General features: G+C 43.7%; 1 long non-coding RNA gene across 1 annotated transcript; it reads left to right on the plus strand.

Annotated features, from left to right (window-relative positions):
- The first annotated feature begins 1,127 nt into the window (after window positions 1-1,127).
- On the plus strand, window positions 1,128-46,480 carry LOC120993181. The gene is made up of 3 exons (XR_005777155.1): window positions 1,128-1,197; window positions 39,337-39,375; window positions 46,166-46,480. It is a non-coding gene; the product is annotated as an uncharacterized LOC120993181 (long non-coding RNA).
- Window positions 46,481-72,089: the final 25,609 nt, after the last annotated feature.

Below are 72,089 nucleotides of genomic sequence, written 5' to 3' on the forward strand. Positions count from 1 at the left end.
CACAATATATGTGATTGTAATGTTGTATATTATTGCTACATTGTTCTTATAAATTGTATTACTTGTATTTTATGGGGATTTAATAAATATTTTCTGCACATGTCAATTTGGTTGCCAGGTGTATGAGTGCTCGCTCATTTTACTATTACTACATTTGCCTTTAAGAGAGGGTGGGGTGATTCCCTCTATATGAGCTTGCAGCACCATACCTTTACTACTTGCTAGTGAGCCACCACAACCTACCACTATTGAGAATTGGCCTAAATTTACGGTATTTCCACACTTATCAAGTCCATTACTCTTTCACACAGGCGCCATGTATTTTGCTCTCTATTGACGGAATCTCATTCCTGATTTTTGATTGTGCATGCGTCATTCAGTTTTACTTTTTTTCTGACTCTTTTCTATTTTCAACTTTGGCCATGAAATATGTTACTCATATATATTTACCTACATTTAGAGATATTTTATTTCTTTGCTCCTGCGCACCAGCACTTGGTATCTGTTTACAGCACATGTGGTAACTTCAACATTAATATTGTTTCATTGAAATCCTCCTGCACTCCAGCGCATCATTTCTGACACGTTCGGAGGTTCCCTTGAATCAAATGCCACTTTTATTGTTTTTCCCTTAGGGCTTCGGCATTTGATATATGCTTAAAACTTGATCATCTATGGCACATGTCCATTCTTTTATCATTGGGATTTTCCCACGGTACCTCCTTTCTGCCTTTAGCGCATCATCCCGAACATGCATAGAGGTCTTTTCTACACGCCGAATACCGCCATTACAGACATGTGCAGTAAGTGATCTCTCTACCTGTTTGTTAATTAGCTCTTTATTTTTGGGTTACATAATGGATGCCATTTCATCTTCCTTCTTTACCCCTGAGGAAGCTGCATGTGAGGGCTGTGATATGTATTGGCTCTTTTCACACAGTGTTTCTAATCATCATATATTCTTGAAGGTTGCATGTATGCCTATTCATGTATCTATACTTTATATATGTACATTATGCACTTTACTTCATGTGATGTCACATTTATGAATTAGTGTTCATTTTTTTGGGATACAGAATGTTTTATGTGATTTTTCCTCATGTGTTGACTGCTTCATATTGCTTTTTACGTGCACAGTTTTGCAAATCTTGACATATTCATGAATTGTGATCTCCTAAGAATTTTTCAACCTTTAAGGTCAGTGCATGCCGTGGGTGGTTTCCTTGTTTTTTTTATTATGCTTAGGGACACTCCGGTATAAACTTATAAAACTTATACTGTTTTAATTGTTTTTAATTATGTTGGTCTAATACAACTTATACCAATTTAGAATTCTATCCATGGTGTGCAACTTACTTTGGTGCGAACTCTTTTTTAGTTTCATTACATTTGATTGTATTCATACCCTTGGCTGATATGTTTTTGTGGTGCCTGTTTTAGTAAAATTTAATCCAAAAATTGTGAATTGTCCATTTTTTTTCTCCATTACGCCGTTCACCATACAGGATAAATGCTTTTGCATTTTAATAATGCAGGCATTTTGGGACGTGGTGAAACAAATTATATTTATTTTTTATTGCTTATTTTTATTTGTAAAATGTGAAAATTGAGCTGGATTTACATTTTAACATGTTTTTTTATATAAAAAAAAATGATTCAAAGGGGTGAATCAAGCCAGCAAATGAAACAATATGGACAATTACAATACATGACTAAGTGACTTGTATTAAACTTGTCTACATAATAAATGCCATTTGCTGAAGTGAGACAACCCCTTTAAAACTTATTTTATACCACAAATCACCATGACATGCGAAGGGTTAAAAGTTCATGATCGATGTTATCACCATTCACACACTCTGCGACTGGGTGCCACTTGGTGGCTATAGTGCCCACTAAGTACCTCAGTGGATGTCAATTTTTTAAACCCAAACTTCGCCTTACATAGATGACGGATGTCGGGAAGTGATAAACACAACGAACATTGGGATTTTATTGTGGGTTTTAATTCCACTTTTGGAGCATTTTAGGTGCCCCCAAAAAATCAAGACTCAAATATGTATAACCAAAAAATATCAATAAAAATTATTAGAAACTAATTTCAGACCCCCCCAAAAAAATACAACCAAATGAATGTACAAAATGCAGTAGTGTATAGTCGGGTGAGATTACGTGCACGTTTAATTTTTGTATTTTACTCCTAATCCCTTGCGATTAGAGTTGAGCGAACACCTGGATGTTCGGGTTCGAGAAGTTCGGCCGAACTTCCCGGAAATGTTCGGGTTCGGGATCCGAACCCGATCCGAACTTCGTCCCGAACCCGAACCCCATTGAAGTCAATGGGGACCCGAACTTTTGGGAACTAAAAAGGCTGTAAAACAGCCCAGGAAAGAGCTAGAAGGCTGCAAAAGGCAGCAACATGTAGGTAAATCCCCTGCAAACAAATGTGGATAGGGAAATGAATTAAAATAAAAATAAAAAAAATAAAAATGAACCAATATCAATTGGACAGAGGTCCCATAGCAGAGAATCTGGCTTCACGTCAGCAGAGAATCAGTCTCTTCATGCCATAGCAAAGAATCTGGCATCATGTCAGCAGAGAATCAGTCTCTTCATGCCATAGCAAAGAATCTGGCTTCATGTCAGCGCAGAATCAGTCTTCGAGTCATAGCAGAGAATCAGGCTTCACGTCACCCACCACTGGAACAGGCCACTGTCACACATTTAGGCCCCGGCACCCAGGCAGAGGAGAGAGGTCCCGTAACAGAGAATCTGGCCTGATGTCAGCACAGAATCTGTCTTCATGTCATAGCAGAGAATCAGGCTTCACGTCACCCACCACTGGAACAGGCCACTGCCACACATTTAGGCCCCGGCAACCAGACAGAGGAGAGCGGTCCCGTAACAGAGAATCTGGCCTTATGTCAGCGCAGAATCTGTCTTAATCTCATAGCAGAGAATAAGGTTTCACGTCACCCACCACTGGAACAGGCCACTGTCACACATTTAGGCCCAGGCACTCAGGCAGAGGAGAGAGGTCCCGTAACAGAGAATCTGGCCTGATGTCAGCACAGAATCGGTCTTCATGTCATAGCAGAGAATCAGGCTTCACGTCACCCACCACTGAAACAGGCCACTGTCACACATTTAGGCCCCGGCACCCAGACGAAGGAGAGCGGTCCCGTAACAGAGAATCTGGCCTTATGTCAGTGCAGAATCTGTATTCATGTCATAGCAGAGAATCAGGCTTCACGTCACCCACCACTGGAACAGGCCACTGTCACACATTTAGGCCCAGGCACCCAGGCAGAGGAGAGAGGTCCCGTAACAGAGAATCTAGCCTGATGTCAGCACAGAATCTGTCTTCATGTCATAGCAGAGAATCAGGCTTCACGTCACCCACCACTGGAACAGGCCACTGTCACACATTTAGGCCCCGGCACCCAGACAGAGGAGAGCGGTCCCGTAACAGAGAATCTGGCCTTATGTCAGCGCAGAATCTGTATTCATGTCATAGCAGAGAATCAGGCTTCACGTCACCCACCACTGGAACAGGCCACTGTCACACATTTAGGCCCAGGCACCCAGGCAGAGGAGAGAGGTCCCGTAACAGAGAATCTGGCCTTATGTCAGCGCAGAATCTGTATTCATGTCATAGCAGAGAATCAGGCTTCACGCCACCCACCACTGGAACAGGCCACTGTCACACATTTAGGCCCAGGCACCAAAACAGAGGAGAGAGGTCCCGTAACAGAGAATCTGGCCTTATGTCAGCGCAGAATCTATATTCATGTCATAGCAGAGAATCAGGCTTCACGTCACCCACCACTGGAACAGGCCACTGTCACACATTTAGGCCCAGGCACCCAGGCAGAGGAGAGAGGTCCCGTAACAGAGAATCTGGCCTTATGTCAGCGCAGAATCTGTCTTCATGTCATAGCAGAGAATCAGGCTTCACGTCACCCACCACTGGAACAGGCCACTGTCAAACATTTAGGCCCAGGCACCCAGGCAGAGGAGAAAGGTCCCAAAACAGAGAATCTGGCCTGATGTCAGCACAGAATCTGTCTTCATGTCATAGCAGAGAATCAGGCTTCACGTCACCCACCACTGGAACAGGCCACTGTCACACATTTAGGCCCCGGCACCCAGACAGAGGAGAGCGGTCCCGTAACAGAGAATCTGGCCTGATGTCAGCACAGAATCTGTCTTCATGTCATAGCAGAGAATCAGGCTTCATGTCACCCACCACTGGAACAGGCCACTGGAACACATTTAGGCCCAGGCACCCAGGCAGAGGAGAGAGGTTCCGTAACAGAGAATCTGGCCTGATGTCAGCACAGAATCTGTCTTCATGTCATAGCAGAGAATCAGGCTTCACGTCACCCACCACTGGAACAGGCCACTGTCACACATTTAGGCCCCGGCACCCAGACAGAGGAGAGCGATCCCGTAACAGAGAATCTGGCCTTATGTCAGCACAGAATCTGTATTCATGTCATAGCAGAGAATAAGGCTTCACGTCACCCACCACTGGAACAGGCCACTGTCAAACATTTAGGCCCAGGCACCCAGGCAGAGGAGAGCGGTCCCGTAACAGAGAATCTGGCCTTATGTCAGCGCAGAATCTGTATTCATGTCATAGCAGAGAATCAGGCTTCACGTCACCCACCACTAGAACAGGCCACTGTCACACATTTAGGCCCAGGAACCCAGGCAGAGGAGAGAGGTCCCGTAACAGAGAATCTGGCCTTATGTCAGCGCAGAATCTGTATTCATGTCATAGCAGAGAATCAGGCTTCACGTCACCCACCACTGGAACAGGCCACTGTCACACATTTAGGCCCCGGCACCCAGACAGAGGAGAGCGATCCCGTAACAGAGAATCTGGGCTTATGTCAGCACAGAATCTGTATTCATGTCATAGAAGAGAATCAGGCTTCACGTCACCCACCACTGGAACAGTCCACTGTCAAACATTTAGGCCCAGGCACCCAGGCAGAGGAGAGAGGTCCCGTAACAGAGAATCTGGCCTTATGTCAGTGCAGAATCTGTATTCATGTCATAACAGAGAATCAGGCTTCACGTCACCCACCACTGGAACAGGCCACTGTCACACATTTAGGCCCATGCACCCAGGCAGAGGAGAGAGGTTCCGTAACAGAGAATCTGGCCTGATGTCAGCACAGAATCTGTCTTCATGTCATAGCAGAGAATCAGGCTTCACGTCATCCACCACTGGAACAGGCCACTGTCAAACATTTAGGCGCAGGCACCCAGGCAGAGGAGAGAGGTCCCGTAACAGAGAATCTGGCCTGATGTCAGCACAGAATCTGTCTTCATGTCATAGCAGAGAATCAGGCTTCACGTCACCCACCACTGGAACAGGCCATTGTCACACATTTAGGCCCCGGCACCCAGACAGAGGAGAGCGGTCCCGTAACAGAGAATCTGGCCTTATGTCAGCGCAGAATCTGTCTTCATGTCATAGCAGAGAATCAGGCTTCACGTCACCCACCACTGGAACAGGCCACTGTCAAACATTTAGGCCCAGGCACCCAGGCAGAGGAGAGAGGTCCCATAACAGAGAATCTGGCCTGATGTCAGCGCAGAATCTGTATTCATGTCATAGCAGAGAATCAGGCTTCACGTCACCCACCACTGGAACAGGCCACTGTCACACATTTAGGCCCAGGCACCCAGGCAGAGGAGAGAGGTCCCGTAACAGAGAATCTGGCCTTATGTCAGCGCAGAATCTGTATTCATGTCATAGCAGAGAATCAGGCTTTACGTCACCCACCACTGGAACAGGCCACTGTCAAACATTTAGGCCCAGGCACCCAGGCAGAGGAGAGAGGTCCCGTAACAGAGAATCTGGCCTTATGTCAGCGCAGAATCTGTATTCATGTCATAGCAGAGAATCAGGCTTCACGTCACCCACCACTGAAAAAGGCCACTGTCACACATTTAGGCACAGGCACCCAGGCAGAGGAGAGAGGTTCCGTAACAGAGAATCTGGCCTGATGTCAGCACAGAATCTGTCTTCATGTCATAGCAGAGAATCAGGCTTCACGTCACCCACCACTGGAACAGGCCACTGTCAAACATTTAGGCCCAGGCACCCAGGCAGAGAAGAGAGGTCCCGTAACAGAGAATCTGGCCTGATGTCAGCACAGAATCTGTCTTCATGTCATAGCAGAGAATCAGGCTTCACGTCACCCACCACTGGAACAGGCCACTGTCACACATTTAGGCCCCGGCACCCAGACAGAGGAGAGCGGTCCCGTAACAGAGAATCTGGCCTTATGTCAGCGCAGAATCTGTCTTCATGTCATAGCAGAGAATCAGGCTTCACGTCACCCACCACTGGAACAGGCCACTGTCAAACATTTAGGCCCAGACACCCAGGCAGAGGAGAGAGGTTCCGTAACAGAGAATCTTGCCTGATGTCAGCACAGAATCTGTATTCATGTCATAGCAGAGAATCAGGCTTCACGTCACCCACCACTTGAACAGGCCACTGTCAAACATTTAGGCCCAGGCACCCAGGCAGAGGAGAGCGGTCCCGTAACAGAGAATCTGGCCTTATGTCAGCGCAGAATCTGTCTTCTTGTCATAGCAGAGAATCAGGCTTCACGTCACCCACCACTGGAACAGGCCACTGTCACACATTTAGGCCCAGGCACCCAGGCAGAGGAGAGAGGTCCCATAACAGAGAATCTGGCCTGATGGCAGCACAGAATCTGTCTTCATGTCATAGCAGAGAAACAGGCTTCACGTCACCCACCACTGGAACAGGCCACTGTCACACATTTAGGCCCCGGCACCCAGACAGAGGAGAGCGGTCCCGTAACAGAGAATCTGGCATTATGTCAGCGCAGAATCTGTCTTCATGTCATAGCAGAGAATCAGGCTTCACGTCACCCACCACTGGAACAGGCCACTATCAAACATTAAGGCCCAGGCACCCAGGCAGAGGAGAGAGGTTCCGTAACAGAGAATCTGGCCTGATGTCAGCACAGAATCTGTCTTCATGTCATAGCAGAGAATCAGGCTTCACGTCACCCACCACTTGAACAGGCCACTGTCAAACATTTAGGCCCAGACACCCAGGCAGAGGAGAGAGGTCCCGTAACAGAGAATCTGGCCTTATGTCAGCGCAGAATCTGTATTCATGTCATAGCAGAGAATCAGGCTTCACGTCACCCACCACTGGAACAGGCCACTGTCACACATTTAGGCCCAGGCACCCAGGCAGAGGAGAGAGGTCCTGTAACAGAGAATCTGGCCTGATGTCAGCACAGAATCTGTCTTCATGTCATAGCAGAGAATCAGGCTTCACGTCACCCACCACTGGAACAGGCCACTGTCACACATTTAGGCCCCGGCACCCAGACAGAGGAGAGCGGTCCAGTAACAGAGAATCTGGCCTTATGTCAGCGCAGAATCTGTCTTCATGTCATAGCAGAGAATCAGGCTTCACGTCACCCACCACTGGAACAGGCCACTGTCTAACATTTATGCCCAGGCACCCAGGCAGAGGAGAGAGGTCCCGTAACAGAGAATCTGGCCTGATGTCAGCACAGAATCTGTATTCATGTCATAGCAGAGAATCAGGCTTCACGTCACCCACCACTGGAAAAGGCCACTGTCACACATTTAGGCCCAGGCACCCAGACAGAGGAGAGAGGTTCCGTAACAGAGAATCTGGCCTGATGTCAGCACAGAATCTGTCTTCATGTCATAGCAGAGAATCAGGCTTCACGTCACCCACCACTGGAACAGGCCACTGTCAAACATTTAGGCCCAGGCACCCAGGCAGAGGAGAGAGGTCCCGTAACAGAGAATCTGGCCTGATGTCAGCACAGAATCTGTCTTCATGTCATAGCAGAGAATCAGGCTTCACGTCACCCACCACTGGAACAGGCCACTGTCACACATTTAGGCCCCGGCACCGAGACAGAGGAGAGCGGTCCCGTAACAGAGAATCTGGCCTTATGTCAGCGCAGAATCTGTCTTCATGTCATAGCAGAGAATCAGGCTTCACGTCACCCACCACTGGAACAGGCCACTGTCAAACATTTAGGCCCAGACACCCAGACAGAGGAGAGCGATCCCGTAACAGAGAATCTGGCCTTATGTCAGCACAGAATCTGTATTCATGTCATAGCAGAGAATCAGGCTTCACGTCACCCACCACTGGAACAGGCCACTGTCAAACATTTAGGCCCAGGCACCCAGGCAGAGGAGAGAGGTCCCGTAACAGAGAATCTGGCCTTATGTCAGCGCAGAATCTGTATTCATGTCATAACAGAGAATCAGGCTTCACGTCACCCACCACTGGAACAGGCCACTGTCACACATTTAGGCCCAGGCACCCAGGCAGAGGAGAGAGGTTCCGTAACAGAGAATCTGGCCTTATGTCAGCACAGAATCTGTCTTCATGTCATAGCAGAGAATCAGGCTTCACGTCATCCACCACTGGAACAGGCCACTGTCACACATTTAGGCGCAGGCACCCAGGCAGAGGAGAGAGGTCCCGTAACAGAGAATCTGGCCTTATGTCAGCACAGAATCTGTCTTCATGTCATAGCAGAGAATCAGGCTTCACGTCACCCACCACTGGAACAGGCCATTGTCACACATTTAGGCCCCGGCACCCAGACAGAGGAGAGCGGTCCCGTAACAGAGAATCTGGCCTTATGTCAGCGCAGAATCTGTCTTCATGTCATAGCAGAGAATCAGGCTTCACGTCACCCACCACTGGAACAGGCCACTGTCAAACATTTAGGCCCAGGCACCCAGGCAGAGGAGAGAGGTCCCATAACAGAGAATCTGGCCTTATGTCAGCGCAGAATCTGTATTCATGTCATAGCAGAGAATCAGGCTTCACGTCACCCACCACTGGAACAGGCCACTGTCACACATTTAGGCCCAGGCACCCAGGCAGAGGAGAGAGGTCCCGTAACAGAGAATCTGGCCTTATGTCAGCGCAGAATCTGTATTCATGTCATAGCAGAGAATCAGGCTTTACGTCACCCACCACTGGAACAGGCCACTGTCAAACATTTAGGCCCAGGCACCCAGGCAGAGGAGAGAGGTCCCGTAACAGAGAATCTGGCCTTATGTCAGCGCAGAATCTGTATTCATGTCATAGCAGAGAATCAGGCTTCACGTCACCCACCACTGAAAAAGGCCACTGTCACACATTTAGGCCCAGGCACCCAGGCAGAGGAGAGAGGTTCCGTAACAGAGAATCTGGCCTTATGTCAGCACAGAATCTGTCTTCATGTCATAGCAGAGAATCAGGCTTCACGTCACCCACCACTGGAACAGGCCACTGTCAAACATTTAGGCCCAGGCACCCAGGCAGAGGAGAGAGGTCCCGTAACAGAGAATCTGGCCTTATGTCAGCACAGAATCTGTCTTCATGTCATAGCAGAGAATCAGGCTTCACGTCACCCACCACTGGAACAGGCCACTGTCACACATTTAGGCCCCGGCACCCAGACAGAGGAGAGCGGTCCCGTAACAGAGAATCTGGCCTTATGTCAGCGCAGAATCTGTCTTCATGTCATAGCAGAGAATCAGGCTTCACGTCACCCACCACTGGAACAGGCCACTGTCAAATATTTAGGCCCAGGCACCCAGGCAGAGGAGAGAGGTCCCGTAACAGAGAATCTGGCCTTATGTCAGCGCAGAATCTGTATTCATGTCATAGCAGAGAATCAGGCTTCACGTCACCCACCACTGGAACAGGCCACTGTCACACATTTAGGCCCAGGCACCCAGGCAGAGGAGAGAGGTCCCGTAACAGAGAATCTGGCCTTATGTCAGCGCAGAATCTGTATTCATGTCATAGCAGAGAATCAGGCTTTACGTCACCCACCACTGGAACAGGCCACTGTCAAACATTTAGGCCCAGGCACCCAGGCAGAGGAGAGAGGTCCCGTAACAGAGAATCTGGCCTTATGTCAGCGCAGAATCTGTCTTCATGTCATAGCAGAGAATCAGGCTTCACGTCACCCACCACTGAAAAGGCCACTGTCACACATTTAGGCCCAGGCACCCAGGCAGAGGAGAAAGGTCCGTAACAGAGAATCTGGCCTGATGTCAGCACAGAATCTGTCTTCATGTCATAGCAGAGAATCAGGCTTCACGTCACCCACCACTGGAACAGGCCACTGTCAAACATTTAGGCCCAGGCACCCAGGCAGAGGAGAGAGGTCCCGTAACAGAGAATCTGGCCTTATGTCAGCACAGAATCTGTCTTCATGTCATAGCAGAGAATCAGGCTTCACGTCACCCACCACTGGAACAGGCCACTGTCACACATTTAGGCCCCGGCACCCAGACAGAGGAGAGCGGTCCCGTAACAGAGAATCTGGCCTTATGTCAGCACAGAATCTGTCTTCATGTCATAGCAGAGAATCAGGCTTCACGTCACCCACCACTGGAACAGGCCACTGTCACACATTTAGGCCCAGGCACCCAGGCAGAGGAGAGAGGTTCCGTAACAGAGAATCTGGCCTTATGTCAGCACAGAATCTGTCTTCATGTCATAGCAGAGAATCAGGCTTCACGTCACCCACCACTGGAACAGGCCACTGTCACACATTTAGGCCCCGGCACCCAGACAGAGGAGAGCGATCCCGTAACAGAGAATCTGGCCTTATGTCAGCACAGAATCTGTATTCATGTCATAGCAGAGAATAAGGCTTCACGTCACCCACCACTGGAACAGGCCACTGTCAAACATTTAGGCCCAGGCACCCAGGCAGAGGAGAGCGGTCCCGTAACAGAGAATCTGGCCTTATGTCAGCGCAGAATCTGTATTCATGTCATAGCAGAGAATCAGGCTTCACGTCACCCACCACTAGAACAGGCCACTGTCACACATTTAGGCCCAGGAACCCAGGCAGAGGAGAGAGGTCCCGTAACAGAGAATCTGGCCTTATGTCAGCGCAGAATCTGTATTCATGTCATAGCAGAGAATCAGGCTTCACGTCACCCACCACTGGAACAGGCCACTGTCACACATTTAGGCCCCGGCACCCAGACAGAGGAGAGCGGTCCCGTAACAGAGAATCTGGCCTTATGTCAGCACAGAATCTGTATTCATGTCATAGCAGAGAATCAGGCTTCACGTCACCCACCACTGGAACAGGCCACTGTCACACATTTAGGCCCAGGCACCCAGGCAGAGGAGAGAGGTCCCGTAACAGAGAATCTGGCCTTATGTCAGCGCAGAATCTGTATTCATGTCATAGCAGAGAATCAGGCTTCACGTCACCCACCACTGGAACAGGCCACTGTCACACATTTAGGCCCAGGCACCCAGGCAGAGGAGAGAGGTCCGTAACAGAGAATCTGGCCTTATGTCAGCACAGAATCTGTCTTCATGTCATAGCAGAGAATCAGGCTTCACGTCATCCACCACTGGAACAGGCCACTGTCACACATTTAGGCCAGGCACCCAGGCAGAGGAGAGAGGTCCCGTAACAGAGAATCTGGCCTTATGTCAGCACAGAATCTGTCTTCATGTCATAGCAGAGAATCAGGCTTCACGTCACCCACCACTGGAACAGGCCACTGTCACACATTTAGGCCCCGGCACCCAGACAGAGGAGAGCGGTCCCGTAACAGAGAATCTGGCCTTATGTCAGCGCAGAATCTGTATTCATGTCATAGCAGAGAATCAGGCTTCACGTCACCCACCACTGGAACAGGCCACTGTCACACATTTAGGCCCAGGCACCCAGGCAGAGGAGAGAGGTCCCGTAACAGAGAATCTGGCCTTATGTCAGCGCAGAATCTGTCTTCATGTCATAGCAGAGAATCAGGCTTCACGTCACCCACCACTGGAACAGGCCACTGTCACACATTTAGGCCCAGGCACCCAGGCAGAGGAGAGAGGTCCCGTAACAGAGAATCTGGCCTTATGTCAGCGCAGAATCTGTATTCATGTCATAGCAGAGAATCAGGCTTCACGTCACCCACCACTGGAACAGGCCACTGTCAAACATTTAGGCCCAGGCACCCAGGCAGAGGAGAGAGGTCCCGTAACAGAGAATCTGGCCTTATGTCAGCGCAGAATCTGTATTCATGTCATAGCAGAGAATCAGGCTTCACGTCACCCACCACTGAAAAAGGCCACTGTCACACATTTAGGCACAGGCACCCAGGCAGAGGAGAGAGGTCCGTAACAGAGAATCTGGCCTTATGTCAGCACAGAATCTGTCTTCATGTCATAGCAGAGAATCAGGCTTCACGTCACCCACCACTGGAACAGGCCACTGTCACACATTTAGGCCCAGGCACCCAGGCAGAGAGAGAGGTCCCGTAACAGAGAATCTGGCCTTATGTCAGCACAGAATCTGTCTTCATGTCATAGCAGAGAATCAGGCTTCACGTCACCCACCACTGGAACAGGCCACTGTCACACATTTAGGCCCCGGCACCCAGACAGAGGAGAGCGGTCCCGTAACAGAGAATCTGGCCTTATGTCAGCGCAGAATCTGTCTTCATGTCATAGCAGAGAATCAGGCTTCACGTCACCCACCACTGGAACAGGCCACTGTCACACATTTAGGCCCAGGCACCCAGGCAGAGGAGAGAGGTCCGTAACAGAGAATCTGGCCTTATGTCAGCACAGAATCTGTATTCATGTCATAGCAGAGAATCAGGCTTCACGTCACCCACCACTGGAACAGGCCACTGTCACACATTTAGGCCCAGGCACCCAGGCAGAGGAGAGCGGTCCCGTAACAGAGAATCTGGCCTTATGTCAGCGCAGAATCTGTCTTCATGTCATAGCAGAGAATCAGGCTTCACGTCACCCACCACTGGAACAGGCCACTGTCACACATTTAGGCCCAGGCACCCAGGCAGAGGAGAGAGGTCCCGTAACAGAGAATCTGGCCTTATGTCAGCACAGAATCTGTCTTCATGTCATAGCAGAGAATCAGGCTTCACGTCACCCACCACTGGAACAGGCCACTGTCACACATTTAGGCCCCGGCACCCAGACAGAGGAGAGCGGTCCCGTAACAGAGAATCTGGCATTATGTCAGCGCAGAATCTGTCTTCATGTCATAGCAGAGAATCAGGCTTCACGTCACCCACCACTGGAACAGGCCACTGTCACACATTTAGGCCCAGGCACCCAGGCAGAGGAGAGAGGTCCGTAACAGAGAATCTGGCCTTATGTCAGCACAGAATCTGTCTTCATGTCATAGCAGAGAATCAGGCTTCACGTCACCCACCACTGGAACAGGCCACTGTCACACATTTAGGCCCAGGCACCCAGGCAGAGGAGAGAGGTCCCGTAACAGAGAATCTGGCCTTATGTCAGCGCAGAATCTGTATTCATGTCATAGCAGAGAATCAGGCTTCACGTCACCCACCACTGGAACAGGCCACTGTCACACATTTAGGCCCAGGCACCCAGGCAGAGGAGAGAGGTCCTGTAACAGAGAATCTGGCCTTATGTCAGCACAGAATCTGTCTTCATGTCATAGCAGAGAATCAGGCTTCACGTCACCCACCACTGGAACAGGCCACTGTCACACATTTAGGCCCCGGCACCCAGACAGAGGAGAGCGGTCCAGTAACAGAGAATCTGGCCTTATGTCAGCGCAGAATCTGTCTTCATGTCATAGCAGAGAATCAGGCTTCACGTCACCCACCACTGGAACAGGCCACTGTCACACATTTAGGCCCAGGCACCCAGGCAGAGGAGAGAGGTCCCGTAACAGAGAATCTGGCCTTATGTCAGCACAGAATCTGTATTCATGTCATAGCAGAGAATCAGGCTTCACGTCACCCACCACTGGAAAAGGCCACTGTCACACATTTAGGCCCAGGCACCCAGACAGAGGAGAGAGGTCCCGTAACAGAGAATCTGGCCTTATGTCAGCACAGAATCTGTCTTCATGTCATAGCAGAGAATCAGGCTTCACGTCACCCACCACTGGAACAGGCCACTGTCACACATTTAGGCCCAGGCACCCAGGCAGAGGAGAGAGGTCCCGTAACAGAGAATCTGGCCTTATGTCAGCACAGAATCTGTCTTCATGTCATAGCAGAGAATCAGGCTTCACGTCACCCACCACTGGAACAGGCCACTGTCACACATTTAGGCCCCGGCACCCAGACAGAGGAGAGCGGTCCCGTAACAGAGAATCTGGCCTTATGTCAGCGCAGAATCTGTCTTCATGTCATAGCAGAGAATCAGGCTTCACGTCACCCACCACTGGAACAGGCCACTGTCAAACATTTAGGCCCAGGCACCCAGACAGAGGAGAGCGGTCCCGTAACAGAGAATCTGGCCTTATGTCAGCACAGAATCTGTATTCATGTCATAGCAGAGAATCAGGCTTCACGTCACCCACCACTGGAACAGGCCACTGTCAAACATTTAGGCCCAGGCACCCAGGCAGAGGAGAGAGGTCCCGTAACAGAGAATCTGGCCTTATGTCAGCGCAGAATCTGTCTTCATGTCATAGCAGAGAATCAGGCTTCACGTCACCCACCACTGGAACAGGCCACTGTCACACATTTAGGCCCAGGCACCCAGGCAGAGGAGAGAGGTCCCGTAACAGAGAATCTGGCCTTATGTCAGCACAGAATCTGTCTTCATGTCATAGCAGAGAATCAGGCTTCACGTCACCCACCACTGGAACAGGCCACTGTCACACATTTAGGCCCAGGCACCCAGGCAGAGGAGAGAGGTCCCGTAACAGAGAATCTGGCCTTATGTCAGCACAGAATCTGTCTTCATGTCATAGCAGAGAATCAGGCTTCACGTCACCCACCACTGGAACAGGCCACTGTCACACATTTAGGCCCAGGCACCCAGGCAGAGGAGAGAGGTCCAGTAACAGAGAATCTGGCCTTATGTCAGCACAGAATCTGTCTTCATGTCATAGCAGAGAATCAGGCTTCACGTCACCCACCACTGGAACAGGCCACTGTCACACATTTAGGCCCAGGCACCCAGACAGAGGAGAGAGGTCCGTAACAGAGAATCTGGCCTTATGTCAGCACAGAATCTGTCTTCATGTCATAGCAGAGAATCAGGCTTCACGTCACCCACCACTGGAACAGGCCACTGTCACACATTTAGGCCCAGGCACCCAGGCAGAGGAGAGAGGTCCCGTAACAGAGAATCTGGCCTTATGTCAGCACAGAATCTGTCTTCATGTCATAGCAGAGAATCAGGCTTCACGTCACCCACCACTGGAACAGGCCACTGTCACACATTTAGGCCCCGGCACCCAGACAGAGGAGAGCGGTCCCGTAACAGAGAATCTGGCCTTATGTCAGCGCAGAATCTGTCTTCATGTCATAGCAGAGAATCAGGCTTCACGTCACCCACCACTGGAACAGGCCACTGTCACACATTTAGGCCCAGGCACCCAGGCAGAGGAGAGAGGTCCCGTAACAGAGAATCTGGCCTTATGTCAGCACAGAATCTGTATTCATGTCATAGCAGAGAATCAGGCTTCACGTCACCCACCACTGGAACAGGCCACTGTCACACATTTAGGCCCAGGCACCCAGGCAGAGGAGAGCGGTCCCGTAACAGAGAATCTGGCCTTATGTCAGCACAGAATCTGTCTTCATGTCATAGCAGAGAATCAGGCTTCACGTCACCCACCACTGGAACAGGCCACTGTCACACATTTAGGCCCAGGCACCCAGGCAGAGGAGAGAGGTCCCGTAACAGAGAATCTGGCCTTATGTCAGCACAGAATCTGTCTTCATGTCATAGCAGAGAATCAGGCTTCACGTCACCCACCACTGGAACAGGCCACTGTCACACATTTAGGCCCCGGCACCCAGACAGAGGAGAGCGGTCCCGTAACAGAGAATCTGGCCTTATGTCAGCGCAGAATCTGTCTTCATGTCATAGCAGAGAATCAGGCTTCACGTCACCCACCACTGGAACAGGCCACTGTCACACATTTAGGCCCAGGCACCCAGGCAGAGGAGAGAGGTCCGTAACAGAGAATCTGGCCTTATGTCAGCACAGAATCTGTATTCATGTCATAGCAGAGAATCAGGCTTCACGTCACCCACCACTGGAACAGGCCACTGTCACACATTTAGGCCCAGGCACCCAGGCAGAGGAGAGAGGTCCCGTAACAGAGAATCTGGCCTTATGTCAGCGCAGAATCTGTCTTCATGTCATAGCAGAGAATCAGGCTTCACGTCACCCACCACTGGAACAGGCCACTGTCACACATTTAGGCCCAGGCACCCAGGCAGAGGAGAGAGGTCCCGTAACAGAGAATCTGGCCTTATGTCAGCGCAGAATCTGTATTCATGTCATAGCAGAGAATCAGGCTTCACGTCACCCACCACTGGAACAGGCCACTGTCACACATTTAGGCCCAGGCACCCAGGCAGAGGAGAGAGGTCCCGTAACAGAGAATCTGGCCTTATGTCAGCGCAGAATCTGTATTCATGTCATAGCAGAGAATCAGGCTTCACGTCACCCACCACTGGAACAGGCCACTGTCACACATTTAGGCCCAGGCACCCAGGCAGAGGAGAGAGGTCCCGTAACAGAGAATCTGGCCTTATGTCAGCGCAGAATCTGTCTTCATGTCATAGCAGAGAATCAGGCTTCACGTCACCCACCACTGGAACAGGCCACTGTCACACATTTAGGCCCAGGCACCCAGGCAGAGGAGAGAGGTCCCGTAACAGAGAATCTGGCCTTATGTCAGCACAGAATCTGTCTTCATGTCATAGCAGAGAATCAGGCTTCACGTCACCCACCACTGGAACAGGCCACTGTCACACATTTAGGCCCCGGCACCCAGACAGAGGAGAGCGGTCCCGTAACAGAGAATCTGGCCTTATGTCAGCGCAGAATCTGTCTTCATGTCATAGCAGAGAATCAGGCTTCACGTCACCCACCACTGGAACAGGCCACTGTCACACATTTAGGCCCAGGCACCCAGGCAGAGGAGAGAGGTCCCGTAACAGAGAATCTGGCCTTATGTCAGCGCAGAATCTGTATTCATGTCATAGCAGAGAATCAGGCTTCACGTCACCCACCACTGGAACAGGCCACTGTCACACATTTAGGCCCAGGCACCCAGGCAGAGGAGAGAGGTCCCGTAACAGAGAATCTGGCCTTATGTCAGCGCAGAATCTGTATTCATGTCATAGCAGAGAATCAGGCTTCACGTCACCCACCACTGGAACAGGCCACTGTCACACATTTAGGCCCAGGCACCCAGGCAGAGGAGAGAGGTCCCGTAACAGAGAAGCTGGCCTTATGTCAGCGCAGAATCTGTATTCATGTCATAGCAGAGAATCAGGCTTCACGTCACCCACCACTGGAACAGGCCACTGTCACACATTTAGGCCCAGGCACCCAGGCAGAGGAGAGAGGTCCCGTAACAGAGAATCTGGCCTTATGTCAGCGCAGAATCTGTCTTCATGTCATAGCAGAGAATCAGGCTTCACGTCAACCACCACTGGAACAGGCCACTGTCACACATTTAGGCCCAGGCACCCAGGCAGAGGAGAGAGGTCCCGTAACAGAGAATCTGGCCTTATGTCAGCGCAGAATCTGTCTTCATGTCATAGCAGAGAATCAGGCTTCACGTCACCCACCACTGGAACAGGCCACTGTCACACATTTAGGCCCCGGCACCCAGACAGAGGAGAGCGGTCCCGTAACAGAGAATCTGGCCTTATGTCAGCGCAGAATCTGTCTTCATGTCATAGCAGAGAATCAGGCTTCACGTCACCCACCACTGGAACAGGCCACTGTCACACATTTAGGCCCAGGCACCCAGGCAGAGGAGAGAGGTCCCGTAACAGAGAATCTGGCCTTATGTCAGCGCAGAATCTGTATTCATGTCATAGCAGAGAATCAGGCTTCACGTCACCCACCACTGGAACAGGCCACTGTCACACATTTAGGCCCAGGCACCCAGGCAGAGGAGAGCGGTCCCGTAACAGAGAATCTGGCCTTATGTCAGCGCAGAATCTGTCTTCATGTCATAGCAGAGAATCAGGCTTCACGTCACCCACCACTGGAACAGGCCACTGTCACACATTTAGGCCCAGGCACCCAGGCAGAGGAGAGAGGTCCCGTAACAGAGAATCTGGCCTTATGTCAGCGCAGAATCTGTCTTCATGTCATAGCAGAGAATCAGGCTTCACGTCACCCACCACTGGAACAGGCCACTGTCACACATTTAGGCCCCGGCACCCAGGCAGAGGAGAGAGGTCCCGTAACAGAGAATCTGGCCTTATGTCAGCGCAGAATCTGTCTTCATGTCATAGCAGAGAATCAGGCTTCACGTCACCCACCACTGGAACAGGCCACTGTCACACATTTAGGCCCAGGCACCCAGGCAGAGGAGAGAGGTCCCGTAACAGAGAATCTGGCCTTATGTCAGCACAGAATCTGTCTTCATGTCATAGCAGAGAATCAGGCTTCACGTCACCCACCACTGGAACAGGCCACTGTCACACATTTAGGCCCAGGCACCCAGGCAGAGGAGAGAGGTCCCGTAACAGAGAATCTGGCCTTATGTCAGCGCAGAATCTGTATTCATGTCATAGCAGAGAATCAGGCTTCACGTCACCCACCACTGGAACAGGCCACTGTCACACATTTAGGCCCAGGCACCCAGGCAGAGGAGAGAGGTCCCGTAACAGAGAATCTGGCCTTATGTCAGCGCAGAATCTGTCTTCATGTCATAGCAGAGAATCAGGCTTCACGTCACCCACCACTGGAACAGGCCACTGTCACACATTTAGGCCCCGGCACCCAGACAGAGGAGAGCGGTCCCGTAACAGAGAATCTGGCCTTATGTCAGCGCAGAATCTGTCTTCATGTCATAGCAGAGAATCAGGCTTCACGTCACCCACCACTGGAACAGGCCACTGTCACACATTTAGGCCCAGGCACCCAGGCAGAGGAGAGAGGTCCCGTAACAGAGAATCTGGCCTTATGTCAGCGCAGAATCTGTCTTCATGTCATAGCAGAGAATCAGGCTTCACGTCACCCACCACTGGAACAGGCCACTGTCACACATTTAGGCCCAGGCACCCAGACAGAGGAGAGAGGTCCCGTAACAGAGAATCTGGCCTTATGTCAGCGCAGAATCTGTCTTCATGTCATAGCAGAGAATCAGGCTTCACGTCACCCACCACTGGAACAGGCCACTGTCACATATTTAGGCCCAGGCACCCAGGCAGAGGAGAGAGGTCCCGTAACAGAGAATCTGGCCTTATGTCAGCACAGAATCTGTCTTCATGTCATAGCAGAGAATCAGGCTTCACGTCACCCACCACTGGAACAGGCCACTGTCACACATTTAGGCCCAGGCACCCAGACAGAGGAGAGAGGTCCCGTAACAGAGAATCTGGCCTTATGTCAGCGCAGAATCTGTCTTCATGTCATAGCAGAGAATCAGGCTTCACGTCACCCACCACTGGAACAGGCCACTGTCACACATTTAGGCCCAGGCACCCAGGCAGAGGAGAGAGGTCCCGTAACAGAGAATCTGGCCTTATGTCAGCGCAGAATCTGTCTTCATGTCATAGCAGAGAATCAGGCTTCACGTCACCCACCACTGGAACAGGCCACTGTCACACATTTAGGCCCAGGCACCCAGGCAGAGGAGAGAGGTCCCGTAACAGAGAATCTGGCCTTATGTCAGCGCAGAATCTGTCTTCATGTCATAGCAGAGAATCAGGCTTCACGTCACCCACCACTGGAACAGGCCACTGTCACACATTTAGGCCCAGGCACCCAGGCAGAGGAGAGAGGTCCCGTAACAGAGAATCTGGCCTTATGTCAGCGCAGAATCTGTCTTCATGTCATAGCAGAGAATCAGGCTTCACGTCACCCACCACTGGAACAGGCCACTGTCACACATTTAGGCCCCGGCACCCAGACAGAGGAGAGCGGTCCCGTAACAGAGAATCTGGCCTTATGTCAGCGCAGAATCTGTCTTCATGTCATAGCAGAGAATCAGGCTTCACGTCACCCACCACTGGAACAGGCCACTGTCACACATTTAGGCCCAGGCACCCAGGCAGAGGAGAGAGGTCCCGTAACAGAGAATCTGGCCTTATGTCAGCGCAGAATCTGTATTCATGTCATAGCAGAGAATCAGGCTTCACGTCACCCACCACTGGAACAGGCCACTGTCACACATTTAGGCCCAGGCACCCAGGCAGAGGAGAGAGGTCCCGTAACAGAGAATCTGGCCTTATGTCAGCGCAGAATCTGTCTTCATGTCATAGCAGAGAATCAGGCTTCACGTCACCCACCACTGGAACAGGCCACTGTCACACATTTAGGCCCAGGCACCCAGGCAGAGGAGAGAGGTCCCGTAACAGAGAATCTGGCCTTATGTCAGCGCAGAATCTGTCTTCATGTCATAGCAGAGAATCAGGCTTCACGTCACCCACCACTGGAACAGGCCACTGTCACACATTTAGGCCCCGGCACCCAGACAGAGGAGAGAGGTCCCGTAACAGAGAATCTGGCCTTATGTCAGCGCAGAATCTGTCTTCATGTCATAGCAGAGAATCAGGCTTCACGTCACCCACCACTGGAACAGGCCACTGTCACACATTTAGGCCCAGGCACCCAGGCAGAGGAGAGAGGTCCCGTAACAGAGAATCTGGCCTTATGTCAGCACAGAATCTGTCTTCATGTCATAGCAGAGAATCAGGCTTCACGTCACCCACCACTGGAACAGGCCACTGTCACACATTTAGGCCCAGGCACCCAGGCAGAGGAGAGAGGTCCCGTAACAGAGAATCTGGCCTTATGTCAGCGCAGAATCTGTCTTCATGTCATAGCAGAGAATCAGGCTTCACGTCACCCACCACTGGAACAGGCCACTGTCACACATTTAGGCCCAGGCACCCAGGCAGAGGAGAGAGGTCCCGTAACAGAGAATCTGGCCTTATGTCAGCGCAGAATCTGTCTTCATGTCATAGCAGAGAATCAGGCTTCACGTCACCCACCACTGGAACAGGCCACTGTCACACATTTAGGCCCAGGCACCCAGGCAGAGGAGAGAGGTCCCGTAACAGAGAATCTGGCCTTATGTCAGCGCAGAATCTGTCTTCATGTCATAGCAGAGAATCAGGCTTCACGTCACCCACCACTGGAACAGGCCACTGTCACACATTTAGGCCCAGGCACCCAGGCAGAGGAGAGAGGTCCCGTAACAGAGAATCTGGCCTTATGTCAGCGCAGAATCTGTCTTCATGTCATAGCAGAGAATCAGGCTTCACGTCACCCACCACTGGAACAGGCCACTGTCACACATTTAGGCCCAGGCACCCAGACAGAGGAGAGAGGTCCCGTAACAGAGAATCTGGCCTTATGTCAGCGCAGAATCTGTCTTCATGTCATAGCAGAGAATCAGGCTTCACGTCACCCACCACTGGAACAGGCCACTGTCACACATTTAGGCCCAGGCACCCAGGCAGAGGAGAGCGGTCCCGTAACAGAGAATCTGGCCTTATGTCAGCGCAGAATCTGTCTTCATGTCATAGCAGAGAATCAGGCTTCACGTCACCCACCACTGGAACAGGCCACTGTCACACATTTAGGCCCAGGCACCCAGGCAGAGGAGAGAGGTCCCGTAACAGAGAATCTGGCCTTATGTCAGCGCAGAATCTGTCTTCATGTCATAGCAGAGAATCAGGCTTCACGTCACCCACCACTGGAACAGGCCACTGTCACACATTTAGGCCCCGGCACCCAGACAGAGGAGAGAGGTCCCGTAACAGAGAATCTGGCCTTATGTCAGCGCAGAATCTGTCTTCATGTCATAGCAGAGAATCAGGCTTCACGTCACCCACCACTGGAACAGGCCACTGTCACACATTTAGGCCCCAGGCACCCAGACAGAGGAGAGCGGTCCTGTAACAGAGAATCTGGCCTTATGTCAGCGCAGAATCTGTCTTCATGTCATAGCAGAGAATCAGGCTTCACGTCACCCACCACTGGAACAGGCCACTGTCACACATTTAGGCCCCGGCACCCAGACAGAGGAGAGGTTCATTCAACTTTCGGTTGCCCCACAATATAATGGTAAATTGAAATTAAAAATAGTATTGAATGAGGAAGTGCCCTGGAGTTGAATAATATATTGTTAAGGGGAGGTAGTTAATATCTAATCTGCACAAGGGATGGACAGGTCCTGTGGGATCCATGCCTGGTTCATTTTTATGAACGTCAGCTTGTCCATATTGGCTGTAGACAGGCGGCTGCGTTTGTCTGTAATGACGCCCCCTGCCGTGCTGAATACACGTTCAGACAAAACGCTGGCCGCCGGGCAGGCCAGCACCTCCAAGGCATAAAAGGCTAGCTCTGGCCACGTGGACAATTTGGAGACCCAGAAATTGAATGGGGCCGAACCATCAGTCAGTACGTGGAGGGGTGTGCACAGGTACTGTTCCACCATGTTAGTGAAATGTTGCCTCCTGCTAACACGTTCCGTATCAGGTGGTGGTGCAGTTAGCTGTGGCGTGGTGACAAAACTTTTCCACATCTCTGCCATGCTAACCCTGCCCTCAGAGGAGATGGCCGTGACACAGCTGCGTTGGCGACCTCTTGCTCCTCCTCTGCCTTCGCCTTGGGCTTCCACTGGTTCCCCTGTGACATTTGGGAATGCTCTCAGTAGCGCGTCTACCAACGTGCGCTTGTAGTCGCGCATCTTCCTATCACGCTCCAGTGTGGGAAGTAAGGTGGGCACATTGTCTTTGTACCGGGGATCTAGCAGGGTGGCAACCCAGTAGTCCGCACACGTTAAAATGTGGGCAACTCTGCTGTCGTTGCGCAGGCACTGCAGCATGTAGTCGCTCATGTGTGCCAGGCTGGTAAGGACAAGCTGTCCTCTGTGGGAGGCGTATCGTCATCGTCCTGTGTTTCCCCCCAGCCACGCACCAGTAATGGGCCCGAGCTGCTTTGGGTGCCACCCCGCTGTGAACATGCTTCATCCTCATCCTCTTCCACCTCCTCCTCATCCTCGTCTTCCTCGTCCTCCAGTAGTGGGTCCTGTCTGGCCACATTTGTACCTGGCCTCTGGTGTTTCAAAAAACCTCCCTCTGAGTCACTTCGAAGAGACTGGCCTGAAAGTGCTAAAAATGACCCCTCTTCCTCCTCTTCCTCCTGGGCCACCTCCTCTTCCATGATCGCCCTAAGTGTTTTCTCAAGGAGACATAGAAGTGGTATTGTAACGCTGATAACGGCGTCATCGCCACTGGCCATGTTGGTGGAGAATTCGAAACAGCGCAACAGGGCACACAGGTCTCGCATGGAGGCCCAGTCATTGGTGGTGAAGTGGGTCTGATCCACAGTGCGACTGACCCGTGTGTGCTGCAGCTGAAACTCCACTACTGTCCAGCATATGCAAGGTGGAGTTCCACCTGATGGGCACGAGGCGGTGAGCGGGAAGGCCGAAGTTACGCTGTAGCGCAGACAGGCGAGCAGCGGCAGGGTGTGAACGCCGGAAGCGCGAACAGACGGCCCGCACTTTATGCAGCAGCTCTGACATGTCGGGGTAGTTGCGAATGAACTTCTGCACCACCAAATTCAGCACATGCGCCAGGCAAGGGATGTGCGTCAAACCGGCTAGTCCCAGAGCTGCAACGAGATTTCACCCATTATCGCACACCACCAGGCCAGGCTTGAGGCTCACCGGCAGCAACCACTCGTCGGTCTGTTGTTCTATACCCCGCCACAACTCCTGTGCGGTGTGGGGCCTGTCCCCCAAACATATGAGTTTCAGAACGGCCTGCTGACGTTTACCCCGGGCTGTGCTGAAGTTGGTGGTGAAGGTGTGTGGCTGACTGGATGAGCAGGTGGAAGAAGAGGAGGAGGAAGCTGAGTAGGAGGAGGAGGAGACAGGAGGCAAAGAATGTTGCCCTGCGATCCTTGGCGGCGGAAGGACGTGCGCCAAACAGCTCTCCGCCTGGGGCCCAGCCGCCACTACATTTACCCAGTGTGCAGTTAGGGAGATATAGCGTCCCTGGCCGTGCTTACTGGTCCACGTATCTGTGGTTAGGTGGACCTTGCCACAGATGGCGTTGCGCAGTGCACACTTGATTTTATCGGACACTTGTTTGTGCAGGGAAGGCACGGCTCTCTTGGAGAAGTAGTGGCGGCTGGGAACAACATACTGTGGGACAGCAAGTGACATGAGCTGTTTGAAGCTGTGTGTGTCCACCAGCCTAAATGACAGCATTTCATAGGCCAGTAGTTTAGAAATGCTGGCATTCAGGGCCAGGGATTGAGGGTGGATAGGTGGGAATTTACGTTTTCTCTCAAATGTTTGTGAGATGGAGAGCTGAACGCTGCCGTGTGACATGGTTGAGATGCTTGGTGACGCAGGTGGTGGTGTTGGTGGTACATCCCATGTTTGCTGGGCGGCAGGTGCCAACATTCCTCCAGAGGCAGAGGAAGAGGCCGAGGCGGCGGCAGCAGCAGAAGAGACCGAGGCGGCGGCAGCAGCAGAAGAGGCCGAGGTGGCAGCAGCAGAAGAGGTAGCAGGGGGAGCCTGAGTGACTTCCTTGTTTTTAAGGTGTTTACTCCACTGCAGTTCATGCTTTGCATGCAGGTGCCTGGTCATGCAGGTTGTGCTAAGGTTCAGACCGTTAATGCCTTGCTTCAGGCTCTGATGGCACAGCGTGCAAACCACTCGGGTCTTGTCGTCAGCACATTGTTTGAAGAAGTGCCATGCCAGGGAACTCCTTGAAGCTGCCTTTGTGGTGCTCGGTCCCAGATGGCGGCGGTCAGTAGCAGGCGAAGTCTCTTGGCGGCGGGTGTTCTGATTTTGCCCACTGCTCCCTCTTTTGCTACGCTGTTGGCTCGGTTTCACCACTGCCTCTTCCTCCGAACTGTGAAAGTCAGTGGCACGACCTTCATTCCATGTGGGGTCTAGGACCTCATCGTCCCCTGCATCGTCTTCCACCCAGTCTTGATCCCTGACCTCCCTTTCAGTCTGCACACTGCAGAAAGACGCAGCAGTTGGCACCTGTGTTTCGTCATCATCAGAGACGTGCTGAGGTGGTATTCCCATGTCCTCATCATCAGGAAAAGTGGTTGTGCGTTAGTGCATTCTATCTCTTCCACCCCTGGGGAAGGGCTAGGTGGATGCCCTTGGGAAACCCTGGCAGCAGAGTCTTCAAACAGCATAAGAGACTGCTGCATAACTTGAGGCTCAGACAGTTTCCCTGATATGCATGGGGGTGATGTTACAGACCGATGGGCTTGGATTTCATGCGCCATCTGTGCGCTTTCTGCAGAAGACTGGGTGGGAGATAATGTGAACGTGCTGGATCCACTGTCGGCCACCCAATTGACTAATGCCTGTACCTGCTCAGGCCGTACCATCCTTAGAACGGCATTGGGCCCCACCAAATATCGCTGTAAATTCTGCTGGCTACTGGGACCTGAGGTAGTTGGTTCACTAGGACGTGTGGCTGTGGCAGAACGGCCACGTCCTCTCCCAGCACCAGAGGGTCCACTAACACCACCACGACCATGTCCGCGTCCGCGTCCCTTACTAGATGTTTTCCTCATTGTTACCGTTCACCACAATTTCGAGAATAGCAAATTTGGGAATAGTTTTCCAACCCAGAACAAAAAGTGTGCTTTTACGGTCACTACAAATAACTTGACCAGCTAAAACAGTACAGATTTGGTTGAATAGAAATGTCAGGCCTGTTTTTTTTTGTGCTGTGTGACAGGTATAGGTTTAATCACATAATTAGACTTGTATCTGCACGGTAGCGTGTGTCTTAGGTTTTTCTGAATGACACTATCAGCACCTTCAATGTAAGATATCCTTTTTGGGATAGATTTCAAGTAGGCCTCATATACAGTAGCAGAAACTAGTTATTATGAGAATGGCAAATTTGGGAATAGTTTTTGAACCCAGAACAAAAAGTGTGCTTTTACGGTCACTACAAATAACTTGACCAGCTAAAACAGTACAGATTTGGTTGAATAGAAATGTCAGGCCTGTTTTTTTTTGCGCTGTGTGACAGGTATAGGTTTAATCACAGAATTAGACTTGTATCTGCACGGTAGCGTGTGTCTTAGCTTTTTCTGAATGACACTATCAGCACCTTCAATGTAAGATATCCTTTTTGGGATAGATTTCAAGTAGGCCTCAAATACCAGAAACTAGTTATTTTGAGAATGGCAAATTTGGGAATAGTTTTTCAACCCAGAAAAAAAAATGTGCTTTTACGGTCACTACAAATAACTTGACCAGCTAAAACAGTACAGATTTGGTTGAATAGAGATGTGAGGCCTGTTTTTTTTTGCGCTGTGTGACAGGTATAGGTTTAATCACAGAATCAGACTTCTATCTGCACGCTAGCGTGTGTCTTAGGTTTTTCTGAATGACACTATCAGTACCTTCAATGTAAGATATCCTTTTTGGGATAGATTTCAAGTAGGCCTCAAATACCAGAAACTAGTTATTTTGAGAATGGCAAATTTGGGAATAGTTTTTCAACCCAGAAAAAAAAGTGTGCTTTTACGGTCACTACAAATAACTTGACCAGCTAAAACAGTACAGATTTGGTTAAATAGAGATGTGAGGCCTGTTTTTTTTTGCGCTGTGTGACAGGTATAGGTTTAATCACAGAATCAGACTTCTATCTGCACGCTAGCGTGTGTCTTAGGTTTTTCTGAATGACACTATCAGCACCTTCAATGTAAGATATCCTTTTTGGGATAGATTTTAAGTAGGCCTCATATACCAGAAACTAGTTATTTTGAGAATGGAAAATTTGGGAATAGTTTTTCAACCCAGAACAAAAAGTGTGCTTTTACGGTCACTACAAATAACCTGACCAGCTAAAACAGTACAGATTTGGTTGAATAGAAATGTGAGGCCTGTTTTTTTTTGCGAGGTGTGACAGGTATAGGTTTAATCACAGAATCAGACTTCTATCTGCACGCTAGCGTGTGTCTTAGGTTTTTCTGAATGACACTATCAGCACCTTCAATGTAAGATATCCTTTTTGGGATAGATTTCAAGTAGGCCTCATATAGCAGAAACTAGTTATTTTGAGAATGGCAAATTTGGGAATAGTTTTTCAACCCAGAAAAAAAAGTGTGCTTTTACGGTCACTACAAATAACTTGACCAGCTAAAACAGTACAGATTTGGTTGAATAGAGATGTGAGGCCTGTTTTTTTTTGCGCTGTGTGACAGGTATAGGTTTAATCACAGAATCAGACTTCTATCTGCACGCTAGCGTGTGTCTTAGGTTTTTCTGAATGACACTATCAGTACCTTCAATGTAAGATATCCTTTTTGGGATAGATTTCAAGTAGGCCTCAAATACCAGAAACTAGTTATTTTGAGAATGGCAAATTTGGGAATAGTTTTTCAACCCAGAAAAAAAAGTGTGCTTTTACGGTCACTACAAATAACTTGACCAGCTAAAACAGTACAGATTTGGTTAAATAGAGATGTGAGGCTGTTTTTTTTTGCGCTGTGTGACAGGTATAGGTTTAATCACAGAATCAGACTTCTATCTGCACGCTAGCGTGTGTCTTAGGTTTTTCTGAATGACACTATCAGTACCTTCAATGTAAGATATCCTTTTTGGGATAGATTTCATGTAGGCCTCAAATACCAGAAACTAGTTATTTTGAGAATGGCAAATTTGGGAATAGTTTTTCAACCCAGAACAAAAAGTGTGCTTTTACGGTCACTACAAATAACTTGACCAGCTAAAACAGTACAGATTTGGTTGAATAGAAATGTCAGGTCTATTTTTTAGGCGCTGGGTGACAGGCTCAACTTGCCCCTGATGTAGTATATGGCCAAAAAATAACCACACTGTTGATGGTTAAATGCACTTGGGTGACACAGGCTCAGCCTGCACCAGATGTAGTATATGGCCAAAAAATAATCAGACTGTTGATGGTTAAATGCACTTCGGTGACACAGGCTCAGCCTGCAGCTGATGTAGTATATGGCCAAAAAATAACCAGACTGTTGATGGTTAAATGCACTTCGGTGACACAGGCTCAGCCTGCAGCTGATGTAGGATATAGCACAAAATACCCACACTATCGATGGTTAAATACACTTGGTGATAGCTTGTGCTGACGCAACACAAGTCACAAAATGGCCGCCGATCACCCCAGAAAAAAAGTGATCTAAAAACGCTCTGGGCAGCCTCAAAAAAGTGAGCAAGTCAATATTAGCACTTCAATGATCCACAGCTGCAGATCGATCACAGAATGAAGTCTTTTGGAGGAGTTAATCTGCCTAATCTCGCCCTAACGTCGCAGCTGCAACCTCTCCCTATGCTTGAATCAGCAGAGTGACGTGCAGCGCTACGTGACCCAAGCTTATATAGAGGCTGGGTCACATGCTGCACTGGCCAATCACAGGCATGCCAATAGTAGGCAAGGCTGTGATGGCCTCTTGGGCCAAGTAGTATGACGCTTGTTGATTGGCTGCTTTGCAGCCTTTCAAAAAGCGCCAAGAAAGCGCCGAACACCGAACCCGAACCCGGACTTTTACGAAAATGTTCGGGTTCGGGTCCGTGTCACGGACACCCCAAAATTCGGTACGAACCCGAACTATACAGTTCGGGTTCGCTCATCCCTACTTGCGATGTTATGTGTGGGGAGCACAATCACCATCTGAATGACTGGAGTAGTTGTCATTGTGAGGCTAATGTCCAGGTGAGGATCTCCACTCTTGTTGTGTGGACAATCACATGTCTCTGTGAATGTGGTAGACGATACACAAGGCGCGGCCTCATCTACACAATCTTGCTTGGCAATGTTTTTATGATTTTTCAAGTCTTTTATTTGCATTTGTTTGGTAAGGACCCTTTTTTTTCTATTCAATCTACAGATTTCGAAAGAGATAACAAAACAGTGATTCCATCATCGTTATGCCATTAGTAATATAATAACTAGATTTTTTGGGTCAGTTCAATTACAAAAATACCGAACATAAATTTTTTGTTAACGGAGAATACAAATGTGATCGCACTCTATATCCAGCATTCTGCCCTGCCTCCATGCTGGATGAGACATTGGTGTACATTTTGGCCAAAGCGTAATAAGCCACTCACCGCGTTAAGGTTGCCTCCATTTGAGTGGTCCCTAACACTAGTTCCTACCTGTTCATGGGCCATGACAGCCACACAAAATCCAGGGAATGCAGGTCAGCGTGCACGCCAAGCACACTTTGCTTTTAACCCCGTCCGGTGCCATTACAGCTTTCATCGGATCCAGGGATGCAAGTACCAACATGCACGCTGAGCCCACCATATACTTCTCCTGGAGCCAAATGGCCACTGGTAGGTTCTATATAAGCAGACTCAGTTTTATACTGACTTTAAAACCAGCCTCCAGGACAGATTAACTGGTCAGGTGTGCATGACTCAAAGGAGATCACCACGCCTCCAATACATACTACAAAGAAAAAAAATTGGGAATTGAGTCAGCACAACCTGTATATAGGTGCAGATCATAAATTTTTTGTTACTATTTTAAATTTTGGAACATTAAAAAAAATTGTACATCTTTTTTTGCATCCTTGTCTTCAACCGCCATAACATTTTTACTTTTTTAAAAATCCAGCTGCATGAAAGCTTGTTTTTATGGGACATGTTACTGTCTCCATTGGTACTTCTTTGGGGGTACATGCAACATTTATATTACTTTTTTACTTCATTTTGCGGGTTATGAGTTTTGTGATGTGCAATCATGTTATATAATGGTTTATTAGATATGTGATTTTAATTACATACATTATTTTTCATTTTGTTACATAAATATATTTAAATCATGAAGATGTTTAATTTTTAATTGTTCCTGGGGGAGCCCTGTGGCGTCCGTGGCAGGCTTAATTAAATGTTTAAATAACAATATGTTTTTAATTATTTTTACCGACAATAACCACCCATATGAAATTTTGTTTCTGGTTCCCTGATTGGAGATTCTTGTCATTATCGGGTTATTACCAAGTTGTGTCGAAAACCTACAGCATGTGACACTATTTTGGCCGCAAGCATCTGCCATCCCAATCACACAATTCGCAGCATCCCGACAGGGGAGTACAACAGGGCGTTACGTGTCTGTTCAGACATCAAAGATTTTCACAAGGAATGTGTCATCATTCATAATCGCCTCAAATAAAGAGGCTATCCCATTTGGTCTCTCAATTGTGTCAAAAATATTGTAATCACCAAAAATAGAGACTCTTTACTCAGAGATGGCATTGTCACAAAAAAATTCCCCCCCAAAAAATATAACACTACTAATCGTAATTCTGATTTAGTTTCCTTTTCTACCAATTATTCTTTAGAATATGATCAGATTGTTCATCTCCTTAAAAAATATTAAGCCAAACGGGCAGTTACACTAGGTAATACTTTAGCTCCCTCCATGTATGTGTCTCCAAACAGTCACATTGGCAAAAATGCAGAACATTGGCTCACATGCAAAGGCCTATATAAATGTGGTCACAACAGATGTAATACATGTAAATACATCAAACCCTGTAAGGGCTCTTTCACACGAGCAGATGCCATGCAGGTAATCCACTGTGTGAAAGGAAAGAGAGCCAAGCCCTGTTACGGACAGCAAAGACACGGAGCATTAACATGATTGATAATTCTCTGTGTCTCTCTGTGATCTTTTTACTACAAAATCACAGTGAGATAAAGTTGTCACTGTGATTTTGTATCAAAAATGTAATAGAGAGGCATTATCAATCATGTTAGTGCTCTGTGTCTCTGCTGTCCGAAACAGGGCTTGGCTCGCTTTCACGCAGCAGATTACCCGCATGGCATCCGCTCGTGTGAAAGAGCCCTAAGGCCTCTTTCACACGAGCGTGGCGGATTGGCTCCGGATGCGTTCAGGGTGCATTCTGTGAAACGTGCACCATTTTGCAAGCAAGTTCAGTCAGTTTTGTCTACAATTGCAGTCAGTTGTTCAGAATTTTTTTGCGTAGGTGCAATGCGTTTTGATGCATTTTTCATGCGTGTGATAAAAAACTGAAGGTTTACAAACAACATCTCTTAGCAACCATCAGTGAAAAACACGTTGCATTCTCACTTGCTTGCAGATGCGATGTGTTTTTCACTGAAGCCCCATTCACTTCTATGGGGCCAGAGCTGCGTGAAAAAAGCAGAATGTAGAACATACTATATAGAAAGCAAAATATAGAACATAGAGCATTGCAAAGTATAGTATAGCCATCAGCCCCACTCGATCTTCAAGATCCAAGTGGGACTTGATAAAAAGTGAAAATTAAAAATTAAAAAAATAAAGTGAAAAAAATGTAAATTAAAAATAAACAATTGCCTTTTTCTATATCTTCTCATTTATAAGAGATTAAAAAATGAAAAAATAAATAAATAAACTACACATAATTGGTATTGCCACATTCCTAATGACCTGATCTATAAAAAGATCATGGTACTTATTCTGCGTGGTAAACGCCGTACAAAATAAAAATTAAAAACAATGTTGGAATTGCTGTTTTTTTTGCCTCGCAAAACAATTGAATATAAAGTGATCATAAAGTCATATGCATCCCAAAAACAATAGCAATAAAAACTACAGCCCATCAAGCAAAAAATAAGCCCTCATACAACCATGTTGATAGAAAAATAAATAAGTTATGGGTCTTAGATTTTGGTGATGCAAAAAACAGTTTAACAAAAAGTGATTTTATGATATAAAAGTTATAGAACATTAAAATAAACAATCCAAATTTGGTGTCGCCATAACCCTATCAACCGACAGAATAAAATTATCATATCAAATATACCACATGGAGAACCCCCCCCCCCAAAAAAAAACACTGACAGAAATGCAATTTTTGCCCACTTCACTTCCTAAAAAATGTATTAACAATCTGTCAAAAAGTCATATGGACCCCAAAATTGTACCAGTAAAAATTAAAGCCAGTCCTGCAAAAAAAAACAACTAAGTTTCACAAAGCTACATTGACGTAAAAATCTAAAAGTTAGGGGTCTTTGATTCGATGATGCAAAAAAAAATAAAAAATAAAAGGTGATTTTATGATATAAAAGTGGTATACCATGAATAAAACAATATAAATTTGGTATCACCATAACCATATCAACCCATAGAATAAAAGTATCTTATAGAATATACCACATGGAGAACCCCATAAAAAATAAAAAATAAAAACACTGACAAAATTGCAATATTAGCCCACTTCACCACATAAAAATGAAATTAAAAGCAATCAAAATGTTACTATTAGAAACTATAGCCCATCTAGCAAAAAATTAGCCCCAATACAGCTCAGTCAACTATAAAATAAAAATGTTATGGCCCTTAAAATCTATTTCAGCTAATTCCATGTTAGAAAATGCAGATGCCTCTCCTTTCCTTTTGAATTCTGTCATCTGCTCATACAGCAGTTAATGACCACATATGGGGTGTTGCCATATTCAGGAGAAAATGGGTAACGAATTATGGGGTGAATTTGTTCCTGTTATCCCTTGTTAAAGTGAAAAATTTGGCCTTAAGCGATTTTTTCTTGCAAAAAAATATAATTTTTCATTCTCATAGCCAAGTTGTCACAGGGTTCCGAAGGTGCACTCGGTCCCCCATCGCCCGCAGACCTGTTGCTTAGCTTTGGGAATGAGGATTTGTGCTTGACCTCATTCCCAGGGCGGCTTTGCTGACTGGGTGGCTCCCTGCTCCTAGTCTGCCTTGAGTGCCGAGCTGATCACTCGGTGCTCGACTGGTTGGCCTGTCGGTCATGTGACGCTGGCCACGTCACATGACCCTCACTCCCCACTATAAATACAGGCAGCCTGCTGGCCACAGGTTGCCTGTTAATTTCTAGGTTCCTGGCTATTTGTTGGACTACTGAATATTTACCTGATCCTGTTCCCTGACGATCCTCTGCCTGCTCCTCCTGTACTGCGCATACATCCTGGTATTGTGACCTCGGCTCCCACCTGACTACTCTCTTAGGACTCCTCTTGTACTTCGCTACTTTCCTGGTATTTGACCCCGGCTTCTCCTGACCATTCTTTGCTTAATCCGTTGTACTGCATAGCTCTCTTGGTTCTGACCCGGTCCGTTCATGTTCCGTATTTTGTCTTGTCTGTCTTCCCTGCACATATCCTAAGTTAGGGACTGCCGTCCAGTTGTCCCCTGTCATCAGGACTCGTGAGGCAAGTAGGCAGGGCCAGGGGTGAGGGTGGAGCGCAGTGGTCACTACCCTTCCCCCTGTGTGTGTGTGTGGACGTGACCGTTACACAAGTGTTTCTAAATATTATGAAACGCCTCTGAGGTAAAACTGGTCAGTAAACCCCTCAATTAGTTATTTTAGGGGTGTAGTTTCCAAAATGGGGTCACTTTTTGGGAGTTTCTACTGTAGGGTGCCCTACTGTGCTTTTAAATATGACATGACACCCAAAAGCCGTTCCAGCAAAATCTGCCCTCCAAAAACCATATGTTGCTCCTTTCCTTCTGAACCCTGCCATGTTCCCATACAGCTTTTTACGAACATAAATGGAGTGTTTATGTAAAATGCAGAATCAGTGTAATAAATTTTGAGGTTTGTTTTGCTGTTAACCCTTGCTATGTTATAGGAAAATTTGGATTAAAATTTAAATCTGCACAAAACTAAAAATTTAAAATTTCACCTCAATTTTCCTTTAATTTTTGTGGAACACCTAAAGCAGGGGTGGGGAACCTCCGGCCCGAGGGCCGTATGCGGCCCACGGTATCATTTCATGTGGCCCCCGGCCCCCTGCCAGAACATAATGTGAAAATGCTTATGACCCCTTCCATTATGGAAGCGGTCATTAGCATACGGGAGGCACAGGAAGGTGAGAACAGCACTGCACTGGCTGTCCTCACCTTCCCTGGTCTTCTTTCAGCCCCACACTGTGTCCTGACACATCCAGCGTCAGGACGCAGTGCACGTAGACGTGCACTATGACCTGACGCTGTGCGGTGTGAGGTGACAATATAGTGCGGCAGGAAGAAGAACAGGGAGGGTAAGTGAATCTGCCAAGAGGCAGCGCCGTACGGAGCTGGAGAGGTAAGTTTATTTGTTTATCTTAAATACAGTATCTGATCTGATGTCTGATTGGGGCTGATCTGAGGCTAAAGGAGGGTGGGGAGGGTCTGATGGGGGTCTGATCTGAGGCTTGGGAGGGTCTGATCTGAGGCTGGGGGTGTCTGATCTGAGGCTGGGGTTTGATAGGGGTCTGATCTGAGACTAGGGGGGCTGATGGGGGCTGATCTGAGGCTGGGGAGGGTATGATGGGGGCTGATCTGAGGCTAGGGAGGGTATTATGAAGGTCTGATCTGAGGCTGGGGGGTCTTATAGGGGCTGATCTGACCCTGGGGGGTCTGATGGGGGCTGATCTGAGGCTGGGCGTCTGATCCGGGTCTGGTCTGAGGCTGGGGGTCTGATGGGAGTCTGATCTGAAGCTAGGAAGGGTCTGATTGGGGTCTAATCTGAGGCTTAGAGGTCTGATGGGAGTCTGATCTGAGTCTGATGTAGGCCTGGGGGGTCTGATAGGAGGCTGATTTCAGGCTGATGGAGGTGGGGGCAGATATTTTGCTGAGAAAGGGACAAAGGCAGGGACAGTTGCGAAGAAAGAGGCAGGGAGAGTGAAAGCTGGGTGAACCCCTCTCTGGACCCCCTGGGTTTAGCTTCCTGCCATTAATGTCAAATAAGTAACATTCTGAACTTAAAAATTAGACTGCTATGTGTGGTCAATATGGCGCCTGTATTGTATGTAATATACTGTATATATATAGTGCAGGCGCTATTTTGTGCTGCAAAAATACAGCCCTCTAGATTATTTTAATTGAAGTGCAATTTCTGTAACTTATCCCTAAGTCAATTATATGTTTGACCAAATACAGCAGTAAAAAAATTTTATTGAGAATTTTGTATGGCCCCCGAATGATGTTACAAATATCCAAATGGCCCTTGGCAGCAAAATGGTTCCCCACCGCTGACCTAAAGGATTAACAGATTATAAAACCAGTTTTGAATAATTTTAGGAATGTAATTTCTAAAATGAGGTAATTTATGGGTGGTTTCTATTATATAAGCACCTCAAAGTTACTCCAGAGCTGAACTGGTCCTTGAAAAAGGTCAGTTTTGAAAATTTTATAGAACATTTAAAAATTGCTTCTTAAATTATAAGCCTTTTAACATCCTAAAAAATTCAAATGTAATTTTCAAAATGATGCCAACATAAAGAAGACATATAGGGAATCTTAAGGAAAAACTATCTAATGAGGTATCACTATCTGCCTTTAAGGTGTAGAAATTAAAATTTAGAAAATTAATTTTTTTTTCCAAATTTTCTGTTAATTTGGGATTTTTTATAGCATAAAGGTAAAACATACCGACCCAAATTTACCACTAACATGAAGTACAATTTGTCACGAGAAAATTTTCTCAGAATGGCTTGTATAAATAAAAACGTTCCAAAGTTAATAGCACATAAAGTGACATATATCAGATTTACAAAATTAGACCTGGTCATGAAGATGAAAAATGGCTTGTTCTTGAAAGGGTTAAGACTGATATGTTATACCTATTTTGATAACCTTATTCACACTGCATTTTGCCTTCTTTTTAAGTGTACTATCTGCAATATGTGTCTGTACTGGGCTTGGTATATTATATAACTCTTTTATTAAGATGTTTGCATTCCAGCTCCTATTCCATTCACACCAGATTTTCTGTCTTACTGCTTTTCCAGCCTGCCTGTCAGTATATATATTTTTAGCATGTTCTATGTCTTGTATGCTGTGAGGAAGGGCTTGTTTGCCTGATTAATGTCTATCTGATTAAATACATACACATTTGTCTGAATTTCTATAGATCAAATAAGAGAAATGATCAGAAATGATTTACTTCATTAAGTTCATGAATTGTTATGAAGCATCAAACATTTTATAGACTTAAGACGAGAAATGGACTCAATTGTGTAAGTATCAGCTAATAAAGGAATAATCACAGTCAGGAGAAAACCAAGCAGATGACCTGAAGAGGTTTTGGTTCTCAGAACTGGAGATGACACAGATATGTGAGAATCCAGTGAAGACAACCTGAACTTGTATCATGGTGATGGCCACAAGTGAATTACAGAACATACAGTGTGGACCCAGTAGTGATGGTGTCATATATAAAAATGATATGATATTTATAAATTGAACGATTGAGCAACCAGGAAATATAGAAATGTCTGTGATTGTGATAATTAACACAAGTATTACTTCACAGACCATGATGATATGCTAATGGTTGTCTGGTAATTGTATGATTTAAAGCCTAAAAACAAAAACTAAAAAATTGTCAAAGAGTATTCATCCTGTGTCATTCACCCTCCAGATGAAATCTGTAAGAAATAAGTACAATTGAATAACAGAAGTCTTATAATCTGCTATACTGGATATAATATGGAGTATTTCATATATGTGAATTATAGATGGAGAGTCATGTGGTTCTAGGTCTTGATGGAAAGTATCAGGGTGTAAAATGCTCATTGTTTAAACTGATTCTCACATGAAAAGGTCTTGGAGAATCCCAGGAATCTCTTACAGATGCTAAATAGGAGTGTGAACAATAGGTCTCTACCCTGCAAATACAATGTGTAAATGAAGAACCATCTCAAGAGGACAGAAAATGCTAAACTGGAGAAGGTGGCACCATTATTCTGCCATTGTATATGGTAATGATGGAAGCCAGATCTGATCATCAAAGGTTTCATTGATAATGAAGGTGGGACTGAGCATCTCCTGGAGGAAGAGGAGGAGCAGATAGCTATAGCCACCAAAGGGGTATAAAAGACCCAAGCATGGCTCAGAAATCTGGAATTTATCAAGGGAATTTACTTTAATCACTGACTTGCTGAGGAGAAGACACTTGCTGAAGATAAAGTCCTGAGTGTGTGGAGGGTCCACATCTGGTAAGTATCACTGAACTGACGGTAAATGGAAGCAATTGTAAGATATTGTAATCTGTGCTGTGTATAAGGGCAATGTGTCTCTGTATTGTCTCTTGTGTATGTCTCCATGTAGATTTCCATATATAAGTCCCATCATAACTGGACACTGATTTTCCACTTTTTACAATACACATTTTCTACACTTCTTGTATTTCATTTCTTGCACTGAACCTTTAGAATCAGACTCAGTAAGAGGGAGGAAATTCTTACAATGGGAATAACTCTTTCCTGGAGGTTCAGTGATGGCAGCAGTGACTGGTGATTGTCCGCACAGTAGTGTGTAGGTAATTGTACACGCAGTGTCCATACATTTGATAGTACATACCTGTAACTATGCAGGGAACACGGACAATCACCGATCCTGACTTCCATCGCTGGACAGAAAGAAGATAATTTTGTGAAAGATTCATAAATAAACAAGCACTTACCATCCAAATCACATCTAAAACCAATTTGATACAAAAAGGTTACTTAAAATTGCTATTTATTTCTTGCTTATAAAAATGTTGTACTTCACAATGGCAATATTAAAATGTGCAAATAATTTCCAGTCGACGTCTACTTAAATCTTTGCCTTTCATAAATAGGCAAAAGATCCAAAAAGGTTCAAACTGATCAATAGGATGCGATAATTCATATATTAAATCCAATACATATATAGAAGTGTCATTCATAGATAAATAAAAAGGAATATGATGCGTTCAAAACCTATGGGTGCGATAATTCATATATTAGGTCCAATATATACATATAAACTGGTATAAAATAATAGTAGTGTCACTCTTTCATGGTTTGCTGTATAAAAAATGCTGTAGTATGAGGTACTGTAAAATAAGATCTGTCCATTCATACACTTGGCGTATAAGAAAGAAGGATCCTTTTTCAATTGTAAGTGCCTTCCTTTTCTTGCATATATACATGAATATAGATAGATATATATGTTTCCACTCACTTTATAGTTGCTTCAACGTCTACACCAGAGGCGTCCCTCGTGGTGTAGATACACTCACCCACCCTCGTATTGATGTGAGGCCTGTGTGTGTTGGCTCTCTGTGTAGCGGTCGTGTTCCTTCGGTCCCGCGGTGAAACTGGCGTCTCACGTGATGCTCCGTCACGTGACTCTTGTGTCAGAGCTTGTGATTCAATTTCTGTCACGTGATGCCTCGGGTGGGTGTTGAATAAAGCGTGAGAGGAAATCTTTTTAGTTTGTCCTGCAATCCTTTTTTAGATATTGCAGTTAGATGGACAATGTGAACGGGTAATGGTGGGTAGTAACTAGTAACCGCAACTACCCACCATTACCCGTTCACATTGTCCTTTTTGAACTCATCATATTCCTTTTTATTTATCTATAAATGACACTTCTATATATGTATTGGATTTAATATATGAATAATCGCATCCTATTGATCAGTTTGAACCTTTTTGGATTTTTTACCTATTTATGAAAGGCAAAGATTAATGTGGACGTCGACTGGACATTATTTCAATAATAGTATATTAGTTGGATGCACAGGGTGATTGACACGCTAAAAAGGGTGCTCTCAGTCTTGCAGCGTCACCCCGCTGCTGTGAAAGAAGGAAATATAGATGAGATGACTGGGCACACCTAAGATATTGGTAACTAATGTTTATTGTACTAGTTAAAATAGTAGAAATGACAAATATGTTACTAAAATATGATATAGTAAATATATACAGTATGACAGTATGGGCTTATATCACTTCCACGTAATCAACAGCACTCAAGAAAAAACACTCAAGATAAAAATCGCTCAAGATGAGAATTCTGTATATTTGTGAATGGAGTAGAAATTAGTCACTAGTGGATAACGGTATATGATGTCTGTGACTAACAGCCTTACTCCAGACACAAAGCAAGTGGATAAAATAGATGCATAATAATAATGTAGATTTGGCATAAAATAGCAATAAACAGTAGCAATCTAAATAGCAGTGGACGTCGACTGGACATTATTTGTACATTTTAATATTGCCATTGTGGAGTACAACATTTTTATAAATAAGCAAATATATATTTTAAAGTTTTTTTTTGTCTTATGTGTGAAATAATTATTAATTTTAACTGATCTTTTTGCATAAAATTGGTTTTAGAAGTGATTTATGAATTTTGAACCATAATTTATTACCTCAGTGACTGGGTGAGTCATTTTTAAACTAAGCACCCCTACCATAGTTAAATGAGATAGTAGAGCCAATATACAAACTATATACTAATTTTGTGAAAGAGTTTTACTGACAGGGCTAAAAATCTGTGATTAACTCTCCTATATCATTTTCTCTATAGATATCGTTATCTGCTCCCCTAACTAGAGATATAATACAGGTCAGTACATATAACACATATTGTAGACAGTACATAGTGTAGAGGATGGTGGAGCACAAAACATTGCCTTTTGATGTAATTTTGTGCTCTTATGACTTCTATAAATGTAAAAGTTAAGTTAGATGCACAGGGAGGTTGATGCACCAAGTAGGGTGCTCTCAGTTTTAGCAGCGTCACCCCGCTGCTAGAGTGGGATAAATGTAGAAGAGAGATAACTGGGCACACCTAGGATATTGGTAATTGGTATTTATTAGTTAGTTATGTAAGTTAATAAAAGTTTATTAAAAGTACTTGCGATTGTCTGGAATGTAAAATCACTATCACACTATTAAGTAACATACAAAATATCAAAATATCAATTCTGCGTCCCAGTGGTTGGAGTGGAGCCGCAACAGTCAAAAACGACAATTGAGCAGCCTCACTCCAATCCCTGCGCAAGCAGAACAAATATGATACTTATAGGCTACATACACCAAAGTAACATTAAGTTGGCGGATTACTGCAGCAATAACATATAGAGGTGATAAAAGTGATAAAATAAGTCCAATATAAAAGGAATAATGTCCTGGTAACGTTATATTTTTTTATTATATATTTTATTATATATTTTAATATCCTCATAGAAACATCTTATGGGTATTGGTGTGTATACACATATATATATATATTTTGGGCTGCACAAGACTCTATATTATGTTTAACATTATGAACAATATGCCCATGGGGCTTATGTAATTTGTCCAATTTTTTGGGCAAGAACACAACTAACCATTGAGATTTGATCCCTCATTTCAGAAAAAACTAATAACATATAAGGAAAAAAATCAAAAAAATCAAAATTATAAAAAATATTACTATATGAGTGTACACCAATACCCATATCGATTTCCTCCCTCTAGGCATATGGATATCCGACTCTATAGAGGCATTAATATATGATCCTCTGGAGTTAGAATTTATATATTGTATTGTGAATATAGCACCACGGTGCGTTTTTAATACTCATCTCCCTCATTTTATATAACAAAATACTTTTTATACGTCTCTACATTCCTGTTCTTATAGACACTCTTACAGATATTTTCTATATATAGTGGTGGAATGGTGAGATATTTGTCGAAAAATCTTCTGAAATGTTCTACATATGTGTTGTATATCACATATATATATATTTATAAACGTACCATTTTATATTGTATCATCTGGACGGCGGTAGGCGACAGCAAAGACGCTAGTGAACCGCAGCTTTGTCATCTAGTTGTTTCACATTGCAACAAATGATGCAGTATATAAGTGATTACTACTTTATAAACGTGCAAACATAACAATGGTTTCCTAATAAGCAGAATAAGTAAAGCGGAACTGTTACACTTACAAGGAAAATATCCGCCGATGAGATATAAAGTTTTTTTCTGGACTTCCAGAACTGAATTCTGAACCGGGGTTTGTAAAGCTCTTTGCCAGAGCATAAAAGAATGGTCTCTTGGGGAGGTCGGATAGCCACTGATGAAGGGGATACTCTAACCCCGAAACGCGTCTGGTCTGACCCCCCAAATTCAAGCATATGCGAGTGCACCGCATCGACTGGAGAAAGGAACAATCTTGAGCCGACTCGTCATGTACAGCCGATCTGAAACATCCACCTGAAAGGTTGGGATATTCTATTAGGACTCAAACAAGCGGGACCTCGTGCAGTGATTTGACTGCGAACAGGTGATTTACAGCATCTACCGCGAGCCCTGCCCGACTGCACAAAAACCAGGATTAAGTTTCGTTAGACGGCAGAGGTTTCTCCTCATTGTGAGAACCCTCCATCACCGGTAAGACTGTTCCTCTATGTACTTCTGTCCAATTGTCGGATTAATTAATTTTAGACCATAAGCGGGACGCCGCTGGCCTAATGATCGAATGAACCAAACTATTGCACCATTGTGAATAGACTATACAACATCACCTGTGGGTACCTTTGGCATATTTGGACATTTTGCTAACCTTCAGGAGAAACGAATTTCTATTTATAACGTTACCAGGACATTATTCCTTTTATATTGGACTTATTTTATCACTTTTATCACCTCTATATGTTATTGCTGCAGTAATCCGCCAACTTAATGTTACTTTGGTGTATGTAGCCTATATGTATCATATTTGTTCTGCTTGCGCAGGGATTGGAGTGAGGCTGCTCAATTGTCGTTTTTGACTGTTGCGGCTCCACTCCAACCACTGGGACGCAGAATTGATATTTTGATATTTTGTATGTTACTTAATAGTGTGATAGTGATTTTACATTCCAGACTATCGCAAGTACTTTTAATAAACTTTTATTAACTTACATAACTAACTAATAAATACCAATTACCAATATCCTAGGTGTGCCCAGTTATCTCTCTTCTACTTCTATAAATGACTTCTTGAGATCATGTCTATTTGGGGGCAGTCTTCTAATGTCTATTTATATAATAAGGAGATGAAGGGTATATAGTAGAATAGGATGATTTTCTAATAAATTGTATCAGTTGATTTCCATATGTTGACTTCTGTAAGACTCAGAGGAATTTGATATTTTTTACACTGACTGTACATTACTTTACAACTATTAGTTTTAACATTTTAATTAGTTTCCATCAGATCCTTTGGGATTTGTACAATATGATATAAAATGTGTAAAATGCTGTACAGATCTAATTACACCCAGGAATCAGCTTATTGTAAAAACACAAATTCAGAATGAAGGTTAATGTTATTAGGGAGAGTTTAGTCCTTAAAGAGGACCTTTCACTCATTATGACAATGTGAACTAAGTATACAGACATGGAGAGCAGTGCCCGGGGATCTCACTGCACTTACTATTATCCCCGGGCGCCGCTCCGTTCTCCTGCTATGCCCTCCGGTATCTTCGCTCACTAAGTTATGGTAGGCGGAGATTTCAGTCACTAAATTATGGTAGGCGGAGTCAGCCCTTGTTCTGCTGTAGCGCTGGCCAATCGCAGCGCAGAGCTCACAGCCTGGGAGGTTCTTTTCTCCCAGGCTATGAGCTCTGCAATGCGATTGGCCAGCGCTACAGCAGAACAAGGGCAGACTCCGCCTACCATAACTTTGTGAACGAAGATACCGGAGGGCATAGCGGGAGAACGGACTGGCGCCCGGGGATAATAGTAAGTGCAGTGAGATCCCCGGGCGCCGCTCTCCATGTATGTATACTTAGTTAACATTGTCATAATGGGTGAAAGGTCCTCTTTAAGGCATAATGTGGTCCATGTTTCAGTCCCCAAGGGGTTATTGGGGTGTAAGTACCAGTTAGGGATTATTTAATACGTTAATGTGATTTGGGGTCCACATGTCAGTTTTTTACTGAATTTTTGCATTGCCTACATCATGTGTATTGAAAACACACCACAGAGAGTCATTATAGCCTTGAAAGCACATGGTGACTGATTGTATCTTAGATAAATGTAGGGTGCTTTAGAGGTCAGGATTAACTTATCATATTAAGTAATCATTTTGTAGGGGGATTATAGAGGAGAACTTTAACCACTACAGGACCGCCGTACGCAGGATTGATTCCTGGCGGCGGCCCTGTTATTCCTCCTGGACGCGCCGGGGCGTCATCTCGCGAGACGCGAGATTTCCTGTAAACGCGCGCACATAGGCGCACGTGTTCACAGGATCTGCAGGTAAACTAGTGTATCTACAGCCTGCCAGCGGCGATCATTCGCTGGCAGGCTGTAGATGCAATTTTTTTAACCCATAAAAGGTATATTAGACGCTGTTTTGATAAAAGCGTCTAATATACCTGCTACCTGGTCCTCTGGTGGTCCCTTTTGCTTGGATCGACCACCAGAGGACACAGGCAGCTCTGTGAAGTAGCACCAAACACTACTACACTACCCCCCCTGTCACTTATTAACCCCTTATTAACCCCTGATCACCCCATATAGATTCCCTGATCACCCTCTGCCATTGATCACCTGTAAGGCTCCATTCAGACGTCTGTATGTGTTTTGCGGATCCATGGATCCGCAAAACAAGGACACCGCAGATCCTCAAAACACGGACACCGGCACATTGCCAGAACTATATAGAAAATGCAATTGCGGACAAGAATAGGACATGTTCTTTAGGCTCTACAAAAAACGCAGTGTTCGCCCGATCAGGCCTGATCTTGTGCGCACACTTGCGTTCAGTACCCCCACTGCAGTGACAGAATTTTTTTTTTTCTGATCACTGGAAAAACACCGTAAAATCGCTGTGGCGCTATAAAGATCACTTTTGAGGGGCATGGCGAGTTCATAGAAGATTTTTTTTTTTGGCACAAGTTAGCGGAAATGGATTTTTTTCGTTTTTTCTTACAAAGTCTCATATTCCATTAACTTGTGACAAAAAATAAAATCTCACATGAACTCACCATACCCCTCACGGAATCCAAATGTGTAAAATTTTTTAAACATTTATATTCCAGACTTCTTCTCACGCTTTAGGGCCCCTAAAATGCCAGAGCAGTATAAATACCCCACATATGACCCCGTTTTGGAAAGTATCAGTTGATTTCCATATGTTGACACCCCAATGTATTCGCTGAGGGGCATATTGAGTCCATGAAAGATTGAACTTTTTATCACAAGTTAGCGGAAAGGGAGACTTTGTGAGAAAAAAAAAACTATTTCCGCTAACTTGTGTCAAAAAAAAAACGTCTATGAACTCGCCCTGCACCCCACGGAATACCTTGGGGGGTCTTCTTTCCAAAATGGGGTCACATGTTGGGTATTTATACTGCCCTGGCATTTTAGGGGCCCTAAAGCGTGAGAAGAAGTCTGGGATCCAAATGTCTAAAAATGCCCTCCTAAAAGGAATTTGGGCCCCTTTGCGCACCTAGGCTGCAAAAAAGAGTCACACATGTGGGTGAGAGAAATATCTCTATATAATGACAACTTTGTATAAAAAAAATGGGAAAAGTTGTCTTTTAGAGAGATATTTCTCCCACCCAGCATGGGTATATGTAAAAAGACACCCCAAAACACATTGCCCTACTTCTCCTGAGTATGGCGATACCACATGTGTGACACTTTTTTGCAGCCTAGGTGGGCAAAGGGGCCTAAATTCTAAAGAGCATCTTTAGGATTTCACAGGGCATTTTTTACACATTTGGATTTCAAACTACTTCTCACGCATTAGGGCCCCTAAAATGCCAGGGCAGTATAACTACCCCACAAGTGACCCCATTTTGGAAAGAAGACACCCCAAGGTATTTCGTGATGGGCATAGTCAGTACATGGAAGTTTTTATTTTTTGTCACAAGTTAGTGGAATATGAGACTTTGTTAGAAAAAAACCCCATAAAAAATCATCATTTTCCGCTAACTTGTGACAAAAAATAAAAAGTTCTATGAACTCACTATGCCCATCAGCGAATACCTTAGGGTGTCTACTTTCCCAAATGGGGTCATTTGTGTGGTTTTTCTACTGTCTGGCCATTGTAGAACCTCAGGAAACATGACAGGTGCTCAGAAAGTCAGAGCTGCTTCAAAATGCGGAAATTCACATTTTTGTACCATAGTTTGTAAACGCTATAACTTTTGCGCAAACCAATAAATATACACTTATTGCATTTTTTTTAATTAAAGACATGTAGAACAAAAATTTTTAAGAAAAATTTATATAGAAATGTAGTTTTTAAAAAAAAATATTACAACTGAAAGTGAAAAATTAAATTTTGATTAATAACAAAAAAAGTAAAAATGTCAGCAGCAATAAAATACCACCAAATGAAAGCTCTATTACTGAGAAGAAAAAGAGGTAAAATTCATTTGGGTGGCAAGTTGTATGACCGAGCAATAAACCGTGAAAGTAGTGTAGTGCAGAATTGTAAAAAGTGGTCTGGTCATTAAGGGTGTTTAAGCTAGGGATGCTGAGGTGGTTAAAATTTGCAGACAATACTGTTCTCTATAAGGTAATGAAAACCCTAACCCTAATATTGTATTACAGAGACATTTGATCTCTTGGGAAGAGAAATTTCAAGTAAAGTTTCATGCATAAAAATGAAAGGATAACGAATTGGGTAAAGAAACAAATTCTCCCATTATATGTTATATATAATTATATGTTATATATACATTATATGTTATATAGCAAATACATTATAGCATTGTCACAAAAATAGAGTTGGGTATGTGGGTGTATAGTAAATGTAATAAAAAATTAAATTATCAATAGTGTTGCCAGTTTATAAACTACCAGCACCTCCCTGATAGACAAAGAGACAGGATTGTCTGGTTTTAGATTTATTAAATAAGTAAACTCTTAAAAAGATAAAAAATAAATTCACAAGGGACTGATAAAATCTAATCAAGTTCTGTATCATTGTAATAGCCCGGGATAATGCTACATAGTATATGGGCCAAAGTATAAAGTTCATAAAGAAATAATATTACAGTGCAAAAAAAAAACAACTTTATATCAACACAATGGTATAGACTGGTCTGCAGGATTAATAGCCAACCAAAGTGCTAAAGAGGTAAAGCACAAAAATAAATAGAGGAACATAAGTCCCTGAATGTGACATCCAAGGAGTCTCAATACAAGACTATTCAAGAAGAGGTGTGCAATGACTTGGTGTAGCATTTAGCTCTTATCTATGTGTATGACTGATAAAATGTGGAGCTTTGTTGGGGGATGTCAGCAGTGATAAGTGTGAGGAAGCAGGTTACATATATTTATGTATTTGTAGCATTAATTAATTAGTAGAAAGGAAAATAAGGACCTTTTATCTCATAAATCTTTTCTTCTTTCTCCAGGTGAGGACAGCATAAGAGGCTACTAGAAATATATCATCTCTTCCTCTTATGAAGTAGAAGATAATCAAGTGCGACTTGTTAGTAATAGAACTAAAAACAGACTGGGTGAAATGTCTGCAAGATCTGAATATATTAAACTTTTTGAAAAGACATTTCAGGAAACTCAACAAGGTGAAAGGTTATTTAAATGTCCAGAATGTGAGAAATCATTTATTACAAAAGCATATTTTGTTGTACATCAGAGAATTCACACAGGAGTGAAGCCATATTCATGTTCGGAATGTGAGAAATGTTTTACTTCAAAATTACAACTGGTGAGACATCAGAGAATTCACACAGGAGTGAAGCCATATTCATGTCCTGAATGTGAGAAATGTTTTAGTCAAAAATCATATCTTGTTGTGCATCAGAGAATTCACACAGGAGAGAAGCCATTTTCATGTCCTGAATGTGAGAAATATTTTAGTCGAAAATCATATCTTGTTGTGCATCAGAGAATTCACACAGGAGAGAAGCCATTTTCATGTCCTGAATGTGCGAAGTACTTTAGTCGGAAATCACATCTTGTTGGACATCAGAGAATTCACACAGTAGAAAAGCCATTTTCATGTCCTGAATGTGAGAAGTGTTTTAGTCAGAAATCAGATCTTGTCCGACATCAGAGAATTCACACAGAAGATAAACCATTTTCATGTACTGAATGTGAGAAATGTTTTAGTCAGAAATATCATCTTATTCGACATCAGAGAATTCACACAGAAGAGAAACCATTTTCATGTCCTGAATGTGAGAAATGTTTTAGTCAGAAATCACATCTTATTCGACATCTGAGAATTCACACAGAAGAGAAACCATTTTTATGACCTGAATGTGAAAAGTGTTTTAGTCAATAATCAGATCTTGTCTGACATCAGAGAAATCACACAGAAGAGAAGCCATTTTCATGTCCTGGATGTAAGAAGTGCTTTAGTCGGAAATCATATCTTGTTGGACAACAGAGAATTCACACAGTAGAGAAGCCATTTTCATGAATGTGAGAAGTGTTTTATTCAGAAGTCAGATTTTGTTAAACATTTGAGCCTTCACACAGGAAAAAAGACATTTAAATGTCCTAAATGTGATAAGAGTTTCAGTCAGAAAACAAATCTTGTAGAACATCAGAAAATTCACACAGGAGAGAAGCCATTTTCATGTCCAGAATGTAACAAATGTTTTATTCAAAAATAAATTCTTGTTAAACATCAGAAAACTCACACAGAAGAGAAACCATATTTATGTCCTGAATGTAAGAAGTGTTTTAGTCATAAAACAGATCTTGTCCGACATCAGAGAATTCACACAGTAGAAAAGCCATTTTCATGTCCTGAATGTGAATAGTGTTTTAGTCTAATATCAAATCTTATTCGACATCAGAGAATTCACACAGGAGAGAAACCGTTTGCATGTATAGAATATAGGACATTTTTTACTCATAAATTACATCTTTTGAAACATTTAAAAATTCACATGAGAAGGGAACCATTTGTATGCATAGTATGAGGAAAAAGTGTCATAAAATGGAATATTGTAGTACATTAAAAATCTGACAAGTCAAAAGTCATTGTAATGTTCAGATTCTATGAATTATGAAAGGCGTGGAGCTCCATTGTAGGATTTGTTACCTTATGATCTGTTCTTTCTTTTTTCAGTCAATCTTCCTTTATAATACATTTTAAAATAAATGAAAAAAGAGATACTGGGCACTCTCTTAAATATAGGAACCTTACAATTTATTATCAATGGAACATAGAAACATATACACAAATCATTTAATTCTATTAAAACACCATAACATAAAATCCGGATGAATAAAACTAGATTCCTATTTATCTAAAAAATTAATTAAAATAGGACCGCCTCTGATTGTTCGGGGATAAAAGTCTTGTTAAATAAATGTTCATCCCACTAATAGTTTGGTATAGTGAAAAGATATATTCTTTAGGGTATTGATGACCCAAAAATAGCTTCTCCTCGCAAATAAAATAGAATCGCAGATGTTCAATACAGTGATTTAATTAAGCGGCGTCCCGCTTTACTCACTGTTCAGTTGTAATACTTTATTCCGCTGCTGTGCCGGTACTTTGAGTTCAGGGATATCGCCTATGTGTTTCATTCCCCTCTCTGTCTTATAGGCGCCGCTCTGTCAGTATAAGAGCCGGCGCTCACTGGATATCACAGGTTCCTTTTTCTGCGCTGGACTTGATTTTTAGATGAGGGTATGGTGCTCCTCAAAAAAGTCCTTTTAGACAGCGCATAGGGTCTGTAGTGAGACACAGTTGATCCGGGTATCTGTAGTACTTTAGCATGGAAAGTCAGTATCCATCAGGGGGGATCCTAGCACCAAACGCGTTTCGGGGTCTGTTATCACCCCTTCCTCAGTGGTAATGTGTCCCCCTTCTAAAGTTCTTTATATAGTCTTGGATAATGACACAACTATCATCTGCTGTGTGGTAGGACTTGTTTCACAAGACCTGGTGTGGATTTTGGAAACGCCTATTTTTCAACAGTTTCTTTTATTCTCCATATTAGATTTATATATATTTCTTTTTATCGTTCAACTGTACCCCAATATCGGCAGTACATAATGCAAAAAAACAAATTGAGTTGGCAGTAGGTATATTCCAATCTTTTTCAATGCGTCCAATGTGATTTGTCGCCATTTATAGTGTATTATCTGCAACAAAACGCAATCTGTCCAGCGGTATTCATGCGGTTTTCTTCAGACTTATTAATGTCACCAAAATTTACTATCATCCTATACACTTTTGAATTAAACAATTGCACATGCATCAAATAAATATACATTAATAAATATAAAACTAGTCAATTTTATACATTTTTTTATAAAACCCTTTTTTTATATAAAACTTGATTTCTATAGAGTATTATCGTAGGGTAAGGGCGAGTTGGTGGCTATGCAGAGCATACATGAATAGTGTCGGATACGTGACTGAAGCATCAGTGGAGGCCCGCCGCGGAGGACCGGACCCCCCCAGAAATAAATTCACTGGGAAGGATACCGTCGCCCGCCGCGGGCCCCCCCACCCCCCCAGATCATAAGAATCCGAATAACTCAAACTCTGAGTTCAGTCCTCCCGGCACAAGTGTATTCAGTTCATAAATTCTCTGCGTCTCCACCCTCGACATTTTGCCTATGTGATCTCCCCCCCTCCATTCTCTGGTCACCTTGTCAATTGCGGCAAATTTTATCCCAGATGGATTCTGATTGTGAAGCATTTTAAAATGTTTGGACAATGCGTGTGTCTCCAATCCTTTTTTAATGTTGGCTACGTGTTCAGAGATACGTTTTTTCAACATCCTTTTGGTTCTCCCCACATATTGCTTCCCACAGGGACATTCTATAATATAAATTACGTTTTCAGAACTGCAGGTTAAGAAATCTTTTATGACATGTTTGTGGTGATTCACTGTTGAGATCACTTCTCCTGTTTTGCGTGGGAATGTGGTAATTTTGCAATTGCCACATTGCCCACATCTAAAGAATCCTTCCATATAAATCCAATTTTGTATGGAGGGCTCAGTTATCTTATTCTTTTTTATTGTAGGTGCCACTATATTCGCCAGGTTGGGGGCCTTGGTGAAAGTAATGCATGGATTTGGTGGGATCAGGGAACCTATTGTTTTTTCTTTCTTTAATATATGCCAATGTTTGCGTATGATTCCCTGAATTTTTCTATATTCATTATTGAATGGGAGTGTGATTCTAATTTGCTCATTTTTGCAAACTTCATCTTCCACCTTTTTATTTTCAAAAAAATCTTTCCTTTGCATTCGTCTCAATTTGTCTAGTGATCCCTTGATCAAATTCTCTGGATACTCTTTTTCCCTAAAAGCTTCTGACATTATGAAAGCCTCCTTCTCAAATTGTTCCTCCATCGTACAGTTACGTTTTAAACGTCAAAATTGTCCCTGTGGGATGTTTGTCAACCAATTGGGAAGATGACAGCTACTGTACAAAATATAACTGTTCCTGGTTGCGGGTTTTATGTATGTGCAACTTTTTAAAAGACTATCTTCTACATATAATTTTAAATCTAAAAATTCTAAAAACTCTTGGCTAATGTTGTGAGTAAATTGAAGGTTAAAATCATTTACATTAATAGTGTTAAGAAATTCTTCCAAACTACTTTTGCCCGATTTCCAAATAAAAAACACGTCATCTATATATCTTTTCCAGAGCACCAGGTCCGTCCCCAGCCGGGGCGTTATAAATAAATCTTCCCAAAATGCCATAAAAAGATTGGCATAGCTGGGGGCGAACCTGGTGCCCATCGCCGTGCCTTGGGTCTGCAAGTAAAAATTTCCCTCATAATAAAAATAATTGTGCGTTAAAATGAAATCTATCCCTCTTATTAAAAACTCTATTTGGTCATCTTTTAAACTTCCTTCTTTTTTTAATTGGGCACTCACTGCCTCCTTACCCTGTTCATGTTTAATAATCGTGTACAGTGAGTGTACATCCAGAGAGCCCATCCACCAGCCTTCTTCAAATATCATGTTTTCTACAGTTTTGATTATTTCTGTAGAATCTTTCGTATAGGAGGGGATTTTTTTAACTTTTGATTGTAATAATGTGTCGATATACTGGGACAGATTACATGTTAAGGAATCTATCCCTGACACTATTGGGCGACCTGGTGGATTTGTCATATCCTTATGGATTTTTGGTATGCAATAAAAGATTGGGATTCTCGGGTACTTATTTACAATAAAATGATATTCCTCATCTTTTAAGATACCCTTCATTTTACCTTCTTCACATAGGTTGACAAGTTCCTCAAAAAATTCATTTGTGGGGTCCTTAGAGAGTTTCTGATATGTGTTAATATCAGACAATTGTCTAAGGCATTCAGAGTTGTAATTTTCCGTATTTTGTATTACAATCGACCCTCCTTTGTCTGCAGGGCGGGTAATGATGTTATTGTCTTTTTGTAACTGTTTCAAAATACCAATTTCCCCTTTCGTTAAGTTTTGGCGCTTAAACCTATTCGTGTCTTTAATCTTACGTATGTCATTTCCCACATTCTCCCTAAAAGTCGCCATTTCTTGGCTGATTTCGTTTCTCGGATATTTTTTTTAACGATTTTTTAAGTTAGTGTGGGTATAATTTTTATTTTCTATTCCACTTTTTTGTAGTTCCCTTTCTATTGGATTTTTTGCGAAATATTTCTTTAGACATATGAATTTTTCTATCCCAATAAACGTTGTGAATTTGTTTAATTTTTCGGTTGGGGCAAACTTGAGACCTTTGTTTAAAAGATGACTTTGGACTTCTGTTAATATAGTGGAACTTAAATTTATAATAGCATCGTTATTTATTTGTGTGTTTTTTTACCTGTGATAGTGCTCCCTTCCTCCTACCTCTCCTTGTTCTATCCTTTCTTCTTCGTGATATCTTCTGATTTGTGCATTGTGATTGTGTGAATTGAGATATTGATGGTGTCTCCCTGATCTCGGTGTTCTGTGGTCTTGCTGTGTCCAATGTGATTGAGGTCTGTCCCTCAAATTGTAGTGATGGTCTATTGGTGAATTGTGATGAGCCCTGTGTGTTTTCTTTGGAGGTGATGGGTTTCTCGTGCGTGTGCGGTGGTGTGGGGGAGTTCGATCTAAAAAAGACTCCCTTTCTTCAAAAACTTCAAACCTATTGTGTACTGGAATATTGAAATTAGTGTGTTTATTAGAATCTTTATTTTCTTTTTCTTCTATTGTTGTGCTCGTGCCTAATTGAGTGTCTCCCTTACTTACTGCCATTATTTGTTCCACATTTTGTTCTTTCCTTTCTTTTCTTTCTCTTTTATGAAAAAAGATTTTTTTTTTTTGTCCATTATTTCCCGTTCTATTCTGTCCAAATTGTTGCACAATCTATTTTGCAATGTATTAGATTCTTCATTTTTTGGAAATTTGTCAGTTATAATTTTAATTTCCGCAATTTTTTGCGTGGTTTCCTCCAAGATTGTGCACCGCCTTGTAATTATCAGGTGGGTTAGAGCTATGGATTGCTCCTGTAGTAATTTATCCCACTCCTGGTTAAAATCTGGACTGCATAAATCCTGGGCCGGGGTTTTTATGTGTAATAACCCTTTAGGGATCCGATTTATTTCTATGCATCTTTTGAGGGTTTTTATTTCCCATCGTTGTTTCAATTGACGGATCAACAGGCTTTCCAATTCTCTAAAAACTGTGCCTATATGTACATCTTCCACATATTCCCCACTATTGGTATCTTCAAACAGGAAATTGTCAACTTTTTGTTTTTTTGACTCTATGTGGTTCCATATATCCATGTCTGCTTTCACTCTGTGCTGTCACCAGGGTGAATTAGAGAAGTAAAACAGATAAAAAGAGGTAACGCACTGGAATTTAGAGCAGACTATGGCAGAGGTGCTCTCAGTAAAAAGGAATCACCCTTCCTTTAATAAATATACAAATGAAAAAAGATACTGGGCACTCTCTTAAATATAGGAACCTTACAATTTATTATCAATGGAACATAGAAACATATACACAAATCATTTAATACTATTAAAACACCATAACATAAAATCCGGATGAATAAAACTAGATTCCTATTTATCTAAAAAATTTATTAAAATAGGACCGCCTCTGATTGTTCGGGGATAAAAGTCTTGTTAAATAAATGTTCATCCCACTAATAGTTTGGTATAGTGAAAAGATATATTCTTTAGGGTATCTCTCTAAAAGACAACTTTTCCCATTTTTTTATACAAAGTTGTCATTTGACAGAGATATTTATCTCACCCAGCATGGGCATATGTAAAAAGACACGCGAAAACACATTGCCCAACTTCTCCTGAGTTCGGCGATCCCACATGTGTGACACTTTTTTGCAGCCTAGGTGGGCAAAGGGGCCCAAATTCCAAAGAGCACCTTTAGGATTTCACAGGGAATTTTTTACACATTTTGATTTCAAACTACTTCTCACGCATTAGGGCCCCTAAAATGCCAGGTCAGTATAACTACCCCACAAGTGACCCCATTTTGGAAAGAAGACACCCCAAGGTATCTCGTGATGCGCATAGTGATTTCATGGAAGTTTTTATTTTTTGTCACAAGTTAGTGGAATATGAGACTTTGTAAGAAAAAATAATCATAATTTTCCGCTAACTTATGACAAAAAATAAAAAGTTCTATGAACTCACTATGCCCATCAGCGAATACCTTAGGGTGTCTACTTTCCGAAATGGGGTCATTTGTGGGGTGTTTCTACTGTCTGGGCATTGTAGAACCTCAGGAAACATGACAGGTGCTCAGAAAGTCAGAGCTGCTTCAAAAAGCGGAAATTCACATTTTTGTACCATAGTTTGTAAACGCTATAACTTTTACCCAAACAATTTTTTTTTACCCAAACATTTTTTTTTTATAAAAGACATGTAGAACAATAAATTTAGAGAAAAAATTATATATAGATGTCGTTTTTTTTGAAAAATTTTACAACTGAAAGTGAAAAATGATATTTTTTTGCAAAAATTTCGGTAAATTTCGATTAATAACAAAAAAAGTAAAAATGTTAGCAGCAATGAAATACCACCAAATGAAAGCTCTATTAGTGAGTAGAAAAGGAGGTAAAATTAATTTGGGTGGTAAGTTGCATGACCGAGCAATAAACGGTGAAATTAGTGAAGTGCAGAATTGTAAAAAGTGATCTGGTCATTAAGGGTGTTTAAGCTAGGGGAGCTGAGGTGGTTAATTACATTTTTTAAAGTAATATAATGCAGTCTATACCGCTTGCACATTTTAAGGTGATGCTGAGATTACAATTCACTTTTGAAACCAACTTAGACCTATCACCATGCCATTCCTGCCCACATCCCCCAAGCAACAGAGACATATATAAATGCTTGGTGGAAATCAAAATTAGCAATGCTATAACATGATTTTGGTCATAAATCAGAAAATCGTTTAAGTAAGATCCCAAATAAAATGAATATAATGAATCAATTTCTTAATTGAAATCAGTCAAAAACCTTGTATACAAGCACAGGATCTAATATCTCGATAAAATACATTTTTGTATAATCCACTAATTGGTTTTTATATGTTCTGAATGTGAGAAGAGTTTTAAGTCTGAAAACAATCTGTAGAACATCAGAAAATTCACACAGGAGAGAAGCCATTTTCATGCTCAGAATGTGATAAGTGTTTTAGTCAGAAATCACATCCACTCGTTAGTTAGCTTTTAAGCTGTGGGCACTTGGAATCCATCATAGTCATGCCTAGTATTGGCATGGCTGTGATTGGCCGGCATAGCATGTGACCTGGCTTGTATAAATGCCGGATCACGTGGTGTGTCGCCATTCTGCTCTAACTAGTGTAGGGAGGGGACGCTGCTGCAGTGAGCGACAATGTTAGGCTTTTGATCTGGAATTTAATTCTGTGGGTGACATAAACCCATTTTTGGGGGTGATAGACACCTCCTTTGCATCATTGACACGGAAATATAATAGGTAATCTGTCTGTTAATTCTGTGGGTGAAATTAACCCATTTTTGGGGTTAGATACACCTCCTTTGTATTCTTGACACAGAAATACAATAGTTAATAAATCAATTTTTCGGGAGAGATATACCTCTTTTGCATCCATGACACAGAAATACAGTGGTTAATCAATCTTGCTTCTCTGTGTGACACAATTTTTGGGGTGAGATACACTGCTTTTGCATCTATGACACAGAAATACAATAGTAGATCTGTCTTTTAGTTCTGTGGTTGATATATACAGTGGATATAAAAAAATGTATACACCCCTGTTAAAATGTCAGGTGTCTGTGATGTGAAAATCTTTTCCTCCTTTAATGTGACCTATAAACTGTAGAACTGAATTGAAAACCAAACTGAAATCTTTTAGGTAGAGGGAATAAAAAATATATAAAAATAAATATCATGGTTGCACAAGTTTGCACACCCTCAAGTAATTCTTTGTTTAAGGACCTTTTGATTTTATTACAGCACTCAGTATTTTTGGGTATGAGTCAAATTTTTTGACTTGGCAAGATTTGCCCACTCTTCTTTGCAAAAAGACTCCAAATCTGTCAGATTTCACAGCCCTCTTCAGATCACCCCATAGATTTTCAATCGGATTCAGAACTGGGCTCTGGCTGGGCCATTCCAAAGCTTTAATCTTTTTCTGGTGAATCCATTCCTTTGTTGATTTGGATGTATGCTTTGGGTTGTTGTCATGCTGAAAGATGAAGTTCCAATTTTGACAGGTATTTGGAACTGTACATAATTCCCTCTAGCTTAACTAAGGCCCTAGTTCCAGCTGAAAAAAACAGCCCCAAAGCATGATGCTGCCACCACCATGCTTCAATGTGGGTATGGTGTTCTTTTGGTAATGTGCAGTGCTATTTTCTGCGCCAAACATATCTTTTGGCATTATGACCATAAAGTTCAACCTTGGATTCATCAGACCATAACACCTTTTCCCACATGCTTTTGGGACACTTTAGATGTGTTTTTGCAAAATGTAGCCTGTCTTGGATGTTTTTCGTCATAAGAAAAGGGTTTCGTCTTGCCACTCTACCCCATGGCCCAGACATATGAAGAATATGGGAGATTGTTGTCACATGTACCACACAGCCAGTACTTGCCAGATATTCCTGCAACTCCTTTAATGTTGCTGTAGGCTTCTTGGTAGCCTCCCATACCAGTTTTCTTCTCGTCTTTTCATCAATTTTGGAGGGACGTCGAGTTTTTGGTACTGTCACTGTTGTGCCATATTTTCTCCACTTGATGATTACTGTCTTCACTGTGTTCCATGGTATATCTAATGCCTTGGTAATTCTTTTGTACCCTTCTCTTTTGTACCATTCTCCTGACTGATACCTTTTAACAATGAGATCCCTCTGATGCTTTGGAAGCTCTCTGTGGACAATGGCATTTTCTGTGGGATGCGACTAAAAAAATTTCAGGAAAGACCAACTAGAGCAGCTGAACTTTATTTGGGTTAATCAGAGGCACTTTAAATGATGGCAGGTGTATGCTGACTCCTATTTAACATCATTTTGAATGTGATTGCCTAATTCTGAACACAGATACATCCCCAGTTATAAGAGGGTGTGCACACTTATGCAACCACAATATTTTTGTTTTGTTTTTTGTTTTCTTCTCTCCATCTAAAAGATTTCAGTTTGTTTTTCAATTGAGTGGTACAGTTTATAGGTCTGCTTATAAAAATGTTGTACTCCACAATGGCAATATTAAAATGTACAAATAATTTCCAGTCGACGTCCACTTAAATCTTTGCCTTTCATAAATAGGCAAAAAATCCAAAAAGGTTCAAACTGATCAATAGGATGCGGTAATTCATATATTAAATCCAATACATATATAGAAGTGTCATTCATAGATAAATAAAAAGGAATATAATGAGTTCAAAACCAATCTATGTGGTGCGATAATTCATATATTAGGTCCAATATATACATATAAACTGGTATAAACTGTATAAAAAATGCTGTAGTATGAGGTACTATAAAATAAGATCTGTCCATTCATACACTTGGCGTATAAGAAAGAAGGATCCTTTTTCAGTTGTAAGTGCCTTCCTTTTCTTGCAGATATACATAAATATAGATAGATATATATATATGTTTCTACTCACTTTATAGTTGCTTCAACGTCTACACCAGAGGGGTCCTTTGTGGTGTAGATACACTCACCCACCCTCGTATTGATGTGAGGCCTGTGTGTGTCGGCTCTCTGTGTAGCGGTTGTGTCCCTTCGGTCCCGCGGTGAAACTGGCGTCTCGCGTGATGCTCCGTCACGTGACTCTTGTGTCGGAGCTTGTGATTCTCTTTCTGTCACGTGATGCCTCGGGTGGTTGTTGTATAAAGTGTGAGAGGAAATCTTTTTAGTTTGTTCGTGCAATCCATTTTTAGATATTGCAATTAGATGGACAATGTGAACGGGTAATAATGGGTAGTAACTAGAGACCGCAACTACCCACCATTACCTGTTTACATTGTCCATTTTGAACTCATCATATTCCTTTTTATTTATCTATAAATGACACTTCTATATATGTCTTGGATTTAATATATGAATAATCGCATCCTATTGATCAGTTTGAACCTTTTTGGATTTTTTACCTATTTATAAAAGGCAAAGATTTATGTGGACGTCGACTGGACATTATTTGTACATTTTAATATTGCCATTGTTGAGTACAACATTTTTATAAGCAAATATATATTTTTAAGTTTTTTTTGTCTTTTGTGTGAAATAATTACAAACCGGATTCCAAAAAAGTTGGGACACTAAACAAATTGTGAATAAAAACTGAATGCAATGATGTGGAGATGGCAAATGTCAATATTTTATTTGTAATAGAACGTAGATGACAGATCAAACGTTTAATCCGAGTAAATGTATAATTTTAAAGGAAAAATACGTTGATTCCAATTTTCATGATGTCAACAAATCCCAAAAAAGTTGGGACAAGTAGCAATAAGAGGCTGGAAAAAGTAAATTTAAGTATAACGAAGAGCTGGAAGACCAATTAACACTAATTAGGTCAATTGGCAACATGATTGGGTATAAAAAGAGCTTCTCAGAGTGGCAGTGTCTCTCAGAAGCCAAGATGGGTAGAGGATCACCAATTCCCACAATGTTGCGCAGAAAGATAGTGGAGCAATATCATAAAGGTGTTGCCCAGCGAAAAATTGCAAAGACTTTGCATCTATCATCATCAACTGTGCATAACATCACCCGAAGATTCAGAGAATCTGGAACAATCTCTGTGCGTAAGGGTCAAGGCCGTAAAACCATACTGGATGACCGTGATCTCCGGGCCCTTAAAAGACACTGCACCACAAACAGGAATGCTACTGTAAAGGAAATCACAGAATGGGCTCAGGAATACTTCCAGAAACCATTGTCAGTGAACACAATCCACCGTGCCATCCGCCGTTGCCAGCTGAAACTCTACAGTGCAAAGAAGAAGCCATTTCTAGCAAGATCCACAAGCTCAGGAGTTTTCACTGGGCCAGGGATCATTTAAAATGGAGTGTGGCAAAATGGAAGACTGTTCTGTGGTCAGACGAGTCACGATTCAAAGTTCTTTTTGGAAATCTGGGACGCCATGTCATCTGGACCAAAGAGGACAAGGACAACCCAAGTTGTTATCAACGCTCAGTTCAGAAGCCTGCATCTCTGATGGTATGGGGTTGCATGAGTACGTGTGGCATGGGCAGCTTGCATGTCTGGAAAGGCACCATCAATGCAGAAAAATATATTCAGGTTCTAGAACAACATATGCTCCCATCCAGACGTCATCTCTTTCAGGGAAGACCCTGCATTTTTCAACAAGATAATGCCAGACCACATTCTGCATCAATCACAACATCATGGCTGCGTAGGAGAAGGATCCGGGTACTGAAATGGCCAGTCTGCAGTCCAGATCTTTCACCTATAGAGAACATTTGGCGCATCATAAAGAGGAAGGTGCAACAAAGAAGGCCCAAGACGATTGAACAGTTAGAGGCCTGTATTAGACAAGAATGGGAGGGCATTCCTATTTCTAAACTTGAGAAACTGGTCTCCTCGGTCCCCAGACGTCTGTTGAGTATTGTAAGAAGAACGGGAGATGCCACACAGTGGTGAAAATGGCCTTGTCCCAACTTTTGGGGGATTTGTTGACACCATGAAATTCTGATTCAACATATTTTTCCCTTAAAATGGTACATTTTCTCAGTTTAAACTTTTGTTCCGTGATTTATGTTCCATTCTGAATAAAATATTAGAAGTTGGCACCTCCACATCATTGCATTCAGTTTTTATTCACGATTTGTTTAGTGTCCCAACTTTTTTGGAATCCGGTTTGTAGTAATTTTAACTGATCTTTTTGCATCCAATTGGTTTTAGATGTGATTTATGAATTTTGAACCATAATTTATTACCTCAGTGACTGGGTGAGTCATTTTTAAATTAAGCACCCCTACCATAGTTAAATGAGATAGGAGAGCCACTATACAAACTATATACTAATTTTGTGAAAGAGTTTTATTGACAGGGCAAAAAATCTGTAATTAACTCTCTTATACCATTTTCTCTATAGATATAGTTATCTGCTCCCCTAACTAGAGATATAATACAGGTCAGTACACATAACACATATTGTAGACAGTACATAGTGTAGAGGATGGTGGAGCACAAAACATTGCCTTTTGATGTTATTTTGTGCTCTTATGACTTCTATAAATGACTTCTTGAGATCATGTCCTATTTGGGGGCAGTCTTCTAATGTGTAATTATATAATAAGGAGATGAAGGGTATATAGTAGAAATGAACAGAAAAAGGATGTTACTCACATATATTACATGGTTGCTGATTTTCTAGTAAATTGTATCAGTTGATTTCCATATGTTGACTTCTATAAGACTCAGAGGATTTTGATATTTTTTTACACTGACTGTACATTACTTTACAACTATTAGTTTTAACATTTTAATTAGTTTCCATCAGATCCTTTGGGATTTGTACAATATGATATAAAATGTGTAAAATGCAGCACAGATCTAATTACACCCAGGAATCAGCTTATTGTAAAAACACAAATTCTGAATGAAGGTTAATGTTATTAGGGAGAGTTTAGTCCTTAAGGCATAATGTGGTCCATGTTTCAGTCCCCAAGGGGTTATTGGGGTGTAAGTACCAGTTAGGGATTATTTAATACGTTAATGTGATTTGGGGGTCTACGTGCCAGTTTTTTACAGAATTTTTGCATTGCTTACATCATGTGTATTGAAAACACACCACAGAGCGTCATCATAGCCTTGAAAGTTACATGCTTTAGAGGTCAGGATTAACTTCTATTTTTTATCATATTAAGTAATCATTTTGTAGGGGGATTATAGAGGAGAACTTTAAAATTTGCAGACAATACTGTTATCAATAAGGTAATGAAAACCATAACTCTAACCCTAATACTAATATTGTATTACAGGGACATTTGGTCTCTTTGGAAGAGAAATTTAAAGTAAAGTTTCATGCATAGAAATGAAGGATAAAGGATAAAGAATTGGGTAAATAAAAAAAAATTCTCCCATTATATGTTATATAGCAAATACATTATAGGATTGACGCAAAAATAGACTTAAGTATGTGGGTGTATAGTAAATGTAATAAAAGTTTTAATTATCAATAATGTTGCTAGTTTATAAACTACCAGAACCTCCCTGATAGACAAAGATACAGGATTGTCTGGTTTTAGATTTATTAAATAAGTAAACTCTTAAAAAGATGAAAAACAAACTCACAAGGGACTGATAAAATCTAATCAAGTTCTGTATCATGGTAATAGCCCGGGATAATGCTACATAGTATATGTGCAAAAGTATAAAGAAATAATATTACAGTGCAAAAAAAAAACTTTATATCAACACAATGGTATAGACTGGTCTGCAAGATTAATAGCCAACCAAAGTGCTAAAGAGGTAAAGCACAAAAATAAATAGAGGAACATAAGTCCCTGAATGTGACATCCAAGGAGTCTCAATACAAGACTATTCAAGAAGAGGTGTGCAATGACCTGGTGTAGCATGGAGCTCTTATCTATGTGTATGACTGATAAAATGTGGAGCTTTCTTTGGGGATGTCAGTAGTGATAAGTGTGAGGAAGCAGGTTACATATATTTATGTATTTGTAGCATTAATTAATTAGTAGAAAGGAAAATAAGGACCTTTTATCTCATAAATCTTTTCTTCTTTCTCCAGGTGAGGACAGGATAAGAGACTACTAGAAATATATTTTCTCTTCCTCTTATGAAGTAGAAGATAATCAAGTGCTACTTGCCAGTAATAGAACTAAAAACAGACTGGGTGAAATGTCTGCAAAATCTAAATATAGTAAACTTTTTGAAAATACATTTCAGGAAACTCAACAAGGTAAAGGTTATTTAAAAGTCCAGAATGTGAGAAATCATTTATTACAAAAGCATATTTTGTTGAACATCAGAGAATTCACACAGGAGTGAAGCCATATTCATGTTCGGAATGTGAGAAATGTTTTACTTCAAAATTACATCTGTTGAGACATCAGAGAATTCACACAGGAGAGAAGCCATATTTGTGTCCTGAATGTGAAAAGTGTTTTAGTCAGAAGTCAGATCTTGTCCGACATCAGAGAATTCACACAGAAGAGAAACCATTTTCATGTACTGAATGTGAGAAATGTTTTAGTCGAAAATCATATCTTGTTGTGCATCAGAGAATTCACACAGGAGAGAAGCCATTTTCATGTCCTGAATGTACGAAGTGCTTCAGTGAGAAATCACATCTTGTTGGACATCAGAGAATTCACACAGTAGAAAAGCCATTTTCATGTCCTGAATGTGAGAAGTGTTTTAGTCAGAAATCAGATCTTGTGCGACATCAGAGAATTCACACAGAAGAGAAACCATTTTCATGTCCTGAATGTGAGAAATGTTTTAGTCAGAAATCACATCTTATTCGACATCAGAGAATTCACACAGAAGAGAAACAATTTTCATGTCCTGAATGTGAGAAGTGTTTTATTCAGAAATTAGATCTTGTCCGACATCAGAGAATTCACCAGAAGAGAAGCCATTTTCATGTTCTGGATGGAAGAAGTGCTTTAGTCGGAAATCATATCTTGCTGGAAAACAGAAAATTCACATAGGAGAGAAGCCATTTTCATGTCCTGAATGTGAGAATTGTTTTATTCAGAAGTCAGGTTTTGTTAAACATCTGAGCCTTCACACAGGGGAAAAGACATTTAAAAGTCCTAAATGTGATAAGAGTTTCAGTCAGAAAACAAATCTTGTAGAACATCAGAAAATTCACACAGGAGAGAAGCCATTTTCATGTCCTGAATGTGAGAAGTGTTTTAGTCAAATATTAAATCTTATTCGACATCAGAGAATTCACACAGGAGGTAAACTGTAACGGTCACGTCCACACACACACAGGGGGAAGGATAGTGACCACTGCGCTCCACCCTCACCCCTGGCCCTGCCTACTTGCCTCACGAGTCCTGATAACAGGGGACAACTGGGCGACAGTCGCTTACTTAGGATATGTGCAGGGAAGACAGACAAGACAAAATACGGAACGTGAACGGACCGGGTCAGAACCAAGAGAGCTACGCAGTACAAAGGGTTAAGCAAAGAATGGTCAGGAGAAGCCGGGGTCAAATACCAGGAGAGTAGAGAAGTACCAGAGGAGTCCGCAAAGAGTAGTCAGGTGGGAGCCGAGGTCACAATACCAGGACGGATGCGCAGTACAGGAGGAGCAGGCAAAGGATCGTCAGGGAACAGGATCAGGTGAGTATTCAGTAGTCCAACAAATAGCCAGGAACCTAGAAATTAACAGGCAACCTGTGGCCAGCAGGCTGCCTGTATTTATAGTGGGGAGTGAGGGTCATGTGACGTGGCCAGCGTCACATGACCGACAGACCGACCAGTCGAGCACCGAGTGATCAGCTCGGCGCTCAAGGCAGACTTAGGAACAGGGAGCCACCCAGCTAGTAAAGCCGCCCTGGGAACGAGGTCAAACACAGATCCTCGCTCCCGAAGCTAAGCAGCAGATCTGCGGCTGATGGGAGACAGAGTGCGCCTTCGGCACCCCGTTACAAAAACCGTTTGCATGTATAGAATGTAGTAAATATTTTACTCATAAATCACATCTTTTGAAACATTTAAAAATTCATGGAAGGAACCATTTGTATGCATAGTAAGAGGAAAAGGTGTCAGAAAATTGGATATTGTAGTACATAAAAAATCTGACAAGTCAGAAGTCATTGTAATGTTCAGATTCTATGAATTATGAAAGGCGTGGAGCTCCATTGTAGGATTTGCTACCTTATGATATGTTCTTTCCTTTTTCTGTCAATCTTCCTTTATAATACATTTTAAAATAAGTTAATATTGTCAGAGTAATGTCTCTTTGTGTCTGTTCACAAAAAACAATATAAACCAAAGATTGAATTTTAAGAGAGCTGTACTGTGAAAGCCCTTTAACCGCCTCCAGACCGCCTAACGCAGGATTACGTTCCGGCGGCGGTCGCTGCAGGCACCTTCACGTGCCGGCGCGTCATCTCGCGAGACGCGAGATAACGCTCACAGTCGGCCCGCACATGCGCATCGCGGGACGACAAAATTTAGAGGACAAGTTCGTCATCAGCCTGCCAGCCAATGATAGTCGCTGGCAGGCTTCTGTGCTCCTCTGCTGGTCCTTTTCGTCGGTTGGTCCCAGCAGAGGAGCACACATCACTGTAAGTACACACCAACACTACACTTAGCCCCAGATCACCCCCCATCACCCCAATCAACCTCTTGATCACCCATTGATCGCCCCTGTCAATCACCTAGTGAAAGTGAAAAAAGTGATCAGTGTAAACTGTCACTTTTTTTTCCCACTAGTATTGACGGTTAGGTTTAGGATAGTTTAGGCCCCTTTGGTAGGCAGTTAGCGTCGGTTAGCGCCCAGCCCACCGCACCGCAGTCACTGATTCGCTAATTAGCGTATCGCTAATTAGCATTGGTACTTTTATAGTATCTGTAAGTGATCAGAACTGATCACAGTCAGATCTATAATAGTATTAGTGTCACCTTAGTTCGCCCTCCACCCAAAACGCAGTGTTTGCCCAATCAGGCCTGATCGGTCGCCCACACGTGCGTTCACCCACGCCCGCCCCGCCGCGGTGACAAATTTTTAAAAAATTTTTTTATCACTGCACAATCCCTTCACAAGCGCTGCGGCGATAAAAAAAAATCAGTTTTGATATTTTTTATCAATCGCAGCGGCTTCCGGTACTTCGCTAGCCTCCCATTTGTAAGACAGGCTTGCTTTTTTTCTTGGGTAGTCTCAGGGAATACCCCCTAAATTTAGATGACCAAATGGCAAATAAGGGGTATTCTTCTGAAGAGGCCTACAGGCTTCTGACCCAGTCGGATGAGGAATGGGAACCCTCATCTGACGAATCCAGCGGGTCAGAATATGAACCTGTAGAAAGCAGTGGCAGTCTGACCCAAAGTTCGGACGAGGAGGTTGAGGTCCCTGATACCACCAGGCGTACCCGGCCCCGTGTTGCTAGACCACAGGTTGCGCAGGATCCGCTTCAAGGGCAGCAGAATGGGGCTGGCACTGTCGGATTACGTGGTGAGGCATACACCAGCAGCGCAGCCCATCCTGGACCTAGTACCAGCACTGCCGTACAACATGGTGAAGGGGCAAGCACCAGAAGGTCAGTTGAAGCTGGTACGGTGGCACGTGCATTAGTTCCCCTGTCGCAGCCACCGCACAGACAGACCTGTAGAGCCCCTAGAGTCCCTGAGGTGCTGGCAAACCCTGATTGGCAGCCCCCAACTTCAGCCGCACCAGTAGTTCCCCCTTTCACCGCCCAGTCTGGAGTTCGGGTGGAGACAGCTCAGATCGGTTCGGCACTGGGATTTTTTTAGCTGTTCTTGACTGTGGAGCTCTTGGACTTAGTCATGGCAGAAACAAATCGGTATGCCACTCAATTTATAGCCGCCAACCCGGGAAGCTTTTATGCCCAGTCTTTCCGGTGGAAACCCGTCCAAGTTTCCGAATTTAAAATTTTTCTGGGCCTTCTCCTCAACATGGGCCTAACAAAAAAGCATGAATTGCGGTCATATTGGTCCACGAACCCAATTCATCACATGCCCATGTTCTCTGCTGCCATGTCCAGGGCACGATTTGAGGCCATCCTGCGTTTCCTGCACTTTAGTGACGACAGCACCTCTCGTCCCAGAGGCCACCCAGCTTTTGACCGGCTCCACAAAATTCGGCCCCTCATAGACCACCTTAACACCAAATTTGCAGATTTGTATACCCCAGAGCAAAACATCTGCATAGACGAGTCCCTTATACATTTTACCGGGCACCTTGGCTTCAAACAATACATCCCAAGCAAGCGCGCCCGGTATGGGGTCAAATTGTATAAGGTCTGAAAGAGCCACAGGCTATACCCACAAATTTTGAGTCTATGAGGGTGAAGATCAGACCCTGGAGCCGATCGGTTGCCCTGACTACCTGGGGAGCAGTGGGAAGACAGTCTGGGACTTGGCGTCACCCTTATTTGGCAAGGGGTACCATCTTTATGTGGACAATTTCTACACAAGTGTGCCCCTCTTCAGCCATTTGTTCCTAGAATAGCAATGTGCACCTGCATACAGGGTTGTGCTGGCTGAACCCCCACATTTTTTTCTTTGTAGTATATATTGGAGGCGTGGCGATCTCCAAGCAGCCATGCACACCTGACCAGTTAGTCTGCCCTGGAGGCTGGTTTTAAAGTCAGTATAAAACTGAGTCTGCTTATATAGCACCTACCAGTAGCCATTTGGCTCCAGGAGAAGTATATAGTGGGCTCAGCATGCATGTTGGTACTTGCATCCCTGGATCTGATGAAAGCTGTAATGGCACCGGATGGGGTTAAAAGCAGAGTGTGCTTGGCGTACATGCTGTACCTGCGCTCCCTGGACTTTGTGTGGCTGTCATGGCCCATAACAGGTAGGAACTAGTGTTAGGGACCACTCATGGAGGCGACCTTGACGTGGTGAGTGGTTTATTACGCTTTGGCCAAAATGTTCACCAATGCCTCATTCAACATCCAGCATAGAGGCAGGGCAGAGTGCCAGTTGCAGAGTGCGATTGCTTTTGTGTTTTTGCGTTTGTATCTGTATTTCGCCATAGCAATGTGCACCTGCATACAGGGTTGTGCTGGCTGAACCCCCCACATTTTTTTCTTTGTAGTATATATTGGAGGCGTGGCGATCTCCAAGCAGCCATGCACACCTGACCAGTTAGTCTGCCCTGGAGGCTGATTTTAAAGTCAGTATAAAACTGAGTCTGCTTATATAGTACCTACAGTAGCCATTTGGCTCCAGGAGAAGTATATAGTGGGCTCAGCATGCATGTTGGTACTTGCATCCCTGTATCTGATGAAAGCTGTAATGGCACCGGACGGGGTTAAAAGCAGAGTGTGATTGGCGTGCATGCTGTACCTGCGCTACCCTGGACTTTGTGTGGCTGTCATGGCCCATAACAGGTAGGAACTAGTGTTAGGGACCACTCATGGAGGCGACCTTGATGTAATGAGTGGCTTATTACGCTTTGGCCAAAATGTACACCAATGCCTCATTCAACATCCAGCATAGAGGCAGGGCAGAGTGCTGGTTGCAGAGTGCGATTGCATTTGTGTTTTTGCGTTTGTATCTGTATTTCGCCATAGCAATGTGCACCTGCATACAGGGTTGTGCTGGCTGAACCCCCACATTTTTTTCTTTGTAGTATATATTGGAGGCGTGGCGATCTCCAAGCAGCCATACACACCTGACCAGTTAGTCTGCCCTGGAGGCTGGTTTTAAAGTCAGTATAAAACTGAGTCTGCTTATATAGCACCTACCAGTAGCCATTTGGCTCCAGGAGAAGTATATAGTGGGCTCAGCATGCATGTTGGTACTTGCATCCCTTGATCTGATGAAAGCTGTAATGGCACCGGACGGGGTTAAAAGCAGAGTGTGCTTGGCGTGCATGCTGTACCTGCGCTCCCTGGACTTTGTGTGGCTGTCATGGCCCATAACAGGTAGGAACTAGTATTAGGGACCACTCATGGAGGCGACCTTGACGTGGTGAGTGCTTTATTACGCTTTGGCCAAAATGTACACCAATGCCTCATTCAACATCCAGCATAGAGGCAGGGCAGAGTGCTGGTTGCAGAGTGCGATTGCATTTGTGTTTTTGTGTTCCTAGAACAGATTGGCTGCTGTGGCACCGCACGACCTAGTCACCGGGGCTTCCCCCAACGGCTCGTTACCACCCGTCTTGCAAGGGGGGAGAGGGCTGCCTTGTGTAACGAAGAACTGCTCGCAGTGAAATGGAGAGACAAGCGTGACGTTTACATGTTCTCCTCCATTCACGCAGACACGACAATGCAAATAGAACGAGCAACCAGTCTCATTGAAAAGCCCCTCTCGGTCCATGACTATAATTTGCTCATGGGAGGGGTGGACTTCAATGACCAGATGTTGGCTCCTTATTTAGTGTCCCGCCGCACCAGACGCTGGTATAAGAAGGTGTCTTTATATTTAATTCAATTGGCTGTATATAATAGTTTTGTTCTCTACAGTAAGGCTGGGAGAACAAGATCCTTCCTCAAATTTCAGAAAGAGATTATCGAGAACCTCCTGTATCCAGGAGGTTCCGTGGCCCCATCCACCAGTGTAGTGAGCCGTCTACACGAGCGACATTTCCCCAATGTCGTTGCTGGTACCTCAACCCAAGCGCCACCCCAAAAAAGATGTTGTGTCTGTAGCAGGAGTGGAATAAGGCGTGACACCCGCTATTTCTGTCCTGACTGCCCTGATTACCCTGCCCTATGCTTAGTGGAGTGTTTCCGGAAGTACCACACACAGGTACACTATTAGCATAGGGATTACATTACGCAGGACAGGCACACAGGGCTGTTAGGGCCCTTTCACTCACAGCTGCTGCAAACCTCTCCTTTCACCTGGGACAAAGTGCATAATGTACTTCGCCACATCTCTGGGCGATTTGCGTTTTGCACATTGTCCCATGGGGAAGGAGAGGTTTATCCTATAAAAAAGGTAAAAAATAAATAAAAAATCACCGGTAAGCAAAAAAGTTAATGTTCTGTTCAAAAAGTTAAATAAAGTTTATAAAAGTTAATGTTCTGTTCAAATGTTATTATAAAGTTAATGTTAATAAATTTATTACGTTGCGGCCTGTTTTTTTTTGTTTTGTTTTTTTACCTTCTAGGTGGACCAACCGATGAACCAGCTGCAGCACTGATGTGCATTCTGACAGAAGCATTGCACTGCTGTCAGATTACACAAAAGTCAGTGTATGCGGCGCTGCAAGACGAGATTTCTCCTCTGCAGTAAAAGATATGTTTGCCGAGGCTTATGAGCTGAGGGGCGGTGTTCTTAAGCTTTGGCAAACACTTTGTATATAAAAAAAATAAAAAATCCCGCCAATGATTTATTCATCCACATCAATTGATGTGAATGGAGAAATCGGGTTTGCCAGGGCATACGAGCTAAGTGGGTTTGGATGTTGGGCGGAGCTCCTATGTCCTGGCAGACGCCTTTCCCCTACTTTTGGCAGAGATTTTTTCATCCACATTGATTGATGCGAATGAAGAAATCTGTGCCGTTCATTTTTTCTTCCAGCCTAGAGGCTGAACGAAAAAAAAATATCTCATTACCCATATGCTCAATATGAGGAGAATATCAGAAACTCCTAATGCTGGCCATATATGTAATGATTGCGGAGACCCTCAAATGCCAGGGCAGTACAAACACCCCACAAATGACCCCATTTTGGAAAGAAGACACCCCAAGGTATTCGCTGAGGGGCATATTGAGTCCATGAAAGATTGGAATTTTTGTCCCAAGTTAGCGGAAAGGGAGTCTTTGTGAGAAAAAAATATATAAAAAATTCCGCTAACTTGTGCCAAAAAAAAAAAAAAATTCTATGAACTCGCCATGCCCCTCATTGAATACCTTGGGGTGTCTTCTTTCCAAAATGGGGTCACATGTTGGGTATTTATACTGCCCTGGCATTTTAGGGGCCCTAAAGCGTGAGAAGAAGTCTGGGATCCAAATGTCTAAAAATGCCCTCCTAAAAGGAATTTGGGCTCCTTTGCACATCTAGGCTGCAAAAAAGTGTCACACATGTGGTATCGCCGTACTCAGGAGAAGTTGGGCAATGTGTTTTGGGGTGTCTTTTTACATATACCCATGCTGGGTGAGATAAATATCTCTGTCAAATGCCAACTTTGTTTAAAAAAATGGGAAAAGTTGTCTTTTAGAGAGATATTTCTCTCACGTCAGCATGATTATACAACAATACATGTGACATAAAAAGGAGCGACATTCACCTATTTTTAGGTGTCACAGGTGTAAATAACTAATGGGCGGTTAAGCCCAACTTGACAGGCATTAGCAAGAAAAATCATATGATTAAGTCAAATAGAGCATGTAATCTTGGGAGTTAAATCCTATTACAAGTGGTGCATGGGTGTATACAAGGAGGGGGGAGGGAAGAGTAAATAAGTAAATTTCTATATGGGGGTGAAAAAGGTAGGGGAGTAAGGGACAACCCTTTCTCTCAGTTCCTAAATAAAATTTCTATATAGCTTCCAAGGTGACCACGTTTTTAGGAAAGAGGATCTGGAGTGCGACTCCCAGTGTGAAATTTCCTCTAATCTATATATTTGATCGACCTTATTGGTCCAATGCTCAAAACTAGGGAGATCTGAGGACAGCCAATGAGTCGGCAAGAGCAATCTGGCAGCTGCCAGCATGAGGGTAAAAAGGTATTTTTTATATCGGTCCATACCCTCCATCCCAAGTGATAATAAAGTCAGGTCTGGGGAACAGGATAGGGATGTAAGACATATCTGGTTACATAATTGAGTTATTGTATGCCACCATGGATTAATCAGGTCACACGACCACCAAATGTGTAAGAAGGTGCCTTTAGCTTTGTGGCATCTCCAACATAGGTCAGAGGCAGTTTTGCTATATCTACAAGTTTTGTCTGGAGTCTTATACCAGTGCATAAGAATCTTATAGCTGTTTTCTTGGATGCGTATGCATCTAGATATCTTGTGTGGGAGAATTAGTATTTTGGAAATCTCTTGCGGTGTCAATGAACGTTGGAGGTCTTTTTCCCATTGGCCCACTATTGCGGGCTTAATGGTGGAGGTAGGAGACTTCAGACGTTTGTAGATTGTAGAAATAGGTTTAGGGGGATATCTCTTATTGCTCAGCATTTCCACAAACCAATTTATTTCTTCTGATGGGGGGGCCTTTTTGCCAAATTAAGCAACTCTGTTCTAAGGAAGTGCAATAGGGTGGGGTTATGAATCTGCGTTCCCAGGAGTTTGCATATTTCAGAGTCTGGGAGTAGACAACCTTCAGGAGCTAGAAATTGAGATATGGGGGTCACCAAAGATCTTATGTGAAGCGGACAGCTTTCTTTCAGCTCTTTGGGGGCCAAATCGATGATATATTTTATAAGAATAAGTGGAGCAAGGGGTATTGGGGCCCCACTGCTGGACGAGAAACCCCCCCAGACCTTCAAAGTGCTGCGTATGATAGGGTTGGGTATTAAGCTTAGGGTCGGGGGTGGTCTGTCAGCCAGCAAGAGGGCACAGGGAGAGGAGGAGAGGAAAGCAGTCTCCAATGTGAGCCAGGATTTATGAGTGGGTTCTCGTATCCAATCTATAACTCTAGAGAGCTGGGTAGCAGACATATAAGACTTAGGATCCGGGAGGCCTATGCCCCCTCTAGCCCTAGGTTTAGTCAAAGTGTCAAAGGAGATACGTGGGCTTTTACCTTGCCAAATGAACTTGCGAATATGTTTGTTCAGGGATATAAAATAGGACCTAGGGATATCAATAGGGAGAACCTGCATCATATATGTGAGTTTTGGCATAATCAATGACATAAAGATGTTCTTCCTTCCGAACCAGGAAAGATAAGGAGAGTCTAGGGAATCCATCTGAGTTGTCATAGATGTTAGGAGGGGTTTATAGTTTAATTGAAACAAGTCAGGTAAGTGAGGGGATAATTTGATGCCCAAGTAGGTTAATTGTTGGGTTTGCCAATTGAAAAGAGAATTTATTTGGAGGGAGGAGAGACTGGCGGAAGAGAGACCCGTATGTAAAACTTGGGATTTGGAGGGGTTAACCTTAAAGTAGGAAAGAGAGCCAAAAAGGCTAAGTGTTGAAAGTATCTTGGGCATGGATCTTTGTGGATTAGTGGTGACAATAAGTAAATCGTCAGCAAAGGTTGCCAATTTAAATTCTTGTTTCCCCACTTTCAATCCTTTAATTTCTCCATCCTGTCTGAGAGCTTGCAGAAGAGATTCCATTACCAGGACAAAGAGGGGAGGGGAGAGGGGACACCCCTGCCTTGTACCATTTCTAATAGGGAAATCGGAGGAGAGAAGCCCATTTACTGACACGGACGCGGAGGAGCAAGTGTACATGGAAAATATAGAGTTGATATATTGTTCCGGTATTCGGAATTTAGACAGGGTTAGTCTGATATAAGTCCAGTCAACTCTATCGAATGCTTTCTTGGCGTCCGTGCCAAGCAGGACCAGGGGGATGGATTTATGTGAGGCGTAAAACAGGGCATCTAGTATTTTTGTGGTATTGTCCTTGCCTTCTCGACCCTTGACAAAGCCAACCTGATCTGGGTGGATTAGCTCAGGGAGCAGGTTTTGTAACCTAGAGGCTAACATCTTGGCTAAAAGTTTAAGATCAACATTAAGTAAGGAGATTGGGCGGTAATTGGGGCAACTCGTGGGGTCTTTACCTTCTTTGGGGATTATCATAATGACTGCTCTGGTCATGTCAGAGGAAAGTGAATGATCAGCCATTGTTAAATTACAGATAGGGAGTAAGTGGGGCAGCAAGATATCTTTGAAGGATGAATAGTAAGATATAGGGAGACCGTCAAGGCCTGGGCATTTGCCTTTAGGGGTAGATTTAATGGCTGTAATTAACTCAGGGATAGTGAACGGTTTAATCAGGGATTCCTGTTGTGTCAGATTTAATGCAGGGAGGTCAAGGGTCTCCAGAAAGGAGCTAATGTTAGACTCTCTACTAAAGGAGGGTTTAGGGAGATCTGGGGCTGGGAGGTTATAGAGGGATTTATAAAATAGTCTAAATTGATCAGCAATTTCTTCTGCTTTGAAGAGTTGCATACCTTGGGGGGATTTAATGGATTGAACATATGGGGAATTTCTCCTCTGTTTAATTCGACTCATAACATATTTAGAGGCTGTGTTGCCATGAGCAAAGATCTTCTGCTGAGCGGACAGGAAAAAT

Source organism: Bufo bufo, chromosome 3 (assembly GCF_905171765.1).
Source record: "Bufo bufo chromosome 3, aBufBuf1.1, whole genome shotgun sequence".
NCBI classification, from domain to species: domain Eukaryota; kingdom Metazoa; phylum Chordata; class Amphibia; order Anura; family Bufonidae; genus Bufo; species Bufo bufo.